The 70,550-nt window shown below is 51.5% G+C and overlaps 2 protein-coding genes across 2 annotated transcripts; both read right to left on the reverse strand.

The window, feature by feature from the left end:
* Nucleotides 1-4,319: 4,319 nt before the first annotated feature.
* On the reverse strand, nt 4,320-53,762 carry CHAT (choline O-acetyltransferase). Its single transcript, XM_059899934.1, has 15 exons — nt 53,613-53,762; nt 51,343-51,445; nt 48,231-48,422; nt 47,336-47,454; nt 45,749-45,802; nt 41,998-42,178; nt 39,923-40,100; nt 23,005-23,174; nt 18,713-18,813; nt 17,707-17,835; nt 14,682-14,804; nt 11,586-11,727; nt 11,368-11,430; nt 6,326-6,463; nt 4,320-4,589 (listed from the first exon to the last, which is right to left on the reverse strand). Exons 2-15 carry the CDS (start codon nt 51,406-51,408, stop codon nt 4,320-4,322), a joined length of 1,926 nt encoding a protein of 641 aa, XP_059755917.1. The 5' UTR covers nt 51,409-51,445; nt 53,613-53,762.
* Nucleotides 53,763-55,784: 2,022 nt separating this feature from the next.
* On the reverse strand, nt 55,785-57,371 carry SLC18A3 (solute carrier family 18 member A3). Its single transcript, XM_059900484.1, has one exon. It carries the CDS (start codon nt 57,369-57,371, stop codon nt 55,785-55,787), a length of 1,587 nt encoding a protein of 528 aa, XP_059756467.1.
* Nucleotides 57,372-70,550: the final 13,179 nt, after the last annotated feature.

The following is a 70,550-nucleotide window of genomic DNA, read 5'->3' on the forward strand; positions in this document are numbered from 1 at the left end:
CCACTGGAGTCTGTGTCTGGTCTGACATACCTTTAGCTCCCACTCACTGCTCTGTTTTGAACAGCCTTTTTTTCTGGGATGTGGGGATTTATTTTCTTTCTTTTGAAGTTGACTATATGTTTAAAATTTCCTTCCTCTTTGTGTGTATGTTTTTATAGGTAGAAGGGGCCCTTCTGTATCAGCTCAGCCTGCCATTTTGCAGCTCCTTAAATATAAGAAATAGAGACCAAGGACAGAATCCTGGGTCCAACGATATAAAAGCAACAGAAATAGGAAGTGAAATCCCACAAGGAGATGGAAGAAGCAGTAAGAAAAGAACAAGGAGAGAGCTGGTCCTTAGGAAACGAGGGAGAACAGGGCTTTGAGAAAGGTGAGGCCAGCTTTTCCCCCAGATGCCATACTGTTCATCCTGCAGACTCAAGAGGCCTCTTTGGAAAGAAAACTCAGAGAAACATAAAAGCAGGGAGACTGCCTGAATTTATAAAGGGAAACCAAGGTACTGGTTCTCTCTCTACCCTCAAGAAGAACTGCTTAGGAGTAATTTGGAAACTTGTTGCTCTTGTGAACCTAGGAAGGACTCCTCCTTACATTTTTACCTGAATGTACCAATGGCTACCTCTCAGGACCTTCAGAGACAACAAGGAGGGGGTGGCATTATTTTGCATGTTGGGGGTTGGCTTGCCTGTTGGTACTCTTCTCTGTCACCTATATCTTGTTATTTTGGGGCCACGTGTGATAAATGTGATCAATAAGAACAAACCCACATTACTTTCCTCCTGTTCCTTCCTATCCCCTTCATTGCTCCTGGAATATTCTTAGCCATTGTCTTTTTGGATAATGCCTTTCTGCATCCCAGTCACACAAATTCATACACTTTAAGGTTCCATTTGGGCTTCTATTTGAAGGAATCTCAGTTCTGGTTCCGTGGATCCTTGGGGCTGTGGAGGGGATGTTGCAGCTGGGAATATACCTGTGCAGGGTGCAGGGCCGTGCAGGGTGTAGGAACCTGTGTGCACATGTACTTGTGAGCCTGCAGTAAGGATGTTAAGTTTTTACATCACTTCTAAGTTTTCGAACAGTGACCATCTTCTGTCATCTTGCTACAACCCTGGAAATGGGTAGTGCTGATATCAACATCCCCCTTTTACACGTGAGGGAACTGAGGGCTAGAGAGGTGAAAGTGACATCCCCAAAGTCACTCTGTCTCTAACAGCAAGCTAGAGATAGAGCTGACCTCCAGTTTAGGCACCCCACCTCTGAGCCTGATGCTTTTCCCTCCACTTCATTCTGCTTATGCATGTTCGTGCAGGCTTAAGTGGAAACACCCATCTCTACACCCAGGTTTCTGCCAACCTGATCACAAACATCCTGTGAAGCCTCTCTGCCCCTCACCCCCACCCCGTGGTGGCATGCCACACACTAGGAGAGACTAAGTTCCTTCCTCCCTTTTCTCTCCCAACCCCTGTCTTTTAGACATCTGCCACTGCTGCTGTCAGACCTCAGAGGTGAATGAATTGTTGACCCAGCTCACAGAATTTACTACAGAATTTTTATAGCATTTCTGGGTAGAAACAATAGCCAACACCATCTTTCTTGGCATTACTTTTTATTGAATACAGACTTACAGTCTTTAAATAACTTGAATATAGTGCTTTCAATATACAGTTCTTTAGTCATACATATATTTCTTTAGAGCACAAAACTGTAACCTAAAATTGAAAGGCTATAAATACACATGTACATATTGCCATAAATCTAGAACTATTTTATAAAAATAGAACTCAAATATCAACTTTATATATTTTGGAAACTTAGCAATATTGTAAGGTGGCCACATACATTTTTATTATGCATCACTGTCCCCCAAATGTCTGTCTCCAAGTTTCATTTTCCATCCCTTTGGGGACACTTGGAACAGTCTCCTTTACCAGGGTCCCCGCAGAGACGCCCATGGCCATGGCTCAGCATTCCCTTTACATAAAGGCTCAGTGCATCCACCTGTTCTTGGAGGGGGAAGACCAGCTTCCAGCCCCTTCCTCAGAGGGAGGAGGTGTTCCCTCCAGCCAAACGTCTGCCATCCACACATGGTTGATACCTGAATATACAGTCAGGTTCCTTTCCCTACGCTCAGAGAATGGCAGATATGAGTTCGGTTCTGTCAAATCAGTGTAGAAAGTTTGAAACAAACATCACCTGAACAATGCCTGCTGGGGTAACATCATCCTGACAGCGGGCACCGGTGCCCACCTGCTTGTGGAAAGTTCTTTACACACGTGATATACAATCCTGACAACCTCACAAGGCCGGGACACTCTTGTTCCCATTTGATGATGGAGGCAATTGAGTCTCTGGGCTTTTAAGTTTCTTGGCCAAGGTCAGTGGGGCTGCCTGATCCCCAAACCAGAGTTCTCTGCCTGCCCAGAAATCCATGGAGAGAAACCAGAAGAGAACTTGGATCTTCACTGTGGTCATTTGATGAGAACAGATAAGTGGCTTTGGGTCAACTTAACAGCAGGTGGACAGCAGTTCCCCAAACATTCCCAGAACTCTTGGGCTGCACCTTTGCAGGGGGAGCAGGAAGGTGGACGTGTGAGGGAAGAAGCATGGACCTATAGACCAATAATTTTGGAGGGCAGTGCCAGAATCTCCCAGATCATCCAATAGAAATCCTCAATCTAAAACCAGGGGTTGAAGGAATTCACTACATTGGGCTGTTTGTGTTACAAACAGCCCAGTAAAGGTTAAAAGGCCCATCCCATCTCAGCCCTGCCCGCTTCCATACAGGGCAAAGTGCAGAGAGTTGGCGCAGTGGTCTGAAGAAGGGACACGTGCAGGGTCCCTGGGCCAGTGCGGAGGGCTCAGAGTGATACAGAGCAGGATGGGCAGGGGCAGGGAGGCTTTTCCAGAAAACCCCGCAGGGAGCATGGCAGAACTCAGCGTGACGGGAGCCCAGCTCTGCACCTCCCCTGGACAGAGGCAGGCCTCAGCTATTTGCAGTTTTGATTTTTCTGGTTGCTTTCCCATAAAAATATGCCCCAGCAGAAAGTGCCTCTCACATCTCCTCCACGATCACAGCCTCCCCAGACAATCTCACCTCGGCTCTGTGGACTGTCTGCCCCTCTGTCAGGGCTGGCTCTTCATGTGGCCATTCCCTCCTCCCAACCCCGCTCTCTGCCAGCTGTGCCCTCAGCCCCCAGGCCAGTGGAGAGCCCTGCTCTGGGCTCCTCCACACGAGTTTTAGGCAGAATCCCTAGATAACATCCTCCACATAAAGGAGCCCAGCTGTCCAAGGGTGTCCTGCTTAGGCCGCTAAGATCATATTCTGAAATTAACGTCACAGTGGTTTTCTTAAAAGCCTCTCTTCAGAATGAACAAAACAAAACAAATAAACAACAGCAGCAGAAAACCCCCGAAGCATCCCTCTCTCCTCTAAAAGACAGATCACCTATCAGGGCATGTTTCTTGTGAAGGCGGGTGGGAACGCAACCAGAAAAAATGCAAGTGGCAGGACCCCTGGGGAAGTGGTCCCCGCCACGTCCCCGGGGGAAGCAGGGAGCAGCTGCTACTCCAGGGCAATGGTAGACCATTTTTTTTTCCCTTTTAGACTAGCCCGACCAGATTTTCTGAACTCAATGGAAGGCTGCTTCCGGGAGGCAAAAGGAGAAATGTGTCTGCAGGCCCAGATCATTATATTTTAAATTAACTTGTGCTGTGTGTGTGTGTGTGTGTGTGTGTGTGTGTGTGTGTGTGTATGTCGGGGGCTGGGTTAGTGCTTACAGGACTGTGTGTCTCGGGGCAGGTCACTCTGAATGCCATGATCAGACTGCTTTGAATCTGAAAACAAAGCCCCCTACTCCTCCCAAAAAGACACAAGGTAATGACCTGGAGTTAGCCTCTTCCTTTGTGGTTCATTTGGGTACATTGCACATAATAAGGTGACTCTTTCGTTGGGCAGAAACATCACCTGGACACGCTAGGTCCTGCTGGGAAGCAAACCAATATTAAGCTTCCATGGCCATGGAGGGAAGGCAGTGGTGCCTTCCCCATCTCGCCCAGGCCACCTCTGGGCCAGGCTGGTTTTATTTCCCAGTGCACAGGCCTGAGGGCACCTTGATCAATAATGATGATTCCCATGCATCTTGAGGGACGCTTTCCTCCTAACACTCCAGCTTTGTGTGATGCCTCAGTGTGGTCTGTGTGTTGGGTCCAGAGTTACAGGGGAGCTACAGAAAGCTGGGGTAAGGGTTGGGACAGGGGTTCAGCAGGGTCTGGCAGCTGCAGAATGCTGGGTTTGGGGAGGTGAAACCTAGTGGCAGCAGTCAAGGTTGGTGCCCCTGGCTGGGCCTTGTTACTTTTTCCTTTTTCACCAGTGGCTTGCCCGTGGCACACGGTGGCCGACTGCAGAGGCCTCTCATTTCAATGAGGCTTTCTTCCACAGCTTTTGCAAACTTGGTTGAAGAGGTCTCTTTGCAGCCATGGAAGCTGGAGATGCAGAAAAGGATGCTCTCTGGCTGGGGGTTGTAGCAGGCGCCATAGCCATTGGGTACCACAGGACCATAGCAGCAAAACATCTCCATGGTGGTGGGCACCTGGAGGAGAGGACAGATCAGAAGCTGCTTGTTCTGAAAGTCTGCTACAAAGCATGGCGTTCCAACAACCCAGGGGCCTCGATGGGATATTTGCTTCTCTCTGACTATTTTCCACCTGGGTGTTTGACTGAATTAACCACATCAACTGATTGCTTCATCATGGATGGCCACAGCCAGAGTCGTCAAAACAAACCCATCTAACTGCATGAAATCAGAAGAGGAAGGGCCATAAGGCCTTCCCTGGTGTGAAATCTGCTCTACTTGTGAAGTCAGAAGCTCCCAGAGTGACCCGGTGCTGGGTCTCAGCCGAGTCTCTCCTTCACCTGGGGGCTGTTTGAATCACCGAGGCAATCAGAGCAATTTACTAAATGGTACCCTGGTGGCACCCAACAGTTAGATGGCTTCCCAGAGAGAGTAATTTATGAACTGCAGGAAATCTGGCTCGTCTTCTCTGTCGATTTTTCCCACATCCTTAATTACTGTCAGTATTGCCTGGCTGGTCTGATTTTCTCCCCACAGCCTGGCCACGCACAATTACCCAGCACTGGGCATTTCAAAGATTGCCATCAACTGGAGTTTTAGTTATGTACCTGATATGTTTTGAATTCAGAGGGCAGAGATTTTTGTAATTTGGATCACAAACCAAGAAAGTGTTTCTGAAGGCATTCAAGCCATAAATGTTCATTCCAGTTGGAAAAAAGAGTCACCACACCCTAAATTAATTTTATTAGCTGGCTTTAGAGGGAAAATAGAGCACATTCTTGAGCAGGTGCAGGGTGGGGTTTGCTTTAAACCCACAGGCTCTGTGTGCTCGGGCCTTCAGAAATGACACTGGCCGTTTTAATAGGGCAGAACAAACCATTAGTCTTGCTAATAGAGTCACCTCATTGTCAGATAAATTTGCCGTGTAACAGCCGAAGGCCATAAAGCCGTTCCGAAGCACTTTTTGCCCATGGATGGTTTCCTGAAGAATTTATGTTGTTGTGTTCTGCCCTCGTTTATTCACGTCTGCAAGCTCACTGCCATAATGCCAAAATGAAATTACTGAGTGGGCTTTTATCCTCAAACACAACTTTATCAGCCCTTTTTATTGCCCACGTCCAGCTTTTCGCAGATGAGGTGGAGTTTTAGTAAATTGACATTCGCGGGGGGCGGGGGTGGGGGGGAATAGGTAATTTCTCCCCTAAATGGCTGCCTTTCTCTAATGGATTGCATTCTGTTTCTGTGTCAGTGGTCCTCCAACAGAACAAGCCTGTAGCACTGGTTAGGAGATGCTGGGCCGGCAGTGGCCCCTTAGAATGATGGCTGTGACCTGATTGGAGGACCCTGTCCATGCCAGGCGCTGGGCTGGGCTTTCCACTGATATTGTCGCATCTGCTTGAGCCAGGACTTTGCTGTGGGCCTGTCGGGCTTCAGAGCCTGTGGTCACCATGGTGGAACACCACGTCTCAGGCAACATTGGAAGGAGTAAGCCTAATGGTTAGGGCACCGGAATGGGTGTTCTCCCATCCTGCCCACCTCTGCTAAGGCGGCATTCGTGATTATGCCCATTTAGAAGGTGGGGAGACCTGCACTCTGAGCGTTCAGGTCCTTCTGCTGAAGGCCACGCAGCTCACTGGAAGCAGAGCCAGGGCTTGCCTGACTCTAAAGCAGCGGGCTGTAGACACCAAGCTCTTTAGAGAGCCCACTGCTTCCACTAAGTGGCTTCTTGGGTGACGGCCATGCTAGGGCTGTACCTGGCTGGTGGAGAGGACAAACCGGTTGCTCATCAGGTATGTTTCATCCGTGAACATCTCGGGCAGTTCCTTGCACACTTCCCGAGCCAGCTCCCGCAGCCCCAGCAGGTGGTTGTCAATGGCCATCCCTGTTATGGCCTGGGTAGTTGGGGACAAAGAACAGGACATGAGACATGGGCTCCCCCTCCTCCCCTCCTCTCTAGTCCGAAATGCTAATGGGGACTAACTGCTCTCGCCTACCCAGTACTTGCTGCAGACCATGTGTGTGGGTGACCGCCCAGGACCGACCACTGTACTACACGGCCTCTGCTCCTTGGGCCCTTGTGCATTTCTACGTACACAGGATGAGCCAGAGCAGGTTGGGTTCTAACACAAGGATGCCTGAGTTAAAAGTCAGTGAGTCTGAGTCCTCCCAACAGCATGGTCCCTGCTGGCGTTCACTGTGTGTAACTACTCCGTGCTCTAAGTGGAAAGAGTGGGGCCGGCTGGGCCATCCCCAGTACCTTCTCAGGTAGGGCAGGAATCTGGGCAGGAGCACGGGTGCTGGGCCCCATCCAAGCATGGGGAGGGGTGCCCCGGGCTGTCACTGACTCTCACCACAGACTCTCACCACAACCAACACTTCATACTCCAGCAGGAGCCCAAGGAATGAGGGGTAGAGAGCACTGAGGTCTGTTCCTGAGTCTTGGCTGCTGTTTCGTAGGCTCAGAATCAATTCAACTAAACTGGATTCGTAATCTAAGAATAATTTTGAGACAGGAACTAGACAGCTTAGCAGAGGCTCAGCTCATATTTTCAAGAGTTTTTGGATGAAGAAAGGGTTTTTCTTTTTGTCACAGGTATTTGAACTCTTATCAAAGGATAAGAGAGGGACTTTCCTGGCGGTCCAGTGGTTAAGACTTTGCCTTCCAATGCAGGGGGTGCGGGTTCAATCCCTGGTCGGGGAGCTAAGATCGCACATGCCTCGTGGCCAAAAAACCAAAACATAAAACAGAAGCAATATTGTAACTAATTCAATAAAGACTAAAAATGGTCCATATCAAAAAAATCTTTTGAAAAAAGGGGGGGGTAAGAGAATAGCAGTGGAAGCAGTGGTAAGAGAATTTCTATGTAGGAGGAGCCCAGGGGTGGTGGTGGTGTGGCTGGAAGTGAGGCAGTGAGGCCAGGGCACTCGTTCTTCATATTCCCCACTGGAGGCTGCATGTGTAGCATGCACATGGGTTTTGCTTGGATTACATGCTTATTTGGGGCAATTTGGGGGGCTGATGGAGACATGGGGGCCACATCTGGCCTCTCGTATTAACCTCTGGATCAACATCAGGGTAATTGTGAGTAACTCTTGGGGGTTTCACGGTTACGTAAGATGGCCACTTAGCTGTTAACGCCCCACATAGGAGGAAACCTCCCATCACAATGAACTTTGTTTAGGTTTACAAGTCACGTTTTGGAATTTGACAGCTGTTTTCTTTCAGTTGAGAATGAATGCATAAAGATGACTCAGAGGCCCCAGTCTCTCCAAATGCACCTAATTATGGGCTGAAAAGACATGTTATACAACCACCGCTCACTTTAGACGTGCCCCATTAGGACAGAGGGGAAGAACTGTGAGACAGACCAGCTATGAAGTAGATGCACTTTAAATTTCTCTGGTTGCCTCTGTTTAATGACTGATTTGTGTAGATCAAAGCAGCTACTCTGTGCAGCAGCCAATCCACCCCTGTTTTCACCATCTCTGAAGTCACTGTAGCAACTGGGGTTGATTTAACAGGTTGTTTGGATCACAGCCATGAGTAGTAATGAGTAAAATGACTCAGCATTCAGTCTTTCGTTCATTCAAGGGATCTTAATTGAGTACCTACTATGTGCCTGAGCAGCTGCTAGAGAACAAAGCAGTCACAGACTCAGCCTCACGGAGGCTTAGGTGTGATGGGAGACAGATGTTAACCAACCATACAAATAAGCTTGTGATCAAAAACCGAGTAAATGCTAGGAAGGAAAAGCATAAGGTGCTGTGAGAGTATGTGATAGCGAGTCTGAATCACATTTGCTCCTTTCCCTGGAATTTCCTTTCTCCACTACCACTACCAAATATACTTGCCAGATATCTGGAGGTTTCCTGGCTTCCTCCCTCTGTCCCTTACCCTGCACGGCCAACCAGGTACCAGATTTACCCACAAAGCATCTTTATAGCTCTCCTCTTTCCATCCCTTGTCTCTTTTACTTAGTCGTTTTCACCAACTTAAAATAGTTAAAATAACAGAAGCCTATGGCAATGCTTTGGAGGATATTTTTCTAAATTTTTCATAAAAATTTAAATCATTATCAAAGTTGTATATTTATAGTTAAAAAAAAAAAACCCCAAGTAAGCCAAAGGCTTATGTCACTTTGCCAGCACTGAGTCCCACTCCACAGAAGCAATCACTTGGAACCCTTTTTGCGACTGACTTTCTTAGTTCTAAACAACATGCTGAGACTGCCGTTACTGCATTTTTCAGTTTTCTTATTATAGAAGATGAAACTTTGGCTCTTTTATATCCCCACTCCCCAAATACACTTCTACTCTCCTATGCTCCCAAATAGAGTTACATTTGGACTCCTTGTTGCTTGATCAATATTCAGTGTTTACATGGTTATAATTATGCAGGTATTCACAGTTGAGTCCTGTAGTGTATTAGGATTAGATTTCCTTTCTTATTCAGTTTTTTGTTTTCCCTAGAAATGACAATTTGTAAGTAATTAAATTATGATTTTCCCACTTGCTTACCTTTCTATGTATCTGTAACTAATTGATTCCTAAACCCTTAGCTGGAAGTGTAAAACTTCCCTTAATACATTAAAATGTATCAGATAATTTATCAATTTAATTTCTCCTTTCACTTCTTGCTTCTCTGTGGACTGATTGTTCTCTGGGTCTGCTGAACAGCTGTCAATTTGGGATCTCCCTTTACTCTCATCCTCTTTCTCTACCTCTTTCTTGTGTTGAATCTTCTGATGTTTGAGCTTATGACTTCCCTTTTTGTGCTTTATTCTCTTACATTAGTGGTCTATATCCTCCAATAGTTTTACAAGAAAGAGAGCTTAATAAGTAAAAATTTTAAGACCTTATCTGTATAAAATGTCTTTATTCTAGCTTCAAATTTGATAGTTTAGCTGGGTATAGAATATGCATTAAAAATCATTTTCCCTCAGAATTTGAAGGCATTGTTTCACTATCTTCCACCTTCCAGTGATGTTAAGCCCAATTACGTTTTTATTCCTGATCTTTGTATTTGATTTTTTTTCCTCTCAGACTCTTTTCTTTTTTCATACCAAGGAAATTGGACAACACTAAGGTCAAAGGAGGAACTGAGGGGCTAACTGCTTCTCATATAGATCATCAGCGAATCCTCTTCTTTTCAGCTCCACATGCACTCCTACTTCTGGTGGAGCCTCCAACACCTGAGCCGTTCTGAGGTTCTGCAGTGCACTTCACTGGGCTCCTGGGTCTCCCTCACTGTTCACTTGGGTTTCAGCTTTCTCTGGTCTGCTAAGTCAGATGCCATCTGTTCTACTTTCCAGCTCTGAAACTTTGTTGTCATCTCCTTTCCCATTCTCTTTGCTCTAGTGTATTTATGGCTTAAAAAAACACCCCTTTGCTGATGTTTTTGAGGGTTTTAGAGGGAGTGACAGTAAACCCTTGTGTTCAGTTCACCATGTTTGATCAGAAGTTTGTGTCTTCCTCTTCAACACCCCCTGCCCCTGCTCTACGTCAGTCCTTTTACCAGCTCCCCCTAAACATTATATAGGTCCCTAATTCTGTCTCTTGGCAGACCAGCCCACGCTCCAACCAGTCCTTCTACCTTGTCACCAGGGTAAGCTTTGTGACAGGTAAATCCAGCATCATGAGCTTTCCTGCTTTTCTGTCCTTTGCAAGCTGCACACATGGAACTACTTGCTTTTCCTCCAATATGTCTTATTCTCTCAAGACTCTTTGCCTTTGCACATGCTGTTCCCTTCTGGGGCCATCCTTCCCTTCTATACCCACCTGACAAGCACTTCTTCATGCTTCAAGTCTCATATTAAGCACCACTTCCTCTGAAAAGTCTTCCTGGCTCTCCCAAGCAGAAGAAGGAGCTTGCTCCTCCATGTTCTCTGCTACTTCCTGAAGCATGTAAGGCCTCTTCTCCCAACTACACGGTACACTCCCCAAGCACAGGGCTTCATTTTTTATTTCCTAGTACCCAGGGCCTTGCCTGGCATAAAGCAGGAAAACAAAGGATACCCACTGAATACATGACAGCGAGCTTGATTTTCCCCAAACAGAACAAACACTTAGCTATTCCGATGAATCAGGGACCTAGCAACTGAATTACAGAAAAGCCTATATTGGCTAGTTCTAAAACCCAGATACGTGTTGTGCTTGCTTTCAAGTATATAGAGTGAAATCAGTCAACTCCTTTTCATAGATTATATGATCCTTCAAAGACTGTATCAGAATGATTTGCAATTAATACATTGATCACCAGCCCAAGCAGTAGCTTATTCTCTGTTTGTATGCAAATGATGGCTTTGCAGTGCTAGAAAATATATTATTTCCCTAAACTAGGGAAACATTTCCCTTACAATTTCGATTTCACCATTAACTTTCAGCAAATATTTTTTTTTTATTCACAGGCAGTATAAATAAATACATGGAGAATAAGAAGACAAAACTAGTCCTGAGTGGGAATAAATACCGCCTCAACTGAGATTGTGCCAAGTGTGCAAACCACCACACATCTGACTCTCTTGTATAAATTGTAAAGTGCTATACATGTTGGTGCTATTATTATTGTTGTTGTTGTTGTTTCAAAGCCCATTCACTGTATTCTTGTAAAATCCGTGTAAAAACCAGGAGTGGTGTGTTACCCGGGTTCTAAAAATAAGAAAGAGGAGGCCCTGAGAGGTGAGGTGCCCTCACCAAGTCGCTGCACAGGTGGTGGCCCGGCTGTCACCCAGAGCCCATGCCGAGGCCCCAGGTCTGGGCACAGCCCACAGTCCTGAGCTGAGGCGAGGTCACTCACCATGACTGTGTACTCGGTCTGGGCTCGGATGGCCTCCTTCAGGAGCAGTAGCTTCTCTGAATCCTGTAAATGGACCAGAGACACAGCGCATGGGGCTTTAAGAGGCTGCTCAGCGGCAGACAAGCTAAAGGAGCTGGTTGTCTCGGGGCCGAGAGGACAGGCGGTCCACAGCCGCCTCACTGGTCCCCCCTGAGACTCCTCGGGCCAGCAGGACTTACCGGCACGGTGGCCGTGCGGTCAGTGATGGTTTTCACAAAACGCAGCGCCTCCAGAGTGGCTGATCGAATGTTGTCCACCCGTCCCTCGCGGAACCGACGGATGGACGCGCTCTCGTAGGTGGGCACGAGTCTCCTGTGGAGCCTGCACGGGATGCAGGAGGAATGGCAGACGGTGCTGCCTTCTCAGGGAGTCATAAACGCTGAAATAGCCTCGGCTGCCCTTACTTTTACAATCCTGCCTTCGCTCTGCACAGTATTTCATTTTAACGCTAATAGAATTCTGGAGGAGATTCCCCAAAGATGAATGTCGGGGAGCCTCGGATATGAAATGCTGAGCACACTTTCCTGCGTGGGTGATACTGTGTGGATATAAAATAAGGAAGACGTGACTGGTAGTTTTTTAAAAGTCCCAGTCTGGTGGGAAACCTAGAGTTTTCCAATGAGTGTTTGATTAATAGCACAGCATGGACTAATTCATCATTCGCACTCTTGAGGGAATCCTGTTTTATTTAAAAACAATTCAAGCATGACCTATGGATCGAGGCAGGGAGGGGGCCTTAGTGGCCGTGGGTGTCAGCCACTGCAGAGGCTCACCGTCCAGGGGCAGCAGGGCTTCCAAACAGACCCATGGGCACAAGGGCTGTGCCTCTCTTCCCTCACGTCTGTGACCAGAAGAGCAGTGGCTGCTGTCCCCACCAGCCAGAGCAAGTCTTTTCCCCTTGCACACCAGGCTGGCACATGCCCTTCTCACCAGTCAGGAAAGTTGTTGGTGTTGGGGTCAGGGAGGGGAAAGACATAGAACTCAGAGACGGGCAGTGACACCCCGAAGTCACACAGCAAGTTGGGGCCCTGTATCTTGGCCTCCTCGGGGCATGTCTCTCCCACCCTGGGTGAGCTCCAGGAGGAGGGAAGGCTGAGTCTGATTTGGCACAGTGCTTGGCACCATATGGCTTGCCAAGCAAATGGCATTTTCTGTACACTTATGTCTCATTTCTCCAAGACTCTGGCAGGGAGCTCATTTCCTGTATCTCTCTAGCCCCTGGGGGCAAATGCCATGCCGAGCACAAAAGTAGATGCCATCACTGGCTGGTCGCTGATCAACCCCAATTTAGGTAGCTTCCAGATTTCTGCTGAATCTAGGAGCAGATTAAAAAATATCTTTTTTGTTATAGCTGAAACTCTGAAGAATGCATTCCATGGGCAGCAGGTCATATTTTGCCTATTCAATGAGCCCGGGAGCCTCTGGCCACATCTATTCCTGGCCATGTCCAGTGACAACAAAGATCCCTGGAGGGTGGAGTTGGGAGGCTCTATGCAGTGTCCACCAGCCCCTCTGGGCTTTGGATCTGAAGCTCTGAAGTGCTTGCCAGGGGGGTACCAGTGCAGCAGTGTCCCCAATTATGGCACCAGCAGGACACTGACCTCGTGGCCCATTTTAGCCAGATGCCATCTGAGTATCAGAACGGCATTGATTGCAGTTCCAGAGGCCAGGTCCTGCCGGCGAGGTCTCCATGTCCTGGCGATGAGCCCATCCTCGTGTGGGGTGACGTCAGCCTGACAGATGACAGAGTGGCTGCACTCCCTTCCTCATGGGTCACAGCCCCCTGCGTGGGACACTGGGCTCTGGGATGCTGCCTGCTCATTAGTGACACCTCCTTGCCCTGGCTTTCTCCAAGGTCGCTTTATGCCTCCCCTGGTTGCAAACCGAAAGCAGGTTCTGGTGGGGGCATAGTGCTATTTACTGCCCGTGCCAGTTTCTGAGCTGTTGCTTCTGGAATGCTGAAACCAACAGGGACCAGCCCTGTCTTGAGGAAGATCTATTTTGCATTTTACTTTTCGCCTCCTATAAAAGACCAGTTAGGCTCCCAACCCTGCCTTCAACCCTTACCTCCCTACGCTGCATCCCTTCCCCAACACACAGCTACCATTATAGAGATCTGTCTAAACCACACACCTCACTGTGCCACCCTGGGCTAAAACTCCTGCAGTGTCTTCTCATGTCTGTGACAATCCCTGATGCCTACTCTGTCCCAGGCGTGCAAGATACCCAGAACATCATGCCTGGGGGAGACAGTCTAGAAAACAAAGTCAGCAAATCAATGAACAAGGGAGCCCACATGAATAACGACTGCCATGAAGGAAAAAGAGCACAATATGCTGTGACAGAGAACTGGGTGGCAAGGGGCCCCGAGGTGGCCTCTGAGGGCTGACACCTGGGCTGAGACCTGAGCGGTGGGAAGGAGCTGATATATGAAGAGCAGTGGTGACAGGTGGGTGGGCAGAGGCAGAGCCAGAGCAAAGATCTGGAGGCAGAAGAGAGCTTGGGGGCAGGGCCCCAGGGAAGGCTGGTTCACAGGGAGCCTTTCAGGGAGCTGGACTTTGTTCTAAGCGTGAAGGGAAACATGGTAGGTGATAAAGACTGATTTGCATATTTCAAAGTTCATGCTTCATGAAGACAGGATTATAGGGGACAAGAGTGGAAGCAGAGACCCCCCCCCCACCAGGGCATGCTACAGTTGACCAAGCACTAGATGATGGGGGCTTGGAAGGGGCCGATGGCAGTGGAGGTGAAGGGAAGAGGATGGAGGGTAGACATTTGGAGGAGAATTGACATGGGGATGAGGGGAATGAGAGACAGAGACAAATCAAGCCCCAAATCTTTGACTTGACCCCCTTGCCGGGGCGGGCAGGGTGGGGATGCTAGTTCCGTTTCCTTATCAAGGCCAGGAAACGTGGAGAGGAACAGGTCACAATAATACAGGGACCCAGGTGGGCTGGGTGAGATCAGGAGGAGAAGCAGCCTCCCCACCTGACGTCCTCATCCCCTGCCTGGCCCTTGTGAGTTCTGCGTTCCTTCCCTGTGAGCTCTGTGCCCCTGGGCCATCGCTCGCCAGCTTCTTGACTGCAATATCCTTCTTTTCATTTCTGAGGTTGGACTCATGCTTTGAAACCCAGTTAGGTGACACCTCCTTCCATGCAGCTTGCCCTGATCATACCGCCATCCTCTAGGCCCACAGAAAGTCATCTCTCCCTCCAAGATGCTTCTAGGCTCTAGAGTAGCTTGTCAGTCAGCCCACCTTGGCAGGCTGTGCTTACCTATAGAAGGCCAGCTGGAGGGCCACCTGAATAAAGGCATCGGGGCTGCACTTCTGCTGCTTAATGAATGTTTTCCCATAGTCGTCAAATTGATAAACGATGAAGTCGAGATTCTTTACTATTCTGTGGAAGAAAAAGAAAAGATGCATTCATCACATGCAAAATAGAATGCACTCACCACAGGGTCTAACGAAGTTTCTCCATCCTGGTCTACGTCCCAGCACGCTAGATATCCAGTGCACTGTCAGAGACAGGCCTTGACGTTTGGAAGTGGCAGAAGGCACGCCAAGCAGGGTGACTCTGAGCTAAAGCTGAGGCTTGGCTGGGCAGTGGCCCTGCTCTGGGGGTAGGGGAGGTGGGCCCGGCTGCAGGGAAGGACACGGAAGCACGAGGGACACTTGCACGGGCAGGGAGAACACTGCCTACAAGTCCTAAAAATTCATTGCCCACAGAAGAAGGCCTGAAAGAGGCCATGCATCTGATCTGTTTGGGAAGGTGTGTCCAGCATCCCTATGGACTCTTTTGGCATCCCGGCCATCCTGCCAGACCTGCAAATCCCCTATGTCCAGGGAAAAGCCCGTTTCTCTGATGGCTGCAAGCAGCATCTCCTCGCTGAGACTCGTCCCTGTTGTGCTATGGAAGAAAGGTCTGGAGCCTGGCCACCGGTCATGGTCACCACAGCAAGAGCTGCTCATCTGGGCTTTGCTGGTGACTGAAAACCCATTTTACCCAGAAGGTGCTGCTGAGCCTCCCTGGACATGCGTAGGTCTTTGCTGCTCACGAATCGTTGTCAGAGCAGCAGGAAGAGTCCCTGAGTCCACACTGAGACCTTTCAGCGCTGGTCTCCCCCCACGCCCACCCTCACATATTGACCAGTCTCCTCCTTCACAGTGAGTCTGGGGTCCGGGCTGACTGCTGCCTGAAGCGACGTCCAGCAAGGTCCTCACCACCCGTCCACCAGCCGCGGGTGTGTGTGTGCGCACGCAGAGCCCTGGGTGGGCAGCCCTGACCCCCCTCCCACACTCCCTCAGGATTTGCTGTTCCCTGCCTGCCTTGCCTTGAATTATTTCTCCAGCCATGTGAGCTCAGCTCTCGGTGGGCCATGCCAGGCTCCGGGGACCCATCAGGACTCGGAGAGGGCCCAGTGCTCACGGGAACTCACTGCTCAGTCGGGCCTGTTGACCCACCGTCCCCCAACAGGCTGAGCTTACTGTCACCACAGACACCTGGGAACCTCTTGTCCAAGCCCTGGCCATCAGATCTTACCTGCCTTCCACGGCAGCTCAAGACCCCCCTCAGCTCCTCCTGCTTCCCCACCCACATGCCTCTCTTGGCTTTTCTGGTCCTCCAGAAAGGGAAGCTGGGGGTCTCGGGACCGCGTGACACCTGCTTGAATCCCTGAAAGTAAACGGGCTCCTTCCTCAGCCCAGGGCTCACCAGCCCACCAGTTCACTCTCCTAGCAGCCTGTGTGTCCCAAGAACAGCCCTGTAGGGTTGAGATACGAGCACCGCTTTACAGATGAACACCTGAGGCCTCTCCTCCTCCCCGTGGAAAGCCATTCAACCTCCCCAGCAGCTCGCTGTGGACTCATCCTCCCCAGCCCTCGGCCTCTGACCCTGGCCACGTTCTGTCCTGCTCACCTGTGCTATTCCCACAGTCTCCTCGCTGGCTCCCCGAAACCCCATACACAAAATCCTCCGGGGGGGGGCTTCCCTGGTGGCGCAGTGGTTGAGAGTCTTCCTGCCAATGCAGGGGACACGGGTTCGAGCCCTGGTCTGGGAAGATCCCACATGCCGCGGAGTGGCTGGGCCCGTGAGCCACGACTACTGAGCATGCGCGTCTGGAGCCTGTGCTCCGCAACAAGAGAAGCCGCGATGGTGAGAGGCCCGCGCACCGCGATGAAGAGTGGCCCCCGCTTGCCGCAACTACAGAAAGCCCTCGCACAGAAATGAAGACCCAGCACAGCCAAAAAAAAAAAAAAAAAAAAAAAAAAAAAATCCTCCAGGGGCTCCTCACTGCTGCAGGACGGCTTCCAGCCCCCATAAGGACATGAAGCTCTTCACAATGTGACCCTGACTTCCCTTTATTGCCCCAACTCTGGCCATTCTCTCACTTGCCGGCCTCCAAACCAGCCTGATCTCTTATGAACCTATCTCTCCCCCAGCTGCTGGTACCACGAACTCCTAGTCATCCTTCAAGGCCCAACTCTGTAAAGCCCTCGCTCAACATCCTGGCAGAACCCAGCTCCCGTGTCCTCTGTGTGTTCAGGTTCGAATGCCTCTCTCTGGTTTTGGCGCTTATTGCATCTGATATTTTTGTGTTGGGGGTCTACTTCCTCCACTAAAGTATGGAGGGCAGGCCCCGTGGCACATTGCTCTCTGTGTCCCCAGAGCCCTACCAGAGGCCTGGTACACACCAGAGCTCTACACATGTTTGATGAATGAATGAATGAAAGAATGAATCAATGTACTCATGCTCACTTATTGAATGAGGGAATGAACGACCAAAGTCCAGATCTAGTTGCCATCCCGTGGCTCCCAGCACACCTTGCCACTGTCAGCGAGGGTTCACATCCATCCCTGGCCCTCCTGCCTAGGTCCCGTTAGGGCCAGCATGGCCCTTGGGAAAAAAGCCCCTTGTCAAGTTGCAGTGTAAATTCAAGCAAATTGAAATAGCTTGGATTCAAATGACCTATTCAAACCAGTTGTTTATGACTCCCCTGAAAGCAGAGGATGATTTCCCCACCTTGACTCTGCTCAGTCAGGTGAAACCTGCAGAAAAAAATAGCTCCACGTTTGCATTTTATGGAAATGATGGATTCTTCAGCAAGGTTATTTCCCCAAGAGTTATAACTCCCCTTTAGTTTGCTTACATTTCCATGAGGGGGTGGGCAGAGGCAGGTGAGAGGAGGCAGAGGGGCTGGGGTCTTTGGAAGCTTCCAGGGTGCCTTGGCAGCTGGTGGGGCGGGGGCGTTGTAGGATGACCCCCGGAGCATCACCCCCAAAGACCTGGGATTCTCCTTACTGTTGAAGTTTTTCTGCTGAGGAGGCTAAGAGGCCTTGAATTTCCGGGGAACATTTCCACCTCAGTCTCCTGGGTGCTGGGAGCTCGCTGACCGAGTCGGCTCGGACCATCTTCTTGCTGGTCTTCACCCTGCAGGACAAAGGGGTGACCTCCTGTGGCCCGCAAGCTGGGGGGCTGCGGGCAGCTTGTTTCTTTGTGCTGCAGTCATCTTAGCTGGTGGAGTTTGATTTGCCCCCCAAACCATGAAAGAGCTGAACAGACTGAAGCTCAGAGAGGCCACCTAAATTAGTGAGTGGCAGAGCTAGGATTCCATCCGGTTCCACCTGACTCCAAAGCCCAGTATTTCTTTCCACGTTTTCCATTTGACCATGCTACACCACTAACTCTTAAAAAACACTCGGGGACAAATGGAACAAGCAAATTGTGTTGTTCTGTTTACGAGGGCAGGTTTGGGTTTTCAGTGATCCTGAAGAGTTCCTAAATCATGGAAGAACTTATAGATTCAGGGAGAAGATCCTAGAAGGAGAGAATGAACAAAATTGTGAATGGAGGAAGGAACCTGGTGTGTTTAAGGGACACAGAAGTACTCAGTCTGTCCAGGATGGGAGTTGGAGAGAGAGACCCAGGCCAAGGGAAAGGAAAGAGGTGCAGCTCAGAGACCTCCCCTCTGTGCTGGGTCAACAGCAGGCTTAGCCCTGACTCTGGACAAGCAAGACATCGACCTGGACTTCCCTGGACCAAAGCAGATGTTCCTTTAAAGCTGAGAATTCTTGGCCAAGCCTTGCCCTAACTGCCCCTAACCTGTTGCTCAGTCTGCCCCTTCTGTCCATGACCGATAAAGCATATGATGCCTTGTTCAGGTTGGTTTTCAAATTCATCTTTTGCTAAGACACTTTCCAGACTCGCGTGGCCCCCCAGCGGCCGCCCACATTTAGCTTGGCGGCTGCTTGGCAGTCTGGCTTTGCCTCCTCTGGCTGCTCGGGAGGGGCTCTGCTCCCAGACTCACATGTGCTTGAGCAGATGCTCCGTGCACTGCACCAGGACGATGCCGTCGAATGGGGAGTGTTCGCACACCACGCCACACGTGCCGTCTCGTCCCACCACAAACTGCAATAGGAAAGAGAAGTGAGTGGACCTCTGGGACAGTCAATATTTCAAACCAGCCCCTGGGCCCCAGGTCAGGAACCCTGCATTCTCCCTCTGCCCCCACCTCTCAGGGGGAAACTCTCCTCTAGGGACACCAAAGCACATCACTTCCTGAAAAGAACGCGGCATGCAATTGCCATGGCCTGACAGTATGGGAGCCTCAAGACAGCTCTAAACTGTGTGACCTCCTTCCCAGAAATGCCCCAGGCAGTGAAGGTGGAGCCCAAAGCTCCCCGGCTCAAGTAGCCCAGCGACTCCTAAGAGCTCACTCCGAGGCGGTGCACACCCTCCTCAGGTCCTGGGCAAGCTCCTTCGGCTCCTGTTAGCACTGTTTCCCCTTCACGGTACACATCAGGGCCACCATCCTGGTCTGCTTTGTGTGATTATGTGTCTGATGGACCCTGTGTGTTTGGCCACTACTGATATTATTCCCAGGATCGCCCCATAGTAGGTGCTTAATAATTTTGTTACATGAGTAATGAAAGATAATGATCCATTTTGGATGGTGTGCAGATTCCTAGGGAGAAATAAAATATCCCTTGATGGGAGTGAAAAAAGGTGTACGAAAGATGCCCCATTAACTGCTGCCTGGGCTTCAAGTCAGGGACCCTGATTCCAGTTCTGCGGTTGCCGCCTGCCAGCTGAGAGAGCTTTGACAAGACACTTCAACTCTCTGGCTTCAGTTTGCTCTCATTTAAAATGGATCCAATAAGGCCCAGTTCACCGGATCGATGTGAGGCTTAGAGAGAAGGCATATGAAAGGCCCACGGGAACTGTGAAGATTACTTATGATTTTTATGACTATACAAAGGCTGGATTTAGTTGACTTGGAAAAGGGACATACTCAGTATGTACAAAAGGACTAGGAGAAAATAGTGAGAAGAAGGAAATCTGATTCTTAAAGCATAACCCGAATAAAGTGGGGCTGCCTTGAGGTCCACCTCAGCACAGCATCACACTCAAGAGGTACTAGCCTGTCATCCATAAGCAAACAAACCAACAATCAAACAAATAAACAAGCTGCTGAAATCTTTATGAGACCTTCCAGGGAACTGTGGCACAGCACACCTCTGAGCTGTCTCCCTGTCTCCTCCAATCTCATAGCTGCCCGAATCTTTTCTCCCATTCTTCAAGCAAACACACTTCCCACAGAGTTTCTCTCAAGATTCATCCCTTGCAGGCTCTTTTCTCTCTCCCTTTGTGTCCCCTGCCTTTCTGTCCTGAGACTCGCTCTTGAACTTTTCAGTTCACGTTCATGGAGCCTGTCTGGCTTTTCCAGCTCCCCTGATAATCTGTCCTGCCTGCAAAAGAGCCCAGAGGTGGGCACGGTCATCCACGTGAGGCAGGAGGGGAGGGCTGTGCCCACTCACACATTAGTGCTTTTGTGTCCCTGTCGCTAAAAGAAAGGGAGGAAAATGTTACCTTTTAAAAACCACTACCAAGGCTTACTATGTTTCAGGTCCTGTACATCCATTGTATCATTTCAATCCCACAGCTGCTCCATGAAAGATTACAAGCCATTAGCACCACTGGTGGAGGCTAAATAGCCAGTGCAGCAGGGAGAGAACTCAGCAGAAATAGAATCAATATGCAAACCAATAAAAAGGATAACCTGCAGAATGTAGGGGACAGAGAGGGAGAAAAACGAGAGGCGGCCTAGAAATGCTTACCAGTGTGAGTGATGCTAAATCAAAACGTAAAGATGGTTGCGTGCTACTTAATATGGTCACTGTGAAAGTGCGGGGGCTTTACAAATAAGATTAGATTCAGGATCGGCGTGCTGGGGTAAAAGAATGGGGGACGGGAATGAATGGCCCAATCTTCGTCCTCATCTGTGTGAGTATTTTTCTCCAGGCCAAAGTGAATGCCTTGTTTCTGGGCTGATGTCATATGAATGAAAAATATATGAACAGGGACTTCCCTGGTGGCGCAGTGGTTAAGAATCCGCCTGCCAATGTAGGGCCCACGGGTTCGAGCCCTGGTCCGGGAAGATCCCACATGCCGCAGAGCAACTAAGCCCGTGCGTCACAACTACTGAGCATGTGCTCTAGAGCCCACGAGCCACGACTACTGATCCCACATGCCACAGCTACTGAAGCCTGTGCGCCTAGAGCCCGTGCTCCGCAACAAGTGAAGCCACCGCAATGAGAAGCCCGCGCACTGCAACGAAGAGTAGCCCCTGCTCGCTGCAACTAGAGAAAAGCCCACACACAGCAAGGAAGACCCAACACGGCCAAAAATAAAAATAAATTCAAAAAGTATATATATGAATGGTTTTGTTTCATTTTATGACTTTTCTTCTGTGGAGATGCTGGGCTACCCTACTCCTCAAGGATGAAGGGAGGTGTATTGAAATGGCCAGGCCAGGGTGACGGAAATTCAGAAAAGCTGACATCTTCAGGCATCAGACATGATTCTTTTTTTTTTTAAATTGGAGTATAGTTGCTTTACAATATTGTGTTAGTTCCTGCTGTACAGAGAAGTGAATCAGCTACGTGTATACCTATAGCCCCTCTTTTTTTGGATTTCCTTCCCATTTAGGTCACCACAGAGCACGGAGTAGTTTCCTGTGCTGTACAGTAGGTTCTCATTAGTTATCTGTTTTATACATAGTAGTGTATATATGTCAGTCCCAATCTCCCAATTCATCCCACCCTCCCTTTCCCTCCCTTGGTGTCCATATGTTTGTTCTCTACGTCTGTGTCTCTATTTCTGCTTTGCAGATAGGTCCATCTGTACCATTTTTCTAGATTCCACATATATGCATTAATACATGATATTTGTTTTTTTCTTTCTGACTTATTTCACTTTGTACGACAGTCTCTAGGTCTATCCACGTCTGTACAAATGACCCAATTTCGTTTCTTTTTATGGCTGAGTAATATTCCATTGTATATATCAGCGGTCCCCAACCTTTTTGGTACTGGTTTTGTGGAAGACAATTTTTCCATGGACTGGGGGAGAGGGGGATGGTTCAGGCGGTAATGGGAGCGATGGGGAGCGGCAGATGAAGCTTTGCTCGCTCCCCCGCTGCTCGCCTCCTGCTGTGCAGCCCGATTCTTTTTTTTTTTTTTAATTTATTTATTTATTTATTTTTGGCTGTGTTGGGTCTTCGTTTCTGCACGAGGGCTTTCTCTAGTTGTGGCAAGTGGGGGCCACTCTTTATCGCGGTGCACGGGCCTCTCACTATTGCGGCCTCTCTTGTTGCGGAGCACAGGCTCCAGACACGCAGGCTCAGTAGTTGTGGCTCACGGGCCCAGTTGCTCCGCGGCATGTGGGATCCTCCCAGACCAGGGCTCGAACCCGTGTCCCCTGCATTGGCAGGCAGATTCTCAACCGCTGCGCCACCAGGGAAGCCCAGCCCGATTCTCAACAGACCACAGCCCGACACCAGTCCATGGCCTGACACCCTAGTATATATGTATCACATCTTCTTTATCCATTCATCTGTTGATGGGCATTTAGGTTGCTTCCATGTCCTGGCTATTGTAAATAGTGCTGCAATGAACATTGGGGTGCATGTGTCTTTTTGAATTGTGGTTTTCTCAGGGTATATGCCCAGTAGTGGGATTGCTAGATCATAAGGCAGCTCTATTTTTAGTTTTTTAAGGAGCCTCCATACTGTTCTTCATAGTGACTGTATCAATTTGCATTCCCACCAACAGTGCAAGAGGGTTCCCTTTTCTCCACACCCTCTCTAGCATTTATTGTTTGTAGATTTTTTGTTGATGGCCATTCTGACTGGTGTGAGGTGATACCTTGTTGTAGTATTGATTTGCATTTCTCTAATAATTGGTGGTGTTGAGCATCTTTTCATGTGCCTTCTTGCTGAACGTGTTGAGGATTTGTTTGATGGGAGCCCCTGGTATGCCCCCACCTTACAGTGTGTGATGGGAGATGGGGAATGAGCCCCAGGTCTGACCCAGAGGCCCCCTAGGCTGGGCTGCAGGAAGGTTAGGGGGTTGGAGCTGGGTTTGGCCACTTGCTCCTGAGAAGAGTTCTGGCCAGTCCAGGGCCTGACACCAATGGCACATCTCCTCCGCTCCCTCGGCCCCAGATGCAGCCTCCTGGGCAGCAGAGGCCAGCAAGAGAGCCTGCTGGATGTGAGCGTGAGGCGGCTCCGGCCACTGGCCCTGCCAGGGGGAGGCTTACCTGCAGGGACTTGTCGTACCAGCGGTTGGCCCCATTCTTGCTGCAGCCTCCGCCGTGGAGGAGCTGGAGTGCCCTGTTGGTGTCGCTGAGCTCCGTGCCTCCCGGGGCATCCAGGCACACCAGGCAGATGCAGCGCTCGATCATATCCAGAGAGTCCCTGTTGGTGGAGTCTGCAGGGCAGGAAAGCACGGCCTTACCTAGCACCTGCCCTGCCCCGGGCCTGGGGTCCCCTCTGCAGAGCCCCACATGCCACAGGCGGACACACGTATGGACACCCAGATCTTGAGCCAGGCCTGAGTCCCCCACCACCCCAGGGGGTGGGCCGGGAAGTCAGCCTGACTGTCCTGAGCTTCTGTGCTAACCCCAGGGACCAGCTCACCCTCAGGGTCCCTGCAAGAGTCCTGCCCTTCAGCTGTAGCCAGGTCTGCCCCCAGATGTGTGGTCACTGGTCCTGCCTGCCAGGATGAAAAGGGGTGGTGTGGGACCTTCCCCGTAAACGTTAGACCCTCAGGCCAGCCTGTGCCAGAGAAGGAGCTCCAATTCCCCCATCCAACGGCACCCTCCACTCACACCTGCGGGCCACATCTGGCACATAAGCAAGTTCATTTGTCCTGAACTATGATTTTCAAACATCAGTTGCCAAAACATTTTAATTAGTCAATTTCACATGAAAATCGGAAGTAAGGGAGTGAGGGTGTTGCTCTCCCAGCCCCCTCCCACCACCATCACCCCAGCTGTTGTTTCCATGCAGAGGGTAAGTGGAAGGGCCCGGTTGCCCCTTAACCTATATCCAGATGAGATCATTGGGGCAGTCTCAGGCACATAGAACTCATCTGAAAGTCACTGAGTTGCAGGAGACGTGTCACCAGGGGAGCCTGACTTCTCCATGGGGGACACTGGGTATGGAGTTCCTCCCGGAATAGAGCTGGGCTGGCCAGATGGGCTGCCCCAGGCAGCTTCCTCCAATAGGCACAGGAAGATTCACAAAGCCTGCCCAGTGGGACCTGACTGTGTGCTGCTGTGTATCCCTTCTCCCAATCAGGAGTCTTTACTGTGGTGACAGTATTCTTTCTCCACCATCCCACACAGGGTGTGTGGGCATCAGGACCCGATGGCGAGGGCTGCACATCACCCAGACCTCCTGACCTCTGAGCTGGATGAGGTGCAGGGTTACACCCTTCCCCCAGCCCCAGTGTGTTCTATGCATGAGAAGATGGAGTGCCTGTTATTTGGAAGCAAAGGGGCATTATGTGGCATAGTCCAATATCCATACCCCCTTTAGTCATCGAACACCTGGTTTTTAATTTGGCACAGGGACAAGCAGAACTACAGTTACATTTCCTGGCTTCTCTTACAGCTGGGGGAAATCATGTGTTCAATTCTGCCAACAAAATCTAGAAACACTATATGACAGCTTCCAAGAAACCTCCTTAAATACAACTAGCACATGCTCTTTGCCCTTCTTTCCACCTTCCTCCATCCTGCTGCCTGGAACACAGGTGTGATGGCCAGAGCTCTAGCCTCCGTTTTGGGCCAGGAGGCTGTGGGCCACAACCTTGGGGTGAGATGGAAGAATCCTAGCCACCTATCAGCTCTGGAGGGCTCAGTTCTGGTATACGTGAGAGAGAGAGGAAGAGAGAAAGAAATCTCTATTTTTTTTAAGCCACTATTATTTTGGGTTTTCAGTCACATGTGGCCAAATCTAATACTAACTTATACAGTCTGGTTACACTGGATTCACATCTTCACACTGCAGGAATTACCTGGAGCTGAGAAGCTGCACCCTTGGTTTGCCCCAGTCCTCTCTCATTTATTTAACCCTCTTGTCCCTGCAGGTATTTAAGTACAAGATCCCTGTCCAGAATGCTATTCTCTGTGTCAGAGAGAAACACTCTGGGGGCTGAAGATCCCTCCAAGAAGGCAGTCGAGCCCCCTCCCAGCTCCCTCCTGTCTCAGCATTGACGCAGACCCTTGGGCGGCCCTGGTCCTGGGTGCTGGCCCTGCTCTTTCCTGCAGTCAGCTCTGCGCCCCTCGATTCTGAGCCTGGACACGCAGCCCTCTGCTTCTGCAGCCACAAGCTCCTCTCCCCTCCTGCCCCTCCCACTGGAACCCCAGGGACTGCTGAATCAGAACTTCTCTTTTCAGAGCCCTCACCCCCACCGTAGTCCCCAGCTCTGGAGCCTTCTTTCCTTCCAGAGCCTGAAGCCGAGAAATATACCCATCGTGTGTCATAGTCGTCTGGATTCTGCCTTCCTGAAGTCCAAGGAATGTGTGGGGGCAGGTACAGCTTCCACACCCTCAGGCTCAGGTCTCCCCATGCTGTTCACCAGCCAGGTCCTGCCCATGGGTTGAGCTAGGCACAGCAGCACCTTCCCCGGTCAGTGGGAGGCTGATTACACAGCTGACGCTGCCAGTGAGGACCACAGCCGGACTCTGCCCATCCTTTCCTCTGTCCAGTTAGGGGCCTGGAACGGCCATCGAGAAAGTCCTGTCTGCTCCTCCCTCCTCTTGGCCTCACCCCAGGCTCTCTGGGCTGTTTCCTTTCCTGGCATAGGCAGCCTCGAGTGAGGCAATCCCTGAGACCCTCCCCTGGGTCTCTTCAACACCTACTGGGCACACAGATGCTAAGGCCACCTGTGCAGTCCCCGCCTGTGCAGTGCCAGGGTGATTTCTCCAGGTTCATGAGAGGGGTCCACACACGTCCTCGAGTGACAGGAGTCTGCAGTCCCCACTATCCCCTTCCTCCCTCCTCTTGCAAATCCTGGGGGAAGGAGATGTCTCTCAAAGGAGACCTTCTACTCTGGGAACGAGGCTAACCAGCAAGCCAGCCCATCCTCGGCCCTTCCTTGCCCGCTTCCTGTCTAGAATATGGATTTGGGGGGCACTGGGAGCTCAGGATCCCTCCTGACTCCTATGGGTCCAGGATGACTCATCACCTTCCACGTGGCCTCTTGGACTTTCCTGCCTCATCTGATCCACTTCAAGGTTTTGGGCCATGCCCTGGGGACCGAACGGCAAATGAGACACCATTGTGGTGGGGGTGGGCTGGGGGGTGAAGAACTCCCCTCCCCCCTTCCTTAAGTGTGATACAGTCACCACGTCACCCTCTTCGACCAGAAACAACTTCTACGGCCCACAGGGAAGGATCCAAACTTCTCAACATGGCTCCTGAGCTCCACTGCTCGCATCTGCTGCCCCTCCGGGTCGCCTTCCCTGAATCCCTGCATGGACCTCACAGGAGCCTCCTGTCACTCCCGGTCACCTGCGCACATTCATCCCCTCACCGTCACGCAGGCTGCCCCCTGGATGAGGGCCCTTCTCCTTCTCTGCCTATCAAAGCTCTACTCGTCAAATCCTCCCAAACTCCCTAACCCTCTCATGGTACTGACCCTGCGCCCGGTGTGGGTGGGAGCAGCCCAGAGAGCCCCTGCCCTCCAGGACGCCTCACACCGGGAAGAAGCCAGCTCGGCTGCCTGCTCAGGGCCGATGAGGACCCTCTGCTCTCTCCACCAGGCCGGCCTCACACGGAACCTGAGCCCAGTGCTGGACCAGCCACCTCAATAACCGCCACCTCCTACCGCACTGTGCATGACCCTACAGTGCGTGACCCTGTCGCGCCCCAAACCCCTGTCACCGACAGTCCAGCTCCAGGAGCCCTGATCTGGCCCCCTCTTCCCACGCCTTTGAGCTCACAGAGAGCAGGGCCTGGGTCCCCAGCCCAGGTGGGCACAGGAAAGTGTCCATGGCTAGCAATGGACTTGAGTGTGCATGGATAGGTGAGGCTGAGATCTGTGGGCACAGCTCAGAGAGGGAGCTCAGAGGAGCTCAGCCAGCCCCTTGAAAGTCAGGAAATTACTACCTTTGGGGCATGGAGCATCATGGGATGGAAGGGACGGGGGAGAGATGGAGACAGGAAAGGGATTCCTCACTCTCTGCAAAGCTTCCCACCCTGCCCCCCTCTGCTCCTGTAGGAGTCCCTGCCGATGGCCATGGTGCCTGGCCCTGCACTGTGTGCTATTCTGGGGGTCCTTTGGGATCAGGGTGGCTGGGGACTTCAAAGCATGGGAGGCCTTGGCTAGGCCTGGGTCTGATTCAAATAGGTGGAGAGGAAGGGAGATAACAGTGCTGGAAAAGGCTCTGAGGCTAGGCAGTAGACACCCAGGTTTGTGGGTGGAGCTTGTCAGTGATGCCTAGCCGCTTGTGGTGGGCCTGGGCCTGGGGACCATGGGCAGCCCCTATGTTACACACGTTGGCCCATGTCTCAGTGAGCTCTGAGAGCCCAGGCTTGGTATTTGCCTATGAAACAGCCCCAAGGCCAGTGTGGAGTGGGCAGGCTGCAGCTCCCCAGGAAGCCCACGGCAGGCCTGTCCATCTTGGAGGCTGGGGAGCAGGTCTGATGCAGCCTCTGTGCAGAAGAGTGGGAGTCTGGCACACTCCTTCCCAGCCGGGTGACTGGAGGCTGGCAGCGAAAAAGGACAGCTCCCTGGGCATCAGTGCCGCAGCCACCTCCAGGCAGGAGAGAGGGACCCCTGAGGAGGGGCTGAACTATCACCACTGCGTGCAGGTTGAGCAGGGCCCCGGAGCGCAGCACCAGCCAAGAGGAACTGGGTCCTAGCTCATTAGACAGAGTGAAATGGGAGCAGGACAGCAGAGCTGGGATGCCAGGTCGCCTTGCAAATGAACTCCCTGCATACAAGCAGCTGATCGGTCAAATGCTGACAAGTTTATCGTGTAAGGCAGAAAATGAACTACACCCAAACTCATCCACTATGACTCTGGCCCAAACGTAATGGAAACACGGGGCAGTGGGCTGGAGGCACACGGCAGGAGCCATTTGTCTTGTGACATCCTCATCGAGCACACGGAGGCTCGCTTAATGTGGTAAATCAATCTTCCTCAAGGAGCCCCTGCTTAATAGGCAGAAGTCGGAGTTGAGTAATAGGAGGAGCTGCCACCCATGCCTGGGGAGTTGACAGCTTCGGCGATGCAGAAATTCCAGAGGCCATGAGGCCTTGAAGGGCCCTGGAGCTTCTGTTAGAGGTTGAAAGCATCCAGACTGTGACTAAGGTGAGCAAAGATAAAATGAACACAGCACCTCTGCCTCTAGAGGGCTGCAGACCCCTCAGGTGCTGCTCCCCAACACACCCACCTGTGCACACGCACATACACAGACAGACGCACAGCCCTCTGGGATCTATTTCCTGGGAATAGATAGTCTGGGAGATGGATGCACTGGGTTCCTTCTCAGACACTTAGAGCTTCTAAATATCTGTCAATCACATCTGAGCATCTTTCCTCCCCAGATAAAGGAATCATAGCTCCTTTTGGGAGGGAAGTCTGCCATCACACCTGTCAAATTCTTCTCTACTCTATGGCTTATGGGGTGATCTTTATACTCCCAGCCCCTAGAAGCTATGAGGAGGCCGACAAAAGTATGTCCAAGCTATATTCTATCTACAAGAAACTCACATCAAATATAATGATATAGGTTGGGTGAAAGGAAATGGAAAAGGACACATCCAGCAAATATTAATGAAAAGAAAGCAGGAGTGGCTATATTAATATCAGATTAAGTAAACTTCGGAGCAAAGAAAATTACAAGAGATGTTGAGGGATATTACATAAAAAAAAGGGTCAGTCTACCAAGAAGACATAGCAATCCTAAATGTGTATCTACCAAACATACCTCAAAATATGTGAAGCAAAAACTAACAGAACTGAAGGAAAAATTGACAAATCCACAAGTGTATTGGAGACTTCAACACCCCTCTCTTGATACTTGACAGAACAGCTACAGAAAGTCAGCAAGGATATAAAAGAACTTAACAACACCATCAATCAACAGGATCTATTGATAGAACACTTCACCCAACAACAGCAGAGTGCACATTCTCTTCAAGTGCCCATGGAATATATATGCCACAGTAGACCATATCCTAGGCCATAAAACACCCTCAACTAATTGAAAATAATTGAAATCATACAAAATGTGTTCTCTGACCACTGGAATCAAGATTTTTAAAAACAGTAGAAAAATAAACGTTCCAAACATTTGGAAACTAAACAACACTCTTCCAAATAATCCACGGGTCAAAGAGGAAATCTTAAAGGAAATTTTTTAAAAAAGCATAGAAATAAATGAAAATAAAAATACACCATATCAAAATTTGTGAGACACAGCTAAAGCTTTGTTGAGAGGGAAATGTATAGCACAAATGCTGACATCAGAAAAGAGGAAAAGTCTCAAATGAATAATATAAGTTCTCACCTCAAAAACTTAGGGAAAAAAAGCAAAATAAACCGAAAACAAGGAGGAGGAAAGACATAACAAAGAGCAGAAATCAATGATATTGAAAACAGGGAAAAAAAAGAAAGAAAATCAATGAAAAGAAAGCTGTTTCTTTTCAAAAATCAATCAAATCTCTAGCAAGACTAATGAAGAAAAACAAAAGAGATAAAAGACACAATATCAGGGATTAAACAGGCACATCACTATGGATCTTGCAGATATCAAAAAGATAACTTTTCAGAAATACTATGAACAACTCTACAGACATAAATTTGACAACTTAGATGAAATGGACCAATCCCTTAAAAAGTATAAACTACCACAATGCACCAAATATGAAACAGATAATTTGGAGACCCTGTAATTATTAAGGAAATTGAATTTGTAAGTTTAAACTTTCCCCTTCCCACCAAAATCTCCAAGCCCAGATGGTTCTAGAGAATTCTACCAAGCAGTTAGGGAAGAATTAACTCCAATCTACACAATTTCTTCCAGATAATATAAGAGGTGGGAACACTTCCCAATGTTACCCTGACACCAAAGCCAGATAAAACAGTATACCACCACCGCCACCACCCCTAAACACACGAAAAAAACAATCAACTACAAGACAAATAACCCTCATGAATATAGAGACAAAGATAGTTAACGATATATCAGCAAATAGAATTAAGCAACATATAAAAAGAACTATACACTGTGACTAAGTGGGGCTTATTCCAGGGATGCAAACCTGGTTCAATATTTGAAAATCAATTGATGTAATCCACTGTATTAACAGACTACAGAAAAATCACATGATTATATCAATGGATGAAGTGTAAGTGACAAAATTCAACATCTTGTCATGATAAAATCTCAGAAAACTAGGAATAGAAGGGAATTTCCTCAACTTCATAAACAGCATCTACAAAAAAATCCTATAGCTAACATCATACTTAAGGGTGAAAAGACTGCATGCTTTGCCCCTAAGATGAGGAACAAGAAAGAATACCCATTCTTACCACTGCTATTCAACATAGTACTGGAAGTTCTGGTCAGCACAAAAAGGCAAGAAAAGGGAATAAAAAAGAAACATACAAGAAAGAAAAAACAACTGCCTATTTTCATATGACATGATTTATCTATGTAGAAAATTATAAGGAATCTACAAAAAAAAACCCACGTAGAACTAATAAGTGAGTTAGAAGTTCATAAGGTACAAGATAAACATACAAAAATCAATTGTATTTCTGCATACCAGTGACAAGGCAGGAACACCAAAATTAAAAATACAATGTGATTTAAATCATGCAAAACAAATGAAGTACTCCAGTGTAAATCTAACAAAACCATACAGGACTTGTATACTGAAACTACAAAACACTAATGCAAAAAATCAAAGATCTAAGTAAATGGAGAGACATACCGTGTTCACGCATTGGAACACTCAACAGGGTGAAGATGCCAATTCTCCCCAAACTGATATACAAGCTTAACACAGCTCCCATCAAAATCCCAGCAAGACTTTTTGTAGATATAGACAAGATTATTCTAAAATCTATGTGAAAAGGCAAAGGAACTAGAATAGCTAAAACAATTTTAAAAAACAATAAAGTTGGAGGAGTCAGTGTATCCAATTTAAAGACTTATCACATAGTTACATAGCCAAGAATGTGTGGTATTGGCAGAGATGAACACATAGATCAATGGAAGTGAACAGAAAACCCCAAAATAGACTAACACAAATATGTCCAATTGATTTTGACCAAGGTGCAAAAGTAATTCAGTGGAGGAAGAATGGCCTTTTCAACAAATATTACTGGAGTAATTGGACACTCATAGGCACCCCTCCTCTAAAAAGCTTGGATAAAAATCTCGTATATTAATGCATATGTGTGGAATCTAGAAAAATGGTACAGATGAACTGGTTTGCAAGGCAGAAATAGAGACACAGATGTAGCGAACAAACGTGTGGACACCAAGCGGGGAAAGCAGGGCGGGGGGGATAAACTGGGAGATTGGGATTGACATATATACACTAATATGTATAAAATAGATAACTAATAAGAACCTGCTGTACAGCACAGGGAGCTCTACTTCGCTGTATAGGAGAAACTAACACAGAATTGTAAAACAACTATACCCAAATAAAAAAATATTTTTTTAATCTCATATCTTATAAAAAAATTAATACAAAATGGATTGTCAACTTAAATGTACAATATTATAAAACTTTTAGAAAAAAATAGGAGAAATTCATCTTTGGGATCTCGGGCTAGGCAAAGAATTCTTAGAGTTGATGCCAAATGTATGATCCATAAAAGGAAAAATTGATAAATTGGATTTCATCAAAACTAAAAACATTTCCTTAGTGAAACACCCTGTTAAGAAGATGAAAAGATAAGCTACATATTGGGAGAAAATATAAAGCCACATATCCAATAAAAGGCTAGTAAAGAATATAGAAACAATTCTCAGAACTCACAGTAAAAAGAAAACCCCAAAACCCAAAACCTGAACCCCAAACAATCCAATTAGAAAATGAGCAGAAGACATGAAATGATATTTCCCAAAAGATGAGCTATAGAGGGAAATTAGCCATGAAAAGATATTCAACATCATAAGTCATAAGAGAAATGTAAATTACAACTATAGTAAGATCACTACACACCTATCAGAAGGGTAAAAAAAAAAAAAAAAATAGTGACAATCCCAAATGCTGGTAAGGATGCAGAGAAACTGGATCACTTATACGTTGCTGATGGGAATGTAAAATGGTACAGTCACTCTGAAAAACATTTTAGCAGTTTCTTGAAAAATTAAGCATGCAAATATCATATGATGTAGCAATTTCATTCCTGAACATTTTTTTCTGAAATGAAAACTTATGATCACACAAAAACCTATACATATATGTTCATAGTAGCTTTATTTGTAATAGCCAAAAAGTAGAAAAAACTCAAATATCCTTCAATGGTTATATCACTCATTGTGATATATCCATACTGTGGAATGCAGTATGAACTATTCACACATGCAATAACTTGGATGAATCTCCAGAGAATTATACTGAGTGAAAAAGCCAATATCAGAAGGTTACATACTGCATGACTCCATTTATATGACATTCTTGAAACAACATCATAGAAATGAAGGATAGATTAGTGGTTGCTAGGGGTTAAGGAGGGATGGGGCTGGAAGGGAGGTGGGTGTGGCTATAAAGGGAACAGAGGGATCCTTGTGGGGATGGAAATGTTCTGTATCTTGACTGTATCAATGTCAATGTCCTGGTTGTGATATTGTAAGATTTGCAAGATGTTACCATTCGGGGGGAAAATGGTACAGGCGAGTTTATTTCTTACAAATGCATGTGCAATTATTTCCAAATAAGTTTAATTTAATTTTTTTAAAAAAGTCAGGAACCAAGAATTTCTTTCCTCTGGGTTCTAGCCACCTTTCCCACAAAGGCAGATTTAAAGAGCTATCATACTTCCAGAATATAGGGGAGGGGTGGTGAGTGGAGAAGGTCAGGAGATACAAAAAAACCCCAAAACCCCTTAGCTGCCTTGTAACCAAATATCATAGTGCTGCTCATGAAATGGACAGTGAGGGCCAGAGAGATGGCACCCAGTGAGAAATGAAAGAGCACAGGTGCCTGGAGTGTGTGCACACAGAGCATGTGGTATGTGGGGAGCCTGGAGGAGGCAAAAGAGCACCCCAGAGTCAATAAGGGTTAGGGCTCCACACAAGGACTATAGGCCATTCAGTCTGAGGCCATGGGCCACTGTCACTGACTGCAAGGGCAGTGCCCATCAACAGGTGTCCATTTTCAGTTCACCGGATTTTTCCAGAGAGGTTGTGGGCTTGGGCAAAACATCCCCAGAGTGTTTTCCCCAATCTAATAAGAGTTATCCCTTAGCGATCACCCTCTGTGTGCCGGGCACCAGGCCACCAGCTTTGCATCCCCTTGGTCCTATCCACGGGTGGGGCTGCTATTTCCACATCCTGGCCTAGGAAGCCAGGCTCCAGGGGACAGCAGTGAGGCACAGGTCAAGCCCAGGCCTCTTGCCTTGGACCACATGCCTCTGCCTGCCTGGATGGTCTCATCCATAAAAGCCTTCATGCTTCCACTGTGGGAGGGAGGGGTTGGCCCCAAGAAACAGCATTCGGCCTCAAGAGACCAGGAGGTATTTCTGGGCCAGTTAAATCAGACATGCTGTTATTGCTAACGTGCAATTGTTTTTCAAATCAGCAGACTTGCCTATCTCTGGATGACAATATTTAAAGAGCAAAATGCCCCATCCCGAGGGGTTCTTGTAAACCATGACCGAGGAGGCCTTCTGCAGACACAGCTACCTTCTGTCAGTTCCCTCCTTGAAAGCAGTGGCTCAGCTCTAATTGGCTGCTGGGGATAAATATTTACGGGACTGTGTAAACGGAGGCATATGCCTCCGAAGTCTGCTCGCAGGTTCTCCACGGCAGCACCCATGCAAGCCAGCGGGCTGCGGTGGGTGAGTGGGGTGGAGGTGTCTCCGAGCTGGCTATCCTTTTCCTACAAATTGACAAGCGCTGTAGTCTTCCAGACTCAGGGCGGGATGTCTGATTAAATTTCCAGACCAGGATAACGGTGTTGGCTCCTCCTGGGTTCGGGAAGGCCATAGCTTCGCGTTGGGCGGGGAGGGAGGTCCTGAGAGGATGTGCACGGCCCTCCTGAGGCCTGAATCCCACCCCTGCCCACCCGGCCCCGCAGATCTCAGGCTGGGGAGACAGATGTTCCCTATTCAGTCCTGGCTCCACCGCCCACCACCTGTAAGGGTGGGGACTCCCTCGAACTGTGGGAGACACAGCCTCCTCTGCTCTGTGGGGATGAACTTCTCACCTCACAGGCTATTATGAAGACTGATGGCAACAAGGGACAGAAAGCGCCCAGGACAGGGCCCAGCACCAAGGGGAACCTCCATGCACAGTAGCCGCTGATATATGAATAAGTGGGTCCCAACCTGGGCTACACCTGTGGGTGCTTTAAGAATACAAATCCCTTGGCCTCTCTCCAGTCCCACTGGAAAATCACCAGCACCCAGGAATCTGGGTTTTTTGGGGTTTTTTTAGGAACTCTCTAGATGATCCTGATATTGTCAGCTAGACCCAGTCCCACCGACCTCAACCCACGTGGGTTTACCTCTAGTCCCACTTGACACAGGAAACCCTCCTGGGCTATGACATGCAGAGGGGTGAGGCCTCCAAACTCCCGCAGGACTCCTGATGGAGACCCTCCTTTGGTTTTATCCTGTCCACTCTTGCCCTAACGATTCTGCTTATTCTGGTCTCCCCAGCAAGATGGCAGGCCTCAGGGGCAGTAATGGTCCCAGCAGGTCTTGTAGCCCTTGGCCTCCCCGGAGGGCACTCCATGTGGGCTGTGCCCCACTGGCAGTTACTGGACCTCCATGAGCTCCACCCTCTTGATGTCATGGCAGAGGGTCAGGGGCTGGGCAGCCTGCGGGTTCACAGAGGTAGCCATCCTGGTTGGGGGATCAAGGGACCATCTCTGGAAAGAGAGTGGATTGATGAAATCAACTGCCCCTCTGGGTCTCAGCTGATCCTGTGAGAATTCAGGGGTGGATTTTGTCTGAGTTCAGGCTCCTTGGTCCAGGCCTCCATCAGGACAAGCAGAGCTCAGCATGGCTAAAGCCTCCTGCTGGACAGTGCCAGCCTGGGCCCAGTGCCCATGGACTGGGTCTCTGCCTGGGTCCCAGGAAGGGAGGTGGAGCCCTTGGGATTTCAGCTGAGATACCCCGGAAAGCTCAACCCATTTCACAGAATTAACTGTGGTTTTACTGTGAGCCAGAAAGACCCCCAAGCTTCACAACCACAGCCAGCAGCTGCTCCTGGAACCAGGAGAGAGGCTTCCCCGAGGTTAGGGCTTTGGGAGCATCATTTGTAACAATGACCACCATCCCTGGGTCTTTCCCTGGCACTCTCATCCCCTGCTGTTCCAGTGTCCCCTGTGTGGACACAGCCCTCCCCCCTCCCCCTCTCCTCCTTCCTGGACTCTTCACGGTGACTGACTGGCTATTCCCTTGTGTTGTTAACCTCTTCTGAAAGTGTTCTATTCACCTTCTGCCTCAACTGGAGGGTGGCATCCCCTGAAGGCCCGCTTCCCTGAACCACCTCCTAAGAGACTGTTGTGTCTCCTCACACTCACCAGGGGGCCAGATTGGTAGGGGGCTTCCCCTTCTCTGTTCCTGCTCCTAAATGACTCCTCCTCCTCCCTTTCCCTTTGGAGCTGCAGCTGTCGGCTTTCATCCCTCCCATCACATCCTCCTCCTTGCTGCTGGGCTCCACTGACTTCTTCACAGTGTCAGACCATGATGACCTGGGCTCCTGGCTCATCTTCTTCCTCCCCATCACCACTCTGGCCATCCTTCCAGTAGCTTGGACGTCCCCGTGTGTGTGACCTGGCTGGCATACTCCTCTCTCAGCCCCTCGACCTCTCACTTTTGACAGTCTAACCTCTGTACCCACTCCCACCATCACATCTGGGGATGTACCTCTATCAGGAGCCAACCCCCTCTGAAGCCTAGTTCAATCGTGCCGCACCCTGACCACACTCTTGACTCCTGCTTCACACTCTCTTACCTCCCACTGCAACACGTCTCACCTCACTGACACCCCCAAAACCCTTGGGTCCCACTGCCTGTTTCAACTCTCTATCTCCCACCCCTGTCTTTCACTTCCCTCCTGTGATGGGCTGAACTATGTCCCCCCAAAATTCCCAAGTTGAAGTCCCTGTACCTCAGAATGGGACCGTATTTGGAGATGGGGATCTTTACAGAGGTAATTAAATTAAAATGAGGTCACTGGGGTGGGGCCCTAATCCAACATGACTGGTGTCCTTATAAGAAGAGGAGATGAGAACACAGACATCCACACACACAGAGGGAAGACGATGTGAAGACACAGGGAGAAGACGGCCATCCATGAGCCAAGGAGAGAGGCCTCAGAAGAAACCAACTCTGTTGACACCTTGATCTTGGACTTCTAGCCTCCAAAAGTAGGGGAAGATAAATGGCTGTTGTCTAAGCCCCCCAGTGTGTCGTACGTTGTTATGGCAGCCTGAGCAGATTAACGAATCTCCTTACTCAGTTCAGATTCCAACATTATAGTCATTCCCCTGCCACACCTGCCCCCCACTCCCACTGTTATGCTCACCAACCTTGGCTGAATCCAGCAACCCACCTTCTCCTTGCCTGCACCTCAGGACCTGAACGCTATGGGGAGGGGGGAAATGCAAAACAATGCTAATTAATTTCTTCTGAAATGTATGACCCCAAGCCCTCAAATACGAGCTCGACACAGTCCATGAATCTTAGCAAGTTTCCTGAGTAGGCTGTCTTCCCCACTTTGCAAGAGGCTATTTCATGTATTCTCTTCTGCCTCCAGCATCCCACCCTCGCCTCTCTTGGTGCATAGCCGTGGTTCTGCGGATCTGAGGCCAGAAGCCTCTAGTCAGGAACCTCCTCTTATTCCTGCCACCACAGCCACATCCCTGTGGACCTCGGGCCCAGATTCTGTTTTCCTTGTACCAGTCAAAGGCCTCTGATTCTCTGGGTTCCATTTCCTTTTGCTTTTGCAAGAATTCCACCCCTCCATTTGTCCCTTCTCTCCTCATTAACAATTTCACTTCCTGGATTACTTCCATGCACTTGCCTCTCCTACTAAAAACACTGCCCTTGAGCCCCATCCTCTTCCCACCACTCCCATTTTTCTGCTCTTTCTAGTACCAAAGTGTCTGAAAAGAACCATCTACCCTTTGAGATTCTACTCAGTGACCGTCTCATCAACAATTCCCTCTTGCTATTGGATGGCTTCCATCAGCATACAACCATTCACCCTTCCTAGTACTCTAGTCTGACTTTGGTGAAGGTCACGGATGACTTAGGGTTGCTAAGCCCAGGTGTCCTCTCTGTCCTGTTCTTCCGCGAACTCTCAGCAACATCCCACGTGGTCAGCGGCTCTCTCCTTCCCTCTTGGATTTTCGTGACTCATCTCCTGGTTTCCTCTTGACTTCACAGGCTGCTCTTTTGCAATCCCCTTTGCATCTTTCTCTACCTGACCTCCAAGGCCCCATTCTTCCGTTTCCAGATGATCTCATCCAAGTCCGTGACTTTAAATATCACTTCTGTGCTGATGGCTCTCAAATTTATATCTCTGTACCGACCTCTCCCTTGAGCACCAGACACATAGATCTAACTTGACTCAAGGCGTCTCAACCCTAACATACTTGGAAAGGACTTCTCCATTCTGTTGCCACTTCCCTCACCTGGTTCTCATCTCAGTGAATGGTACCACCATCTACTCAGTTGCTCACATCAAAAACCTAGGACTCTTGCTCATTCCTCTTTTCCTTATTGTCACTTCTAGTTTGAAACTTATCTAGACCCCATCCATGTCTTTCCATCTTCACTCTCCACTCTAGCCCAAGCTGCCTTAATCTTTCATTTTTACACCAAAATTGTATCCTAAGTGGTTTCCCTGTTCTCCTTCCGTGGGAAGGGGCACTCCAGAGAGGAGAGTTCTGTGAAAGATTGGCTTCCCGCTGTGCAGATGACACAGTCAGTGCTAACTGGATTAATTAGATTTCCAAAGGGAAGGCATGTATGTGCCCCCTCCTTTCTGCCGTGCTTCCTTTAGAAACAGCACTTCCATTCAGAAAGCCAGATCAAGTGCCATTAACAAATTAATTCCGATTAGCGCACCCAAGCACTCAGACCCCAAGGCAGTCCCAGTCAGTACTGCAGAGAGATGGCTTGGGCCTGGCCTGCTAATAAAGTGGGAACCGTACTGGAAGCAGAGGCGATTCTTTTGATGCCTGTCTCTTTCCCTGGAGGGGAGAAGAGTGGGATTTGATTACACCATGGTCTGCTGAGGGAATCAACTCACTTTCAAATCATAAGTTATTAATTCCCCCACTTGGCAGTGAGGTCGGTGAGAACAGGGTCAACTCTTACACCTCCCTGTCACCCATGCAGCCTCTGATTTAAGACCAAGCACTTGTAGGTGCCCAAGAATCGAATGAAAGAATAATTCATTGGTAAGTGGGAAATGTCTGGGACCCAGTATCCTTAGTAGTCCTTCATTCTTTTATTTAACAAATATAATTGGGGACCAACTGTGTTGGGGACAGCAGATTCAGAAGTTAAACCAGGTAAGGGCCCTGTTCTCCTGGACCTTATAGACTTGGAGGGTGGGGCAGGACAGATAATCAGCATGAATCAAACAAATAAAAAGCTGACTTCAGAGGGTGAGAAATGCAATCAAGATGAGAAAACAGGACAAGGGGACAGAGTGTGCTGGGGAGAGCTGGGGGATGCTCAAGGAGGGTCTAGGGTGGGGCACCTGAGCTGAGTTTGGGATGGTGCAAGGAGCCAGCCAGCCCTGGGGGAAGAACTTTCTAGGGAGAGGGAAGTGCCTGTGGCCATACATCCAAGCCCCACCACCTTCTCATTCTCTCAGTACATTTAGCATGGCCACCTTTTCCGGCCAGACTGCTCTCCTCATGGTACTGCAGTTGGTCTGCTTGCCTGGACACTGTCCCTCCTTCCTGCCCCTCTCACTCATGTCACAGGGCTTTGCTCAATTCCCACCTCTTCCTACAAAGCCTTTCAAAAGCCTCCCAATTAGAAGGGCTCCCTCCCCTCTCCGAAGTCCTGGAGCATTTATTTGGCACCTGCTGGCTCTACTGCCTTACATGGGTAGACACTGCATTACTATGTACTTAAATCTGCTCCCTCATCTGCCATCCCTTCCCCGATTCCTATCGAAGGGGCTGCTCAGGGCCAGGGGTTCATCCTCTCTGTCCCTTACACTCCCTAGGCCTATCCCAGGTCCTCAGCTTACAGACACTCAGGGGGTCTGAATGGTCACCTGGCTGCATCAAAACCTGAGGGGCAGACAGAGGCTCACAGAAGTGTCACCCCTCATCTGGGAATCTCCAATGTAAGCAAGAAAGGAAAGCTCTCCATCCAGTTTCTGAGAATAGGGCTCGCTTTGGGTTTGAAAAGTAGTTTCCAGAAGGATGATTTGAAAATTTTAAGGCTCTTCCTGGATTTCTTATGGGAACGCTCAGAAACTTTCATAAGAGCAGCAGCCTGAAGGATAAGGTCAGCTTGAAGATGAAGAGTTCCGGGACCATGAAATCACAGGAAGGAGGTAGCCAACCACCCTCCCAGAGGTGGGCTCCATCCCAAGTCCCCACCTGACAGCTCTCCCAGTGACTCAGACTCTTGAAATGAGTACCATCCCTGCCCACCAGTAAAACACAACTGCTTCATTGCAGCTGGCCTTCATCCAGCTCATAACCTTCCCTCCCTCCATATTCCTGGACATCCTCAGATTCCAGGGCTAGTCAGCCTCACCCAGAAAGCTAGCACATTGTCAGATGAATTACAAGGGTACAAAAGGTGCCTTCGGTTTCAAGGCACCGCGGCTGACAGTAGGACATGCCATCGGTCCTGGGTTGGAGGGAGGCCTGAGCTCCCCATGCTATGGCAAATGGGGATGAGGCATGGCGCCCAACCCTGGAGGGAGGGGAGCCGATGGGCGTGAGGATGAGATGAGCGTGGAGACGCGCTGGGCACTGCTGCTAACCTTTCACGAGGACCGTCCTGGCCTCAGCCCACTCGCTCCTCCCGTCTGACGTCAGCAGGCCGATTGGAGGTAAGCGTTCATCCTCGTTGGAAGCCATTCTGACTATCTTTCTCAACTGAGTGAACAGATCCCCCTCACTGAGACGGCGGAAATTAATCACAACATCCAAGACAAAGAACTGTGGGGGAAACAGGTCAAAGATGTCACTCAGGGCGGCCAGCCCAAGGCGTCAGGCCCTCCCTGAGCCTCCACACGGGAGCAGGGCGGGGATGCTCGGGCCCATGGTTCCCAAGGTATGTGATGGTTCTGAAGAGTCATAATGTAGGGACCAGCCCAACACTGCCGACTGTGCTGGCCTCCAAACTGCCCCAAATCAAAGAAGGTCAGATTAAACTTACTAAAGAAAGCTTGTTTCTGTAGTTCCTAGATTACATAAAACCATTATGTTTGTGGGGAATTGAGTAGAAATGGATACAACTGCTGTTGGAGGGCTGTGTCAATCAAAACTGAAAATGTGCACGCCCTATGATTCAGCAGTTGCTCTTATAAATACATACTCTAGCCTAAGGCTTAGAGAAATGTATACTCTTGTGCCTGGAAAGACATATAAAGGAATGTGCATATCAGCCTGTTTGCAATAGCAAAGCGGTACAGAGAGCCCAAATGTTCTCCAGTAGGGGAATGGTTAAGTAAATTGTGGTGTACTCGTCCAGTGCATGTCTATCCAGCAGTTAAAAGGAATGAACTAGCTCTAGGTACAGCTACAGGGATAGATCTCAAACACACTGGTGAGTGGAGAAAAAAAGCAAGTCAGCAAATAATATGCAGAGGAAGATTAAAATGGAAAAACAACACACAAAATGCTCTACGCGTACGTGTACACATATACATGTGCACCTGCGTGTGCTCTGTGTGTAAGGCTTGTGAGCTGTCGTTCAGCAGTTTTGAAGCTAGAGCCTCGGGCATTGTAAAGGGTTTTATTCCGAGCCCCAGGTCAAGAACGCTTGTCAGCTGGTTGATGTGAGCGCCTGGTCCCACACGCTGAACGGCATACAGGTGGCCTGGCTCAGGGTGGGAGCCTGAGAGCGCTTCTGGAAGGGATGGACCCTAGGGTGCATGGGGGCTGGGAAATTCTGGGTTTGACTTTTGAAGGAAGATGGAGAAAGGTCCTTGTTTTGTGGCCGGCCAGGTGTCAGGTGGGCTTCGAACCTGGGACCAGCCATCCTCCAATGGCAGACTTAGGGCTCCCGGCTTAGACTGAAAATGTCAGATGAGCCCAAGAATAAAACACTGTAGAACAAATATCAGGGGAGTCCCCAGGGTGGGTGTCAAACTTGGGTTTTGACAGAAAACAAAACAGCTTTTAGTCAGATGGAATATTTATGTGGAGCCTCAATATATAGACTATACTGTCTGGTGTCAGAAGTCCTCACGCCTGGCCCGTCCCCTGGGCCGCCATGGACTCTTTTTTGTTCCCTGGAACCCAGTTTGAGGACCTTGTGGGCTTGTGACACTGGCAGACCTAGGAGGACTTCTCACCCTTGGACAAGCCACTTAACCTGAGTCTCGTTTCCTCATCTGTCAAATGGAGATTCCAAGGCCCCCTTGGCAGGGTCATCGTAGGATCAGATGGGATGAACGGAAGTGCCAAGCCCACAGTCTGGACATGGAGGTCCTGACAGTCAGTCTGTAAGCTGTCCATCTGTCTGTATGTGGTCTCCAGGAAGGCCACGGCCTGGGTGACTGCATGTGGAAGGGCTAAGGACAGGCTGGGTCTCATTAGCGACTCTCAGTCCATCCAGGCGGCTCTTTGAACCTGACCTGGGTGGTCAGGACTGAAATGGGAACCCACTGAAGGCATTCTCAATTGATGACTCTCCTCGTTCTTAAAATCCAACCAGCGGAGAGAAATGGGACTGACCAGGAATCAAGAGACCCCACTTTGGGGCCACCCTGCCCCAGCTCACCGCGTGACTCTGGGAGGGGGTTGAACACCCTCGGAGAAGCAGGAATGCATGAGCACACGTGCACCCCTCCCCAAGCCTGAGAGGCTGCAGCAGCCAGGGGCCGCCTACCTGGTTGCAGCAGGCCACGATGACGTGCTCAGGCTCCGGCATGACGCTGCTCTTCTGGGCCACCAGCGTGTCTTGGGTGTGGCCGGGGAGCCGGTAGGAGGAGAAGAGCCCATAGTATTGCTTCATACAGAGCGGCTGCCCTGACAGCTGGCCCTTGGCACAGTCAGTGGGGATGGAGTGGCTGGAGGGGCGGGAGGGAAGGGAGGCAGGGAATCAGAGTTGATTCTACTGTAACCTGATTAGGCAAAGCGGGGCAGAAACACCAAACTGCACGACGATGGCTGTCAAAGAGCTCGATTTGCCACTTTCTAAAGTAGTGGAGCGCCCCGTGGAGCCCCTCGGGGTGTGCTCCGGCCTCCGTTAGTCTCCCTCACCCCGACCTCATGCACTACGTGTGCGCAGGCGCGGATCTGGCCGTTTCAGCCCTCTGGGCCTTTGCTTCTGCTGCTCTGCTTGGCACGCTTTCACCCTCACTCCTGCTCTCAACTAATGTATTTAGAAAACTCCCTCTACTCTTTTTAGAGGCTACTCCTTCATCACCTCTTCTAGAAACCTCCTCTGAGTTCAGGGTGGAAGTTCTCTTTCTCCTGTGGTCTCAGCGTGTCTTGTGTACTTTCTTCCTTCCTTTTTTCTCCTCCTCCACTTCCTCCTCCTCCTCCTTCTGTCTCACTTTCTCTCTTTCCCTGTCTTTCCTCCTTCTGTCTCCTCCTCCTCTCCCCACCTTCCGCCTTCCCCTCCTCTTCCTCTTCCTCCTTTTTCTTCTCTCTCTTTCTGTCTCTTTCTCCCCTCCCTCCTTCCCTTCCTTCCTTCTTTCCTTTCTTCCTTCCCTCCTTCCTCCTACCTTCCTTCCATCCTTTCAGCCAACAAATGTGACTGAGCACTCTCTGGGGCCAGGCACCAGGATCTGGGCATATAGCTGCAAACAAGACCTGAGTTTCCGGTTCTAATGGGGCGCAGGTCTGGGGTATGTAGGGGGGCAAAGACAGCAAGCAGGTAGTGAGACAGGATGATGAGACAGTGACTGGTGGGGCAGAAGGAGCGACCAGGGACCTCAGGGAGGCCAGGGAGCCTCACTGTGGACCAGACCTGTGAGCTGAGCCCTGAGGGTAAGAAGCAGGCAGGAGGTGTGCTGGATGGGGTGTCCCAGGGCCCTCCTGCTCCAAGTGTGGGTGTCGGACTGAACTGTAATGACCAGCTCACGACAGGGTGAGCGTGGGCCTCCAGAAGGAGCTTTCAGAAACTTGTAACAGGTTGACAAAGGACGTTTGTGTGTGTTGAATCTAACGATAAAACAAATGGTGTCTTATTTTGTACCTTTGGGCCATTTTTCTGCTAATTCACTTCTGCGGTGTTTTACAAACCCTTTACTAAATTAAAAGAATATATTGGTCCTTCACCATAGATCATTTGAGGAACACTCGTCCAAGGTGAAAGGAAGCCAGTGCATTGAAACTGAGTAAAGAGATGGCCAGAGAGGTGGGGAGACTTGTGAGTCTCCTTGGCAGTGGAAAGGTGGTACCATTTCATTCTTGGGGCAGTGAAAGCCCCAGAAGGCGAGAGCTTTCAGGGGCAGGATTTGATCTGTTTTGCTTTTGTAATGACCCTGGTTCTGTGTGGAGAATGGGTGGAAGTGGGTCAAAGGAAGAACCAGGAAGGAGGCTGTGGGCTGCTGGGAAGGTGATGGGCCTGGGGAGGGTGGTGGGAGGAGGGGAAGGGAGGCATGGGAATGGGTTCTGGAGGGAGAGTGATGCACCTGCACTTGGACTAGAGGAGCAGGCAAGGGAGAAAGACACCTCAGGTGACTTCTAGGGTCCTGGATTCGCCACCGAGGGTGTGTGGTGTGTTTACTGAGATGGCAGGACAAGGTGAGGGTCCAGCTGGGGTGTGGGGAGGGACCCCAAAGGCCCACTGGGGATGACTCGGCTTGCAATGACCGGGAGGCACCCTGGTGGGGACGTCAGGGGGTCGGATAATGGAGTGTGGGGCTCATGGGGACCGACACAGCTGTATTTTGTGCTGTTGATGTGTCTGTCTTGCCAAACGGTCTGAGAACCTTCTGAAGACAGGGATGCGGCCTTATTTCCCTTCGCCTTCCCAACATCAATTTGCAAAGTGAGCAAATGAATAAATGAGTAAATGAAGCGTCTAAAACAGGCGCTTGGGCAATGGCATAAATTTCCAGCCTTGTGACGTTTACGGTGATCACACATGGGAACCTTCACGTGGATGTGTATGGGTATGCATGTCTGTGTGAGTGTGCCCACATGCATGCACACAAGCGCGTGCACACACACGTGGGGGTCTGGTGTCTAGGCTGTCAGCGATGGAAGCGTACAAGGTCGTGGGTGGTGCCCTTCCTCCTCTGCTGTCCAGCTGGACAAGGTAAGGGATGAAGCTCTCTGAAATCAGAGAGTCGGAGTGTCAGCAGCACTGAGTTCTGGGGGACAGCAGAGCTCTCCCAGCGAGGAAGACAGACACCAAAAAAGCACCACAAGTAACAGTAGCCGGAAGGTCTGGTGACCCAGCGAGGGCATGGTACGGTGAGGAGTGAGCAGACAGAAGTCCAGGAGTGTTTGGTTCAGAAATGCATGGAGAGCCTGCTGTGTGCCTAACTTAGTGCTGAAAGCTTTGAAGGCGTCATCTTATAGGACAGTCACAGAAGCCCCAAGAGGCGGCTACTATTATTATTTCCATTTGACAGACAGGGGTCTATAGCTAGGAGTGATTACTCACTCAAGATCGACACGTCCTGTGGTGTGGGTGTCAGAATTCAGACTCAGGTCTGCTGACCCCAGGGCCCAAGCCCTGAGCTACGCTGCACTTTGGGTCTGGGAGCCTGCCCCCTCCTCTCCAGAGGAAACAACCCTACCCTGGAGGGGCTGCAGGTCTAAGCCTCCCCCGCAAGTCTGGGTAAGACTGGGTTGGATCAAGTTAAAAAGTAAGTGAAGTTTGTCCCTGTGCCTTCCTCACCCTGCCACCTCCTGGCTGTGTGACCACAGACAAGGCCCTTAACCTCTCTGAGCCTCAGCTTCCTCGTCTGTGCAATGGACACTGCTTTGGACACTTCTTTCTTTCCAGCATCTGATTCCCTTATATTACCTGCCTCTGGGGACTCTGAGGCCCTCTCACGGGGTCCCCCATGCCCTCTCACTCTCCCTGCTGCTCCTGGGCACCTGGTGCTTGGCTGGAAAAGGGACTTTCCTCCTAAAATCAGTGATGACCCACTGTGCTTATGCAGCTCTCTCCATCTGTCAGGACACCTTTGGGTCCACTGAGTCAGCTCACCCATTTCTCAAGCTTGATGGGGTTGAGGAAACAGGCTCAGAGTGGGGAGCCCATTCCTTTCAGGTAGTGAGTAACAAGGCTGAACTCACCATCACCGCGCTCCAACAACTTTTCCTTCCCCACCTTTTGATATGCTCTCTATATTCCTGACACACTGAATCATGGCATGTGTGTATATAAGACGTATGCAGGGAGGGGGGCATTTTAAAGAGATCATGGAGGGATCGTGCTTACCGCGGGCAAAGTAACCATTAATGGCTGGGCCAGCTGGGTTAAAAGTCATTCTGATGCTCAGGAAGTTCAGGGGGGTTGTTTGCTCTGTGATGGGAGCCCAGAACACAGAGCTGGAAAAAGGCAAGTTCCCTGCCCTCTGGGAGCTCCTTGGCTAGTGTGGTAGGGAGACAGATGGGTCAACAGACTGTGCCAGAACAGGGTACTACCCTTCTCAGGCTGGGCTCCGTCCTACCTGTCCAGCAGGGCCTTGTAGCTGAGCACACCAGAGATGAGGTTGGCTGCAAACCTGCAGAGAGAGATGAGGCCTTAGTTTCTCCTCTCCAGGGCCCAGGCTCCCTCCCTCCCTCCATCCTTCAAATCCCTTCCTCCCTCCCTCCCTTCTTCCTTCATTCCTTCTTACTTCTTCTCTCTCCACCTCCCTCTCCCCCTCCCTCCCACCTCCTCTCTGTCTCTCCCAGACTCATGGACCACCCACCAGATGTCTGGCCTTGATGGTACACTAATCAGGTGGGGTTACTGCTGCCCTGCCCCTACCCCCATGCTGTCAGTACTTCACAAACTTTGGATTAAAAATGGTCTTGAGGAGAGAACAGGGGGGGAGGAGAGGAAACTGGAAGGTGAATGAAGAGGAAGAGGAGGAGGAGGGAGAGGAAGCCAAGAGAGGCCACAGAGCAGGCAAGAGGAGGTTGGACAGTCAGGGATGGGGTTCTTCCAGGTGAAGGCCTGTGCTGGGGCTGGACTGGGCCAAAACCCCGGGGTTCTGGGAAATCCAGTCTCCTGGGAAAAGTCAGTCATTTGGTCCCCTTAATGCTAAGGAAAAGGAAAGTGGGTGCTGGCGTGGGGAAAAAAGGCACCAGACAACCTTACCACGGGACCCTGTCATCTTAATAGCCCATGGATGATGAGCCTGGCTTAATTGCATCAGGAGGAAAACGCCCCCTTCGATGCAATTTTGAGAACTGTTTCCAGAAGTTGTTCATCCATCCACACACTTCCTTCTGCCCAGGGAAGGCCTGGCTGCAGGGGAAGGGGGAAGATTGCCCCCCGGCCAGAAGGTTGGTCGGGCTGGTCTTGGTGAAGGAGGAGGGGGGCGGGGGTCTTCCAGCATAGTTGAGCCCTGCTCAGAGGCCGAGGTGGGCCCTGCCTCTTGTTTTTTTTTTTCCTCCCTCTGAACTGTCCCCATGCTGTGCCACATTTGGGTCTTGAGGCCAGAGACCTGGGTTTGGCTCTGAGAGACTCCGGCAGGGAGACCCTTCCTCCCGACCTGACCCTTGTGTAAACGGCCCCTCCCTTGTCATCAGTGGGCCCAGAGGCCGTTCCAGGGGCTCAGTGAGCTCTGAAATTGCAGCAGATGGCAGACACTCTGGCGGTGGCTGGCGGGAAGAAACCACTTCCACTCCCTCAGAGCCTCTGTCCAGAGCTGGGGGCTGCAGGGCAGCAGGGGCCCTCTGAGATAGCCTGGGGCCGTGGGTCCCAGTAAGAAGCCCCAGCCTCAAGCGCTGGCAGGATCAGAGGCTACAGGCTTCCTCCCAGGGCCTCAACCAGGCCCAGACTGCCATGGGGACACCTGGGGGCCCGTGACCTCCCCACCCCACCCCAAATAGATACATTCTGAGGAAGACCCTGTGTTTGTTACCCACGTGCCGCTTGCCTAACCTCCTTCTGACACCATGGCCTGGATGCCACTGTCTCAGGGCCATTCGGCCTCAGAAAGCTCAGCCGAGGCACGAGTTTCAACCTCTCCTTCCTGGTGCTGGTGCCAGGCCCCCTCCTCCAGGCAGACTCCCAAGCTGTGAGCCCAGGAGCACGGTGGCCTTACCTTAGCTGGTCATTGGTATCTTGGAAGTGCTGCCGGGCAAAGATCACAGCTGGGCTGGAGTTGACAGGCAGGGCCAGTCGGTTATTGAGATACATGTCATTCAGCCAGTACTCAGACACCTGCCAGGGAGGGTGGGGAAGGGTGCCATTACCCGCAATGGCCACACACATCTCGCCTGTGGAGCGCACCAGTCCCATCCTGGCAGCCCCAAGGGAAAATGGGGACCCTTCACTAGATCATGTACTTTTTTCATTCATTCATTCATTCCACAAACATACGCTGAGCCCCGCTTATGGGCTAGGGCCTGTGTGCTCCCCGTCTACCACACCTGTCCTTCAGCTTTGTCCCATACTATCTCCTTTCTTCCATCCCAGTGTTCATCCTGGTTGTTTACTGCTTCATCCATGTCCCCTGCCCATTCTCATGAGTGTCTCATTCCTGCCTTTCACCTCTCTCTGCTTCCCTGACCTCACGCTATCCTCTGCTGCTCCCATCCCTGTTACTCATCTGCCTCCCCATTTCTGTCCCCCATCTGCCCCCATCTCTGTCCCTGTCTGTCCTCCATCCTTATCCCCATCTGCCCCCATCTCTGTCCCTGTCTGTCCTCCATCCTTACCCCCATCTGTCCTCCATCTCTGTACCCTGTCTCTCCCCATCATCCCATCTCTATCCCCATCTGTCCCCTCTCTGTCCCCATCCCTATCTCCCATCCCAATCTTGTCTGTCCTTCACCCTTGCTCCTTACTATCCCTCTGTTGTCTCCCCCATGCCTGTCCCTCCATCTGCCCCATCTTTGTCACCTACCTGCCCCTTATCCAAATCCCTCTGTCTCCATGACTGCTTTCTGCCCCCTGCCCCATGGGTTCCTTGTTTGCCCCCTCCCAGCAGCTCTTACCCAGCTGGCTGTCTTCTCCTGCCGTTCCAGGAGCTTCTGCTGCAGGGTCTCACCGAGGCCACCAGGAGCCCCAAACCGCTGCACGATGGCCTGGCTCCTCCTGAATTGCTCCTCAGGCACCAGGTGCTGCATGCACCGCAGGTAGGTGGCCAGGGTCTGCTGCAGCGGGGGCACGGGGAGTTTGGGAAGCCCCTGGAAGAGAAGGTTCACAGGCTTTGGTTCCTCTTCTCATGTGTGGCCCATGCCTGTCCCCAAATTGATCCCCTGTGTCTATTTCCATCTGCCCCATCTTTGTTCCCTATCCTGGGACTCACCTGTTGCCAGGGCTCAGCTCAGCAGAATTGTGAACTTAGGAAGCTCCTGTTAGCTTTCTCCCACACCCCAGCCTGGCCTCTAGGAGGGGACAAAGTGCAGAGGAAAAGACCTTGATGCTGACACCAGACAGACATGGGTTCATGCCCCGACCCTGCTGCTGACCATCTGTGTGATCTTGAGCAAATCACCCCTACCTCTGTGCCTCAGTTTCCTACCCTGTAAAACAGAAGTAATAACCTCTATCTCTCATAAGGTCAAAGAGATCACGAATATGAAAGTGCTTATAAACCATGAAGAATGAGTGTAAGATGAAATGGTCCTGTTATTGATATTGACTGCTGGCCACTCTTAATTTAGGACTTGTTCCCAGCTGGGGCTCCACAATCCAATTGATCTCCGGATCCAAAGGGTGTGACTCTAATGGAGACATTTGGACAGTTGAAAGGTGGTGTGAGGTATAGTTCACTGCTTGCCCTAATGACCAGAATTCTGCATGATATTTCCTGGGAAGGTGACTCATGCACTGGGCTCCTTATTAAATCCCTCCCAGTTATGAAACACAGGGAGGGGCATTTAGCTGCATGTGGGTATGGGGCACAGGTAGGGGGGAATGTATTGGAAGTTTTTCCACTCTTAATCTCTCCAAGCCTCAGCTTCCTCCTTCATAGGCCATAAATAACAATTCCTATGTGAGAGAGGCACAGAGAGAATTAAATAAGAGAAACAACTGGCCCCAAATAGGCACATCATAAAATGTTATGATATTACTATCCTTATCCCTCCAGATGGATTCCTAAGAGAAAACCCATAATACCTGGGGGCCCCTAAAGTGTCTCAAGAATCTAAGTAGAACTCCCCACCCATGTCCTCCTGATCTGGGCTTCTCAGTTTACGAGCTCTGTCACCCTGGGATCTTGTGTGTGTTCACCAGTGTTATGGCTTAGCCTGGGAAGGAATTTTTGTCCCATTTTCAGATGAGGAAACTGAGGACCAGCAGGTGAAGAGACTAGTCCAAAGTCATCCAGCCATTCGATGGCAGAGCCAGGACCTGAAATCAGTCTCTGCTCCCCACCACCGACAGCCCTTCTGCTCCTTCCTCCTTGGTTGTTCTCTCCCTTGCTCCTTTTTCCATCCATCCTTTTCCTTCTTCCTCACTCAGCTGGTCACAATCGGAAACCAGGACTTTTCATACTACTGCTTAAACTTTACAAAGCTGGAAGATGGTGGGCTGCCTTCTTTTCAGGGGTTTCTCCTCTGTGGGGTGGTGGGGTCAGTGAATTTCCACCCCAGCCAGGCTGTGGAATGAAGGGGGTCCATTGAATGCTTACCTGTGCTCTGCTCCCGCTGCTGCAGGGACTGAAGCGAGCCCCCATCCCCACCCCCGGGAGCTCTGGACAGGCGGACCCCAAGTGTGAGTGAGCCGGAGCGCATGCGCTGATGAGGGAAGGGGCTCTGCCTGTCTGAGCCTGTCTCTAGAGTTCACTGCCCTAGGGGGAGGGAGGAGGGTGTCAGTGCCAACTATGGACTGCTCCTGCCCTGGGGAACCCTTGAGGACGGGTCCGGGCAGCATTCCAGGTTGCTCAGCCCACTCCCAGAGAGCCAGGTCCAGCCTCCCCACCAAGCTGCTCTAGTTCCCTCTTCCTTCTCTTGGGGTCTTGGGGGTCTGTGTGGTGGGTGAGTGGGGAAACATCTACAGAAAGCGCAGTCCAGCTGGTGGCTTGACCAAGAGTGCCAGCAGATCTGGCTGGAGCCCCTGCTAGAAACAGGCTACCCTTCTTCGGAGCTCTGACAGTGACTCAGCCTGGGTCATGGGGAATCAGTGATGGGTAAGGAGGAGTGAAGCAGGAAATCTCTGCTCAGATGTCTCAGCCCCCTGGGGCTCTTCCCAGACTCTCGTGGGCTTCTGGCCTTGCCTGGGTACAGAGGCAGGGACTTGTACAAATGAGGGTCTTTGGGCCCTGGGGTCTTAGATCAATAAACATTTCTGGGCAATTTACGTGAGCCGGGGCTCGCATTTCTGGGCTGGACTCAGGGACAATGGAGATACAGAGCCTGCTCTCAAGGCAGCCACAGTCCAAAGTGAGGGACGTGCCACGGACCAGAGGCAACAACAGAGGTGTTTGTCAGGTTGTTTTTCTGGACAATGTGGTGAGCAACTTCACGAGGAGAAGCCAGAAAATCCTGATCAGATTTTCAAATGAAGCCCTGGGGTTAGGGTTGGGGTAAGGAGGTGTCAAGAAGACAGGAAGCGCCGTGTGCAACAGCCTGAAGATCAGATGTGTCGCTGTATCACTCTGGAATGTGGGTTGAGTATGGTGGGGAGGGAGGATGCCTGCCCAGGGAAGGGTGGCATTGTCTCAGACCAGTGGGGAAGACGGCGCCTAAGGCTCCAGGGCTGACAGCAGCTGGCGCTGGGATGTGACAAGGCTTAGAGTAGGGAATTCAGCCTCATCCTAAGGCAGTTCCACTGGGCTCACAGCCACTGGAGGTGGAACTTGGAGAGAGGGGAGGCCCTGAGAGAAAAGAGAGTGCCTGGCTCAGGTCAAGGGCTCTCCCTGGCCTTGGCGGTTAGGAAGTGTGGCTGTCAGCATCCCCTCAGTATTCCCTGATGCCTCTCCCACCCCTCCAGACCTCCCCGGGCTCCTCAGCAAACTTGGGGCAGGGCTGCAGCCTGGGTCTCCTGCCCAGGAGAGCACAGAGCTAGGGGTCAGGCAAGAGTTGGGGGTCAGTCCCACTCAGGACTGTTCTGGAAGCAAGAGTTTGTGAGTGGGGAGAGAGGGATCCAAACGTCACTTACAGGCTCCTCGTCACTGCTGGGACTTTTTGCTGCTGTCTTAGGGGGCGTTTTTTCGAGGATGGGCATCTTGGTGACTCCTGATTGAGGAAGCAGAGGTGTGGACCTGGGGACCAAGAAGCAGAGAGGCATCAATACAACAGCCACCTAGACCAGACCCTTCACTTCCCACAGCCTGGCACCCTGCCCCTGCCCTGTGAGGAGGCCAGAGCTGGGCAGTAGTGTTCACAGCCCTCCCTGTGGGCCTGGTCCCAAACTCCTGACCTCCAGACCAGTGCACACACTGACCACAGTGTCCTCTCTGACTCCAAATAGGAGAGGGTGGGGCCTGAAATGAGTCGCCAGTTGGCACCTGCTCCACAAAACTGCTGTCATCCAGCCTCAACTGGCCACCCCAGAGCAGCGTGGGAGAGAGCAGGGCTGGGCTTGCTCATTCCAGATCCATGAAGGGTCACTGACAGAGCACTTGCGTTGTTCCTGCCTGGGACCCAATAGATATGTGCTTTGCAGATTAAAATCTCTCTTTCCCACTAGACTGTGAGCTTCTCCAGGGCAAGACTACACCTGCCGTGTTCAATGCTTCACCTCTGGGCCTTAGCCCTGTGCCTGGCATGGAGTAAAATCAGTGTTGGGTAGCTGAGTACAAGGAATGCATGCGCACATGAATGAATACAAGGTCCTCTAAGGCTCTGGGCTCCAGGAGACACTCTAGGCTTATCGGAGACTGGCCCGTGGCCAAGGCAGGGAGGACCCTGCTGGATGGGCTGTGACTTAGGCAGTCTCTGGTCGGCTGGCTCCCAGTGTAGGTGGCATGAGAATGCTGAGGGAGATGGTACAGGGAAGTTAGGCAGCCCAGGCCCCTAGGGGCCCCCTGAATAGGCCTGTAAGGAGGTGGATTAATTCTGAAGGTACAGTAGAAGTGAGCCAGGCCAAGAGGGGCAAAAGCCAGTTTTTAAGGCTAGTGGGGCCCAACCTCTACCCTCAGGGCCCAACCTCTGTCCCTAAGCATAATCCTGCATAAGCATAAGCACCCACCCATGGTGTCTACTCATCCATCCCCTATTCTCTCCCAAGAGCCTAAAGCTAAGACTTAGCCCATTTTACCCCCAGGCAGACACAGTGGGAGAGGGGGGTTGGGTGCAAGGCACAGTTGACCCTAAGACACAGCATCCAGAAAGATAGATAATCCCGGCCCAGGGGTGGAGGAGCCTGGGGTTGCCTGGTAGCACTGGGCAGAGAATGTAGAGTCCTTGCGGACACTGTGCCACAGCACTCGGGACTAGGTGGTCCCCAGACCGGTGAGCGCCCTGTAGCATAGGGGCTGCCGCTACCCACTGCAAAGCAGAAGCAACGGCATCCAGATGAGAGTCGATCCCAGCGCCACGGGAGTTTTGAGGGGGCGAGTAGGGCAAGGGCAAGGTGGTAAGGGCCCTATAGACAATGCAGCCAATGCCTCCTCTTGCTCTGGCCCCCAGCCAGACCATAGCAGGAAGATACTAGTCAAGACTCAGAGACCCCATGTCTTGCAGAGGCACAGGAGATTGAAGTAGGATGGTTTCATGGGTGCCAAATGGGAGGGCCTTGTTCCTGCCGGCCAGCTGCTCTTCCTCACTGGCCCGTGGGCTGGCGCCTAAAGGGTGTATTTGTGTCGGTATCTTTCTACGTCAGTTTGGTGCCCTCCACTCCACACTCCCACCAGCCTGGCTTCTGAAGCCTGCCTGGAGGGGTCTCTGCTTTGCCCTGGAAGCCGAAGCCCAGCTCAGCCCGGGCACCACAGGCTGCCCGCGTGCTCCAGGGGCTCCCTGCCACCCGGCTTATATCTGCCACTTGCGCCCATGCCTGCACCCCATCTCCCGCCTCCGTGAGAGAGTCGGAGAGAGGCAGGTGCATGCCAGCACTTCAGGGGGTTGGAGTGAGACCTGCAGACCCTCCAACTGGGCACGGGAAGTGCAGACCTTGGCACTTAGCAGATGGGGGTTCAGAAGTGTGGACACACACGTGAAGCCGCGAAGCTGACAGTCAAGGCTGTCCAAGCCCTTTCCCCCAACTTCGCACCATCCAGCTCCCCGTCCCCCTGCCCCCACCCTGGGTGGAGAAACACCAGAACCACAGAATCCCTCACTCTCCTGGCCGTCCCCCGACGGCCGCTGCCCTTCGGGACTCGGAGGACTCCGCGGGCTCTGGGGCCTCCCGGCCCCGGCGCGGTCCCTGGACGGAGCCTCCCTCCGCTCCCGGCTCCCCGCGCTGTGCTCCGCCAGACCAGCCCTACTCACCTGCTCTCCTCGTCTCTGCTGCCTCGGCCGCCGCTGCACCGTACCCAGCAGAACTAGGGGCTAGAATGTGAGCCGGAAGGGATTCGGGGGCGCGTCAGCAGTGCGGGGGTGGGGGCCACCGCCTCAGTCGGTGGCAGAGCCTCCGACGTCGCCGGGTCCCCAGGCCTCGCGACTGGCTGCGAGCGAGCCGGCCGCGCCAGTCGCCTCCCCTCTTTCCTCCTGTTCCTCCTCCCTCCCCTTTCTCCCTTTTCCTCCCTCCCCACAGCCCCACCCCTACCTCTCACCCACTCCATCCTTTGTCTCCCCCACCCCTGCCCCGCCCCACCACTCCGCCGCCTTCCGGGATCCTACCTCCCGGCCCCCATCCCGTGTTCTGACGGCTTCCCGGACGATCTCTCGAAAAGGCAGCGGAATCCAGGCCCGAGATGGGGGGGTGCAAAACGTGGCCCCGCCCGTGCCCATCGCCCTCAGCTCAGCCTTCCCCAGTCCCTGCGCTCCCCTAACCCCTTTATCCTAGCCGTGGCTGCCTCTGCAGAACCCTGGGGAGGGTTGGGTCTGGATCAATCTGTGCCCTCCCCACTGTCTAGGGCAGGCTCAAACCTTATTACAACTCCTTTTACAATATAATAATAATAATAATAAATAAAAACAACCTGTTTGTCGATCACTGCAGGTCCTTTTCTATTCCCACTCATCCCGGCTGGCACTACGGGGAATATGCAGGATACAGACCTGGGGATGCTTAGTGACACACAGCCAGAGGCAGACATTCCTCCCAGACAATGCATTCCCCCCCCACCCCATATAGATCCTTACACACGAACACACACAGACACTCACAAAGAGAGACCCTGCTCAGACAGACACACACACAGCCGGACACACAGAGTCAGAACAGATGTGCACACACCAGCAGTACAGACCCCCACAGACGTTGTCTAATACACAGGCGTACCCCAACACGGCGACCTCTCCATGCCGGAATCCGAGGACTCTGCAGCCCTCAGGAGGCCGCAGGTTGCAGGACTGGGAGTGGTGCACACACGCTGGTCTGGGATTCTGGGGACCCCCATTCAAGGTGGGGAGACTTCTCTGACAGCCCTGGGCACTTGCTTGCACTCAGGACCGGGTAGGGTGGGGTTGGTATCAGCTCTCACACTATCATTCTCTCCAGCCCTGACTCAAGCCCGCATAGCTGGGACACAGCGGACACATCGACAACTGTTCCTCCACTCCTCGTAGGATAGAGTCCAGCGGTCTAACGAACACACACACATCACACACACGCGTCTAGAGAAATCAAGCCCCTTAAAGATGCGGCCGGTTTTTTTTCAGCTGCCCATAACAGTTCCACCCTTATTCCCTTTCGGAGACTGGACGGGACAGGTTGCCAGGCTCGAAGGAAAGGGAAGCTTGGGCGCCTAAGAGCTCTGTCTTAGACTCAGGGTGTGTCCTCAAGGGGCGGGACCAACGCACCCGGAGGGAGCGGGTCCTCAGGCTCCCCCGGGCGGCGCCCTGGGGCGCTGCGCTAGGCCTGGGTGAGGGAGGGGCTGTCGCGGGCTGAGGCCGGCCTAGGCACCAGGGTGTTCGTGGGTGAGATCCTTGTTGAGTTTGCTTCTTTCGTATCTCCTTTTCCAGGTAGCAAAAGAGCAACAGGCTTCCTGCGTGCCCGCTGGACTGAGACCTGGATTTGGGTTAGACCCAGCTCACCCTCCCATTCTGCCCTGGCCCCTTGCCTGGCCGCCCACCCCATCAGTAAAGAGACTCGGTCTCGTACAGATATAGTTTATTGATTCGGCCCGGAGGCACCGCGGCGCAGCGGGCCAAGTTGGCACTGGGAGGAACGGAAGGAAGGACAAACAGAGGCACGGCTCTACATCGGGGAGCCCCGAGGTGGCGACCCGCGCGCCTCTTCGTCTTTGCCAGGAGCACATCAGTTCACGTGCCTCGGTGCTCCACGCCCCATTGGAGGAAAGGGAGGAGGACACAGAAATGGTCATAGAGAGGGGACTCGGGCAGGGGAAATCAAGACAGAGGAGGGGCTGGGGTACTTGCTGGAGAAGGCGGGACCTGAGCCTGAGCTGGCCAGTGTGCTCACAGAGCAGCCACCTTGACCCGGGGGTGGGAGTGGGGTGGGGAGTGGGTGGGTGGCCTGGAGGAGAAGCGGGGCTGCTAGCTGCGGGTGTAGTAGTCGTAGTCGTCCTCGCATGCGTCAAAGGGGCCTGACGGGCTGCGAGGCGCGCCTTCCCGGTCGGACAGAGGGCGCTCCCGCAGGCGCACAGCATCGTATAGACCCTGCGGTGGCTCATCCAGCAGCACATCGCGCTCGGAGCGGGAGCGCTTCAGGCGGCCCACGTTGCGCAGCAGCAGCAGGACGGGCGCATACAGCAGGTTGGCCAGGCCCATAACAAGGCTAAGCTGCTCAAAGCCAAGCGAGTGCACGATGTGGCCCGCCACTATGGGCCCGAGCGCATAGGCCACGCAATAGGATATATCGGCAATGGCGTAGACGCTGCCATAGACCGAGACGTGGCGCACGTCCACAAGAAAGGCGAGCGTGGGCAGCAGCGCCGTGTCCACCAGCGCAATGCCGAAGCAGAGGCCGCAGAGCGAGAGCACTAGTGGTGCGAAGGAGCGGCAGGCGGGCACCAAGCACGAGCTGGCGCCTATCACTGCCAGCCCGAAGGCGCCGTACAGCCACTGCAGGTGGGGGTAGCGCGCTGCCAGTCGCACTGTGAGGTACACGCCTAGCACGTGCGGCACGAAGGCCGGCAGCCAGGCTATGCCTGCGTCCCACTCGGACGCCGCCATCGTGTGCTCCATCCACGTGGCGATGGTGGGCTCGAGAAAGGCGAGGGGGATGTTGCAGGTGGTGAGCGCGCCTGCCACCACGGCGATGTAGGGGTCCAGCATGAGGCGGTGGATAGGCGTGCCCACTGGCAGGTTGGCCCGCGCCCGCGCCGCGGCGGAGAAGGGCTTGACCACCACCAGCAGCAACAGGGCGTCGAGCAGCGAAACCATGGCGAGCACCAGAAAGGGCGCGGTCTTGCCCACGAACTTGTGGAGGAACCCCCCGAAGGGCGGCGCCACTAGGCTTCCGAAGCTGATGAAAGCCAGCGCCAAGCCCAGGGCACGACTGCGCTCCGGCTCCTCAGGATACTTGTCGGCGATCATGGCAATGCCAGACGTGTCCGCGAAGGCCGAGCCGAGACCCTGCAGGCTGCGCGCGGCGAAGAGCGTCGCGTAGTCCTCCGCGAAGGCAAACATCACTGTAGAGGCGAACAGTACGCCCAGACCCATAAGCAGCGGCAAGTCATAGCTCATGCGGTCGATGAAGGTCCCGCTCAGGGGGTTCACCAGCAGCTGCAGGATGGCCTTGGAGGCAAACAGCACCCCGATCTTCACGTCCTCGTTGTCGGTGGGGTATTGGGGCTGCGCGGTAGACCTGGCCGGCATCGCGGCCGTCGAGGACTCCGAGGTGTTGACCGTGTCGGCACTGGCATTGGCCGGAGTGGGCGGCGGCAGGGTGGTCACACACACTTTGGAAGTCAGGGTGGGCTTCTCGCTGGCCGAGTGCACGTAGTAGGGCACGATGGGCACGATGACCATGTACAGCATGTTGTCCAGGAACAGCGCCACGCACACGATGACCAGCACCAGGCGCCGCTGCCGCCGGGGATCTTGCAGAGCCGCGCCCACCGCCTCCGACAGCTTGCTGGCTGCCGCCGGGGCCTGACCCGCCGGCGCCTCGGGTTCCATCACCCGCACCCCGCCGCTCTTCCGAGGACGCTTCGGCCGGGGCCGGGCGCGCGCGCCCTGCAGTGTAGAGACCAGGGCGCGGAACTTCGGGGGACCCTGCTCGCCGGGAAAGGCAAGGACCCTGTCCGGCGAGGCGCCGCCGCTGTCCGGAACAGAGCTCGGGACCCGCCGCCGCTGGGCTCAGGGGCGGTCAGGAAAGGCGGCCGTGCCAAGGCGCCGGGGCCGGAGACTGAGCGCTCTGAGGCTCGGGCGCGCCGGGAGCCACCCCCGCAGCGCTGAGAGGCCGCCTGAGCAGGCCGAGGGGCATGCTGCTGCCGCCAGCCCGCCGGCTCGCTCGCCCCGCCGCTCTCCCCTCCCCTCGCGTCGGCTCTTGCCTCCTCCGCCGCCGCCTACTCTTTTTTTCTTTTACACTCGGGGCTGTGACGCGGCGAGTCTCGGCCCCCGAGTGGTGCCCGGGCCACTTGCGTCGCTCATGCTAATGCGACGTCGGCGGGGCGGGGGCTGGGGGCGGGGCGCTGCCGGGAGGGGGTCCTCTCCCCAGATGCGCCAAGGCTGGAAGCCCCAGAAAGGGGTCTCGGTGCGAAAGAGTACCGGCCAAGCCCCTGAGGATGGGTGCGCCGCGCGACAAGCGGGTTCTCCGCCCCCGCAGTTCTAGGACTCGTGGGGTCCGCGCCCGCTCTTCTCCCCGCGGAAGGGGGCACACAGCGGCCGCTTTCCCCCGGCCCCGCGGGAGAGAGGGGCGCTAGGGGCTCCAGATCTCCGCCTTAGCCTGGATCTCAGCGCGCAGCGGGTAAGGAGTCCCCGAGGTGAGCCGCGGCTACGTCCATCTGTTCTCGCAGCTGGAATGTGGAGCAGTGACTGGAGGGGCGCCGACGACAGATCCCTCAACCCTTTCTCTGGCCCCGCCCCCTGGCCCCTTCCACGCCGGGGAGGGGAGGCGCAGACTGCTGGACTGGGTTCCGACCGACCGGCCCTTCGGGAGAATGTCACAGCAGAGAACTCCTGACTGTGAGCATCTGGGGATTGAGGGGAGAAGTCGCTTCGTCCCCACCCAGGGCCCCCAATATCAGCTCTGCCCCGGCCACCCTACCGCTTTCCCCACCTCCTTCTCCTAACCAGTGCGCCCCCTTTCCGTTTTAACTGTCCGGGTCCGGCAGCTCCGCCTCTTCTCCCTTCCCGCCTCCTCACTCCCTCCCCATTCTAACTCCTCCCAGGCAGTCTTCGCACTACACCAAGCCCTCCCTCCGCTCCGAGAGGTCCCGCCCCCTTCCCAACCCCACCCCCACCTCCAATCTCCAGAGCTGCCTCCAAGTCCCGGGTGGGCTCAGGGAGTGATGTGGCAGGGGTCTACGCCTGGATCTGTAAGAGACCCCGCGTGGGTGCCGAAACCATTTTCTGGGCGGGATCCAGCGGCTTTGCTCTCAGCAGAGGCTCAAGGGGGGCTCACCTTAAGAGGGCCACACCCGCTGAGACGCCCCGTTCTCAGAAGACAAGGTGAGCCGCCCTGGCTTTGCGCTGGGCCTAATGTGTCCCCAGCGTTGACCATGGATGGCACATCGAGTCCATGTTGTGGTCTGCGGACTGGCCGGAGAGAGGCTCTGAGGCAGTGGAGGCTGGGAGATTCGTGCTGTTGAGATTACAGTTTGTCTCTTTCTTCCGGAGTCAGAGAGGATTCTTCCCATCCTTCTGGCCTCAAAAGCAAACTACCATTAGATACGGCTTCTTCCCTTACGGTGCTCCCCACCCCGAAGGAGGCATCCTGATACAGTGGAAAGAACTTGGGCTTTAGAGGCAGAGGACTGAGATGGCTCCTGGCTCTGCCACCTACTAGTTAGGGCGCCTGGGAGGAAGGGGGGGAATCACTTCGCCTCTCTATCCCTCAGTTTCTTTATCTGTAAAATATATAATAGTACCCACTGCTTAGGGTGCCTGGCACACAGTAAGAGCAATGTAAGTGGCTGCTGTGGTTATTTTTATCATCTGTAAGATGTGTTGTTTTATCTTCATTTTACAGTTGTGGGTCTTGTAAAGAGCAGATAAAAGTTTCAGGGGTACCCTGGCTTCCTGGCTAGCCCCTCTGGTTAAGCAGGCATTATGATTCCAGGCTCTGTCTTGGCTGGTGAGAGGCCCAGAAGGCATTGGAAAGTTGGCTTCTGTCCCTGAGATAGCTGTCGGATGAGGTGATGGAGACCAGCACGCCAGGGTGAGAGGTAGCAGACTTGCCACCCATTGCCCAGTCTCTCCACCCACCCAGACACCTCAGGGAAGGAGAAGAAACTCTTTCACTTAAGGAGTTGCCAACACCTGCTCTGAAGTGGCCAAACTGTCCTCTGTCTGAGGGAGGGAAGAAGTTCCAGTATGGGGACAGGCCTGGCTCTGGATGACCTTGGGCAAGTCACAGCCTCTCTCTGGGCTCCAACCTTGGTCTCTGTTAAGTAAGGGGTTAGGGGACTCCTAACTCGCTGCAGCCCTCAATAGGAAATGGGTGCTGTAGAAGGGCTCTGTTGGGTGAGAAAATTATTTTAAATTTTATTTGAAGGCCGTTAGTCAGTACACACCCTCTCCAGCTCATTGCAGTCTTTCTCCAGCTGGCTTCGCAAATTTACATCACCTGCCTCGCTCTCTGGTCTTTTGAGTTTGAGACCTCTGGTCCCTTCTGACTCTCCCATTATGAGGCTTTTAAAGGGACAGTCTTCCAACCTACTGAGCAATTATTATTTATGCATATGTTGTTTGCCGTATCTGATTTGAAAAAGGGGGGTTGGAATTTAAGGCAGAAGTTTTCTGTCTCGTGGCTAAAGAACAGTGGAATCTTAGAGAAGAGAAACTTTCCCAGGGCCTTCAAGATGCAGATTCCTTCTTCCAGCTCTCTGGTCCACAGAATTCATGGCTGTTCCTGAGCATGAAGGCAAGTTATCTCTGGGCTCATGCCCAATTCTCCAGTCCTCTGTTCCCCTATGGTAAGAAACAGGTTCATTTATTAAGCACATCTCTGTGCCAGAGGTGTTGTGTGTGCTGCTTTATTTAATTCTCACTCAGTCCTGGTTCAGTGTAGGTGCTACTTCCCCTGTCTTATTGATGAGGAAGTTGGGCATGGAGAAGCTGGGTCACTTGCCTGAGATTTCAGCAGTAGAGCCTAAATTTAAACCCAGGCCATGGGGACCAGTCTTGTCCTCATGCTGCTTCCCTATTCCTTGTGCCTCATCATGCCCCTGCTGCTCTTTGTGCAAGGTGACCACACCCTCCCTGGCAGTGCCAAGGAGAGGGGCAGATGAAGATCCATGGAAGGAAAAGAGACCAGGATGGACTGATGCCTCCCTCCAAAGCAGCAGCCCTCCACACAAAACTCCCCCAGGACATCCCCCCCAAAACACACACACACACACACACACCAGACTTCACCCAGGCAAGGCAGGCAGGCAGGCAAGAAGGAAGGAAGGAAGGAAGGAAGGAAGGAAGATGGTCCAGGACCAGCTCCTTAAGGAAGCTCCAGGGACACTAAACTCTTTCACCCTCCAACTTCCAGCTTAGAAGGCAACCTCCTACCCGTGCATCAGCAGCCCCAAGGACTAGGGTGGAGGAGTTGGCAGCAGGCCAGGACGCCTCGCCTCAGCAAAAAGCTGAGCCTTGGCAGGAGGGGAACAACCTCTATTCTGGCCCTGGCCTGCGGGGAGCTGTCCAGGGTGCTGGTACCGGCTTTGCAACTTGCCAACCAGCCTCCCTCAAGGGCCCGGACCCTCCATCTTCCTGCACCTGTGGCTTCCTCTTCAACAGAACTCTTGGTAAATTCCTTCCCAGAGACTCCTCTATTTGAGCATAACTTGCAGGCAAAAGGGAACTTCCCATCCAATTCTGTTGGAGAAAATGAAAGCAATTTTTTCCCTCTTTTCTCAACCAGATGTAGTAACTATTACTAGAGAGTACATATCTAGTAAGTGGAATGAGTAAAGCAAGGAACTTATTTATAAGGCACATAGATGTGTTTATAAAGTGTCAGGCACTGTTCTAAGCACTTTATAAACATTAATTCATTTAATCTTTTATCAACCTTCATACTACCTTTTTGCAGGTAAGGACACCAAGGTATAGTAATTCATCCACAGTCAGAGAGCTCACAAGTGGTGGGGACAGACTTCATATGCAGGCTAGCTCCACCCTCCGGCTCTCAGCCACCATGCTGTCCTGCTCCAGGATGAATGAAGATTATGAGATGACTTACTTGAAACTATCTAACTCAATGCCTGACACTTAGTGGGAGCTTAATTATTATTGCTTTGTATGGATAGAGACAGGTTGATGATTTCTGGCTGACAATCTTCCTTCTCATTTTATCCATTGCCTACAGTTGTGACCTCAGTCTGCTAGGAAAAGAAATTTTTTTCTACACCAGACTAGTGCCATAGTGGAGCTTGCTGGGGACTCGGGGAGTCCTGGTATGTTGCAGCTTGGGGAGGGGGTGGAAGGATAGCCATCTTGCACCTGTGCCTGGGTGAGGTCTGGTGTGTGTGTGTGTGTGTGTGTGTGTGTGTGTGTGTGTGTGTATTTAGGGGGGTCCTGGAGGAGTTGTGTATGGAGGGGTGCTGTTTTGGAGGGAGGCCTCAGTCCATCGTGGCCTCTTTTCTGAGAAGGTCATGGACCGGGTCAATTCCAGGGCCTTGCCATTTGTTGCTTCACTGAGGCATCTGGTCCCAGAGACGGAAAATGGCCATGTTTCTGTGGAGAAGCAGGTTGATGTTGGTGGTGGCAGCGTGTGGGCAGGGCACCTGCTCTTGATTTATTATTTCTTTGTCTCCCAGAAAGCACGTGAGTGCCGGCTTCATTCCAATGAGGCTCATGAGCCTCTCTGGATTCCAATACTGGGGGTGGGGGCGGTGCAGTTTACCCTGCCCTCGTCACCCCCTCCCTTGTGTGCTTCCTCCGGGGGGACCTCAGGGCCTCAGCATCACTTAATTAATTTAGGTTTCCCCAGCCACATATTTTCAGATTCAAAGGAACAGAGAGGCCCTGTCAGCCTTTCCCGGAAGCCTGTGAGCCTGGTGGCTGGAAGCCAGAAGGACTACGTGCCTGCCTGCCTGCCCTTGGCCAGCCTGTCCTTAGGGGCCAGACTTGCCTTATGCACAGCATAGCTGGGCTCCAATGGGAAAAGAAGGGGACTGCAGCTCCTGCACTGTGTGTGGGACTTGTAGCTCCTCTGTATACCTCCCAGAGAAGGGGCTGCCTCTGCCCGCTTTCCTGTAAATCACTGAGTGGAAGCAGAGCCTCAAAATCCCCTTTGTCTCTGCTCCCTCCACTGACTTCCCACCCCAATCGAATGAGTGTCTCAGGTTCATCTCCCTCCTCCATCAAGACCACCCCTGCCCCTGGCACAGACTGCACATCTTCCTTTGCACTGGGGCAGTCAATTACCTTCCAACTTGTCCCTTGCCTCCTGACCTGGCCAACCCACTCCTGCACAGATGCCAAACTTCTTTTCTCTGTAAAGTTTCAGGCACGTTCTCAGGGACCAACATACCTTGCAGGGACCCCTGACGCCTGGGACTAGGGTCCGTCTTCTTCTCCCAGCCTCGTGGCTTTCCACAACCTGCCCCCCACCTCTCGTTCTCCCTGTCTTCCCTAATGGCCACAGGAACTCCCACCTCTGCACTTTTTTAAAAAAATTAATTTGATTTTTTATACAGCAGGTTCTTATTAGTTATCTATTTTATACATATTAGTGTATGTATGTCAATCCCAATCTCCCAATTCATCCCACCACCACCCCCCCCACCCCGCTTCCCCCCTTGGTGTCCATACATTTGTTCTCTACATCTGTGTCTCTATTTCTGCCTTGCAAACTGGTTCATCTGTACCATTTTTCTAGATTCCACATATATGTGATAATATACAATATTTGTTTTTCTCTTTCTGACTTACTGCACTCTGTATGACAGTCTCCAGGTCCATCCACGTCTCTACAAATGACCCAATTTCATTCCTTTTTAAGGCTAATATTCCATTGTACATATGTACCACATCTTCCTTATCCATTCGTCTGTTGATGAGCATTTAGGTTGCTTCCATGACCTGGCTATTGTAAATAGTGCTGCAATGAACATTGGGGTGCATGTGTCTTTTTGAATTGTGGTTTTCTCTGGGTATATGCCCAGTAGTGGGATTGCTGGGTCCCACTTTGAACGGGAAGTTCTCTTGGCCCATGCCCAGCTTTGCCTCTCCTTGGTTGCCATACTTTCCTGATTCCTGAAATAATGTGAATAACCTCCCTTTCCTCCCAGCATGAATCCCCTTGCATTATCTACTCCTCATCAGGAATTAATCCCACATGGTGGTGGACCCGTTCCCCCACACCAGCCTGAGAGCTCCTTGAAGGCAGGATCTGCGTCTGGGTGTCTAATAACAAGAATTTGCTTGTTATGCATTCTGCAGATCACTGGCCATAAAACTGCATAGGAACTGATGTGTCAGTGGTTTTTAAATCCATCTCTACATTTATTAAAATGAAAATTAATCACATAAGTAGTACAGAAATAGAAATTGCTCACAGAGATTGCTCATAGAAATTAGGGCATTATAAATGCTTCTTTCTGGGGGCTTCCCTGGTGGCACAGTGGTTGAGAATCTGCCTGCTAATGCAGGGGACACGGGTTCGAGCCCTGGTCTGGGAGGATCCCACATGCCGCGGAGCAACTAGACCCGTGAGCCACAACTACTGAGCCTGCGCGTCTGGAGCCTGTGCTCCGCAACAAGAGAGGCCACGATAGTGAGAGGCCCGCGCACCGCGATGAAGAGTGGCCCCCGCTTGTCGCAACTAGAGGAAGCCCTCGCACAGAAATGAAGACCCAACGTAGCAATCAATCAATCAATCAATCTTTTAAAAAAAAAAAGTCATTAAAAAAAATAAATGTTTCTTTCTGGCCCCCAACCCTGGTCCCTTCTGTTACCTCTCAGACTACCACTGTTACTGTTTTTAACATGTATTTTCCAAGCCCTTTCTAAACCCTCTCCATACATATCTATGAACCCATATAAAATGTAACATAAGCAGCCTCTGTGTTTAAATAAGTATATTTCTACATAAATGTTGTTATATATGTATCATTGCGCAGTTCTCTCCTTTTCCACTCAACAATGTATCCACTTTAGTCTATACAGAAACAGCATGATTTTCTTAGCTGTTGCACATTATTTTTTGTTATGAGCATACCCCAGTGTTTACAGCTATTTCCTTAGGTGGACTTTTGGGTTATGTTTAATTTTTAGGTGTGACAATGTTGCAATGAATCTCCTTGTGCTTGTATGGAGGTGCTTCACCCAGAGATACACCAACAACTTGGTAGATCCCAGCAATCTGTGTGCTTTTTAAATTTGAAAAGAAATTTCTAAATTGCCCTCCAAAGTGGCTGCATAAGTGTATACCCTCACAAAGCAGAGGACACAGTCCTAAATACCCTTGCTAACACTTGCTCTTTTCTTTTTCCCTTTTGTCAATCTGATGGGAGAAAAATGGTATTCATTATTGTTTTAATTACATTATTGTTTTAATTGGCTGACTACCTTTTCATATGTGTATTAGCCATTTGCATTTTCTTTTTTGTAAATTGCTGTTACTTTCTTTCCCCATTTTTCTATTAGAGTCTTTGTCGTTTTTCTTCCTGAGTTGTAGTAATTCTCATTAAATAGAATATCATCATTTAATAGAATAACATCATTAAATAAAATATCTTTGCCCTGGACATGTCCATTGTGGCTAAAACTGGTGTTCCTTCTTCACTGCTAGAATTTATCAGTTATACTTATTGGGCAGGATAAATTAGAGTGGATGTGGTGAAGTTGCCACACCAATTAAAACCCTTCAGAGCCTCTTCATCAGCAATGGGAAAGAGTCCAAATTCTTTAGCTTGACATAAAAGGTCCTCTATAATTCATCTACCTCTATGGTCTCAATATGATGACTGGGTTTGATTCCTATTCCATCACCTGTCTAACCTTAAGCAAATTTTCTTAAATTCTCTGGATCTAGTTTCCATCATTTAAAAAACTGTACAGAGTTGTCTCTCCTCTGCAAGTTTCTAACTCTCTGACCTTGTGAAAAATTACTTAACCTCTCCAAACCTTACTTACACATTTGTAAAATGGGTGCATTGACAATGCCTCACAGGGTTTGGTACTGTTGGAATGAGATTCCTTGCGAAGTAAGTTGATGCTGTTGTTAATTATACCTCTCCCTAGCCACCTAGGTGACTCCTACTCATCTTTTACGATAAAATCAAGCCTCTTTGTCCCACCTTCCAAATAAAACTGATTTCTCTTTCCCTTGGGTCAGTTCCATGTGTCTATCACTGTACTTGTCATACTGTATCATGAGGATGTGTTCATGTGTCTGTTTCCTCTACCAGGGTGTGTGTCCTTGCAGGAAGGGTCTGAGGTGGCTGGATTGCGCTCAGCACCTGGTACACAACACACCCAATAGATGACTGTGCAATGGAAGAACAGAACTGTTTATCACTTTTGAAAAGGGTAGACTTTCTCACTGTGCCAAAATTCTGTTGAGCCTGGAATGGATAGAGGGACACTTAGAGAAAAGCTTAAGTGTTCCTGAAAAATACCCCAGATATACCCTGGGGATAGCCAGGAAACAGGTTTGCTTTAAGGCAAATTGACAATGCAGCCTCGCTGGAAAGCTTCCCTGGTTGGCCAGTCCAGTAGGCAAAAGATAGTTAAGGGAAACTCTTTATTTTACATTCGGAGTTGGTTCTGTTGGGAAAACCAAGAAGATCGATGAAGGCTGCCAGCCAGCTCTCCTGGTTTTGGAGGCTTGTCTTGAACCAAAAAGTCAGCACTGATCAGTCAGAGTCACTTCCATTGTCAGACCCGAAAAGTGTAGGTTTGAGGCAGGGAAATCTTGGGGGCCAGCAGGAGGGAGGGCAGAGGATTACCCCGGAAGGATGTTCCTTGCAGATGCGTGCTGCACAGGGCTGCCTCCCCAGCACCCAGCACACTCTCTGCACACAGAAGGGCTCAGTGAAAAATCCAAGGGAGATGCTTGCTTTGGAGTGAATTGTTCTGAATGTGTATGTAGTGACCATCTTCACTGAGGATCAGGGAAACCCTCTGTGCTTGGGTAACGTCACACGTTCAAGATCATCTGTCTTGAAGCCTTTGAAAACCGATTGCCTCTCAGGGGGGCCCAGGTGTGGGTGATGAAGATGCAAGGAGCCCTCATGGGGTGAGAGGGCTGGCCCTGCAGGGCCTGCATACTACATACGCCCCCTGCCCCACCCCGAGGCTCCAAGTCTTTGGGGAGGGATGGGTCTGAGTTGTGAACGTGGGTCTGGAGAGGGCAGCGGTGCTGCAAACTCAGCCCCATTTCCCTGACTTGTGTGTAAGTGGCTAGAAGTTGGTCCTTTCTCAGGCTGCCTGCCAACACCTTCTCTAGGCATGTCTGTGATGTAAGACAGGTCAGCAAGGAGTCCTAGTGTCACCCCTGGCCCTGTGCCAGACACAGTGGAAGGCTTTTACCATTATTAGCTTTCAATCATAACACCCCTGTGAGCTAAGTGTTCTTCTGGGCTGGCCCCATTTTATAAATTGGCAATGCAGGGGCTTGAGTAATGTGCCATGGTCACAGGGCTGTCTGACTCATGCCCATGGGTTTATCCATTTGGCCATGTGACTTCTGTGCATTTGGGGGCTGTGGAATTCCTCTGTGACCTGCAAAGCCCTGCTCTTTCCCCCTGACCTGTGTGCAGGGTCATAGTTGCCATCCTCCCCTGGATGTTGGGGACCTCACAGACCCAGATACAGAGGCTGTACCTGACTCCTCCTTCTCCAGACATTCTGACCTCTGTCCTTATTATCTCATGCTAGGACTATTGCAGTAGCCTCGTGGCAGATCCCCCGCCTTCAGTATTGCCACTAGCTCCTGACCCCCCAAGCTGCTCTCACAGTCAACTTTTTACAACATAAATCTTCCCCATAGTAGGCACTCAATAGATATTTGTTAAATCGGTCATCCTGCTTTAAATTCCCATTGCCTAGGGTCAAATTCAAAAGGTAACCTTGGCTTTCAAGGCCCTCGGTATGTGACTCCAGCTCCTCCCCGTGCTGCTTCTCTTGGCACTGCTTGCCACACATGCACAGCTACCTGTCCAGGACACCAGGGTCCTGCCATGCTCTGTCATACTGTCATCCATGTTTTCTTTCCCAGCAGAATAAGTTACTCACCACTGGGAGCTTCCTGGCCCACGTGCACACACCTCAAACCTAGCACTTGCAGGATGGCTTCCAGGCTTGGACTGCATGTCTTCCCCCCACCTTGACTTGTATTTAATCCATCTAACATCTCCAAAGCCCACAATGGTGCCTCACAGGCAGAAAAACATCTGGGGATGGTTTGTGCCATATGCACATACAGATGTGTGTATCGATACCTCCGAAGTGAGACATGCTCTTGTTTCCACTATATTTATGTTAAATGCTGGTCATAACCCACTAACCTGGATTTATAACCAGAAAATTGTTGGTGACTTGCAACTTGTAAAGCTTGGCTGGCTCACTTCTTCCTGACAACAGCCTTATCATGTTGATACTATGATTCTCTCCCATGTATATCTGATGACTCTGAGATACAGAGAGATGAAATAACTCACTCGCGGTCACACAGCCAGGGAGAAACTGAGCCAGGGTTTGAACCCAGGTAGGCGGCCCCAGAGCCCATGCTCCCAACGCCCACAAATGTGGCTTTGATGACTGATCGGGGCTCGAGGTTCTGGTAGGACAAGAGGCCACAGTGAGCCTGCTGCAGAGGTGGCTTCCAGCTCCCTACACACCCTTCGGAAGTGGCCAGAAGGAAAAAAAGAGCTGGAGTGCTCCCCTTCCCTCCGAGGTCAAGCTATGGCTGTACCTCCAGGGGTGAGGGGGCAGTTAGCTTGTGCTGAAGTGCGGGTATCGGGATCTGGGACCAGGGAGAGCAGGGTGTGAGGGAGGGCTGGTGCACATGTGAACAGGGCTGCGAAGCATACAGCCAACTGCAGGACAGCGACGCCCCCGGTCCTGCCCGTGACGGTGCACCGACAACAGCCAATGCTTCTCATGCACGAGCCGTGACACTCTCAGATCTGTCACCACTGTGTCCCCAGCACCTGGCACCGTGGTTGTGGAGCAAACAAATAAAAAGTGGCTTTTTTGGGGAGGCATTTGCGGCGAGGAAAGTGAGCGGAGCGCTGACTCTTTCTTGTTGAGGCACAAAGATATTAAAGTACAACTGAAGAACTTTGGGGGCCTGCGCTGTGGACATGTGACAAGATGGGGCCCTGAGACGAAGAAAGTCTAGGTTACTAAGCTGGGGATTCCAACCCCCAAACTTCTGGTGATGTCGTGGGAGGTTCTGGAGAAAAACCTTATATCTTGATGAAAAGAACTGGCCCCCTGGGGCACAGGAAGGTGGCCCAGAACACCTCTGACTGACACTAACTCTGGCCATCCCGACCACCTGAGTCAAGTTCCATAGTGAGTCCTGACTCAGGGTTGTCCGAGTGCGGGAGGGGAATCCCCTGCGTAGCCCTGGAGCTCCAGATGGTGACACGGACAGGGACACAGAGACTTCATAGCCAGAGACATGAATGCAGGTGTGTGGGGACCTCTCCCCATGTGGGTGTGGAGACCGGGCCCCCGACTGTGGGGAAGATCGTCTGACTCAGTTGAAAGCATGATCAGCTTTGTATCAAGAAACTAACCAGAGCACTGTTTTCCCAGGTAATTAAGATGCTATTAATTGAACTCCATTTAAAGCTAGTTTCAAAACGAATTCTTGATGACACGTGTGTGCACCCCTCATAAGGAATGTGCCTGTCTCCTCTGGGCTGTGAGGCCTCAGCCGGGGGCTGGACCATTGGCAGGCTCCATGACTGTCCAGGCTGGTACAGGATGGACTGTCCGTGGGTTTGTAAATGAATAAGTGACAGGTGGACGGGCACCATTTCTTCCCGTGAACTTCTCAGATGCCATCTGGTAGCAGACAGCATGACCTGGAACGTTCGTCTCGTCTGACTCCAGATATTGAGAAAATTCCAGCCTCCCTTGTGGAGTGTTTAGTCTGCACAGTTGATGGGCTCAGAAAGCCCCTGTCCTTCCTCTAGTGACGGAAAGGAGGGGGTGGGGTAGGCACACCCTGACCCATGCGGTGCGGGGGAAGGAGACCAACGTCACACTCTGAGGCAAGGGTTCCAGGTGGGAAGCCAGGTCAGGGCGCCGTGGGTAGGGGTGGGGTGTGCTGGGGTGCAGAGCCCTGGGACTGGGTGAGGCAGTGTGCCAGGGCCCCAGGGAGCCAACTGGCTTTTCATGGCTAATTGAAGGGAGCAATATAAAGATCCCCATGTTTGGGATTTTTCTCAAGGATACAGTCGCGGATGTGGAATGACTGGTCCAAATGGTAGGACCATTTTTATGTCTCAACTCATACAGCCAAATGGCTTTCTAAAAGCATGATGTGGCCTCCATTCCCACTGTGAGGGTGCCTCTTTTCACCCTGACAACACCCAGGTTTATTACCTTAAACAACTAACAAGCTAACCTGGGAACTATGTCATCTTGTTTAATTACTGTCCTTTGATGATTAGATGTTGGCCTCCTGCCCTCCTGGTGGCCTCCAGGCACTCTGGTCTAGACCCCCCTCTCGCCAAAGCTGGCAGGTCCTCTGTGTGCCTGCTCTACCCACCTCAGGTCCTTTGCACCTGCTCTCCCCTCTGCCTGGCAAGTAATTCATCTGCAGGTCTCATTCCCTCCTCTTTCTCCCATCCGCACCTATTAATGAAGCCTTCCCAGGCCACCTTGCTCAAAATCGCACCCCAATACTTCTTATCCCTCCCTAGCTGCTTTATTTTTTCCGATGTACCTGTCCCCATATGCACAGTTTATAGATTATGTTTACTGTCTGTCTCCCTTCCTTGGAATGGATGCCCAGGAGGGCACACGGAAAGGGAAACAAGGCCAGGGTGCAGAGTTGAATGTTAACTAGAAAGAGAGAAGCCAGCCACACTTTCCCCTACCAGCACCTAACCGCCCCCGCTGCCCCCGCCTGGGGCCCAGCACTGGCTGCTCAGCTGGAGTGGAGGGAGGAGCTGAGGATGGGGAAGCATGGGGGTGCGTCCTGGTGTCTGACCCCTCTGCTGCTCTTTGGGGAGG

This window comes from Balaenoptera ricei, chromosome 16 (genome assembly GCF_028023285.1).
Source record: "Balaenoptera ricei isolate mBalRic1 chromosome 16, mBalRic1.hap2, whole genome shotgun sequence".
In the NCBI taxonomy this organism is placed as follows: Eukaryota; Metazoa; Chordata; class Mammalia; order Artiodactyla; family Balaenopteridae; genus Balaenoptera; species Balaenoptera ricei.

Bases quoted from the DNA above. Each gene is read 5' to 3' on its own strand.
- CHAT (XM_059899934.1), bottom strand. From the start codon at position 51,408: ATGCCCATCCTCGAAAAAACGCCCCCTAAGACAGCAGCAAAAAGTCCC. The intron at 23,175-39,922 runs GTTAGCAGCAGT...CCTGCCCTGCAG, and splicing joins CAGGACGGTCCTCGTGAAAG to ACTCCACCAACAGGGACTCT. The intron at 17,836-18,712 runs GTGAGTCTGGGA...TTTGTCCTGCAG, and splicing joins GAGCATCTGCTCAAGCACAT to GGTGAAGACCAGCAAGAAGA.
- SLC18A3 (XM_059900484.1), bottom strand. From the start codon at position 57,371: ATGGAACCCGAGGCGCCGGCGGGTCAGGCCCCGGCGGCAGCCAGCAAG.